Below are 71,938 nucleotides of genomic sequence, written 5' to 3' on the forward strand. Positions count from 1 at the left end.
GTTCTATAAGAGATACGAGAATTTCCTTTGAGTATGTTATGGTCCCACTTCTTAGCTTTATAAGGGTATGTTATAACTTTGGATAGAAATGAAGGTATATCTTGGTAAATCGCTAACGATCAATTTTCGGACATGCCTTGTTTTTTTATGTTACGAGCAGGTGTTAGATTAATACAGTATAAGCTCCTCGACCGTTCAATTACTATCGATCAGGATTTGGATTAAATTCTTTCACTCTGTCGCGGTAAATAGAAGTAATTAAGAGAAAATTACAAAGAAGAGATAAGGGGATGGTAAAACAATATATATCCCACCCCTTCATAGACTACTCCGTTAATTAAATCTAATTGCTTAAACAGAGTAGAACCAATTTATTCCGGAAAAATACCTTTCGTTCGCACCTCCCTTGCAACGTTTTAACGAATACAGAAATGATAGTTACTTTATAGACTAAAAAATCCAAAAACTTCAAATCGTGCAAGAGTAATAATGAATAAAGATCCGGCGTTGGTATTTAAAAGAAATGAAAAATGAATTGTTAGGTTCTTCAGTTTTTAAACTTTAGAGCCTATCTCTCTCCCAAGGTGAAGTTAAAAATTATTTCTTTTCAAATTTAACCGCTAATTAGCTTTGTTCGATAATGATTTTTTTGTTTAATTAATTTTCCTCGCGTGGGATTTGACCACGAGACCGTGAAATATTATATCGTTTCGAGTTTAGCAAAAGTTCTTTTATTTTTAAATTAATGATCAGTGTGTTATGATCTTGAACTTAAAGCGAAATAGGCAGAGTGACGTCATAAGATGGTTTTATTAGGCCTACTATATCACTTTTCGCTATTTTTCACAAACTTGAGAAAAGATACGCTTTCAAGCGATGATTTCTCGCGATTTCTATTGTTTTATTGCTTTTTGATGTTTGCATGTCCACTTTTTTGTCAGCTTTAGTTATGAGGCGTGTCGTTCTAAACTTACCTTACTTAACTACTTAGCTTGGTAAGGCGTGGCATCTCTCTATCCTGGAGGAATAGAACTAGTTTGGTTTGGGTTTAAAACCCTTCAAAAGCATCACAGGATACGTATGATTTTACTTGTAAAATTTCTCAATATGTTAGTATGATACCGCCCACTTAAGATGACTGTCTACACGGTGGTCTGGCATCTCTGGATCATAGAAAGTAGTGACAGATTATTTTTTACGTAATGTATAAAAATAAGAAAGGAAGAATTTCATCCGGACCTCGGTTCGTGGGAAATTTGAGATTTTAAATTTAGCGTCAGGTTTGTGGTGTAAATTAGACTATTTCGATTCCGGGCGTGTGCCATTTAGTTTCTTAGTTTGGGTGGTTTTAAAACAGCGCAACTGTTACAGGCGCGTTACAGCTTGCGCAAATTTGGCTGGTCTATATTAACCTGTCGTTTCTCGTTTGGGGCTGCTAATATCTGGAATTTGATACTTGCCGTTGAGGATTGGGTATAGGATTTGATACCTGCCGTTGGGGGCTGCTATTGGGGGCAATTCTCTAACTGATTTATCGAGTTATCACGTGCGATAACTCGAATTTATCAGGAAAGTGATAAAGTTTCAAAAATTGGTATTCTCTAACTTGAAAACTTAAAATTATCGAACGAACTTTTCGTGTACCACGTCAAGGGTGTTTTGTAATGTGATTGTGGAAAAATACGCGTGGTCATTGTGAACTTCGTTTCTAATCACGTCATTCAACAGTTCATTCTCCAAGTCAATTTTGTCTTCCTAAGAGGGCTTGGCATACTTGACGTTGGTTTTATTCCTGTTATTTTTCGTTGAAAAGAACGATCTCTTCTGGGTATCGACGTTTTTATTATGAGAAGTTGTAGATTTACTTTTCAACTGGCCTTCCAAAGAATATCTCTCCTGTGTGCCAAGGATTTCCAATTCCAGAATGGCGTCAGCACTATTTATATGATTTTTCGCTGTTTACAAGGCATCCGTATTGTTGCATTTGGATATTTTGTCGCACATAGTCATAATTTTGGTCACCAAAAGACTTTAAAAGCGAATTTGCGCAAGCTAGTCTTCCTCAACTTGAGCACTGACGCAGCTTTCCGTTACTTGAGAACATTCGTTTTTACTTTTCTCCTGTCTTTCCCCTTTATCGACTACATCTGTTAAAGGCGTTTGTTCAATCACTTTATTGCGAACTACAAGGTGAATGTGTTTACAAATGTTTGTACCCACAACGGCGTCTGGACAGTTGCAGGAATATGAATGGAGACAAATGTTGCTCTCACGGCACCTAATTTGACAATTTTCGAAGCATTCCGGGTGTTTTTTAACTTTATAAAAGAGGCGATCTAAACACGTAGTGTCGGCGTTGATCGAACGCTGGGTGGCAACCTTCCAAGTGCAACCCGATGTTTGTGACACCAATGACGTCGGAAGCTCGAGAGCAGTTCTATGTCTTTTCGCAATTTTGGAGGACTTCCACGTATGTTTTCCTTTCTCAAGTTTTATCAATCTGTTGATGGCCAGTTTTTTTACAAATTCTTGAAGGAACACGATACATTTATCAAGCCTCTTGCTTCGCTTTCCTCTGAGATAGCTTTCGCCGTACTACAATGTCTTGTGAAAGGATTCCACATACATGTTAGTGTTCACTCCCGATCGTACACGATAGCATTTAGCCCATTCAGTTTTAACGGGAACCCATTCTTTTCTGAAATATTGCCCAAAATCTCGAGTGTCTTCATTTTCCAGGCTTTTCTCCAAAAGAGTTTCAAATTTTGAAGTATCGGGTTCTTCAAGCAGAAGACACTATCCTTTATACAACACCGAAGCTGTATCCTTTCCCCTTATTTTGATTAATTATTTACGCCAATCGTGATGCACATGCCAGTGACATAATAACTTTTTTGGCTCGCAATCAAATACGTCGACAAAACTACTAAAATACTGCGGCGCTTTGTCGGTCATAATAATTCTTGCATTGATGTTACCAATTTGGTTTTTTATTGCTTTGAAGAAAAGAGTCAAGGCTAACCGAAGTTTCCCTATTACTAATTAGCCAAGCTACCGGCACCCCTTCTCTGACTAAAACCGTAATGAGATTAAAGTCATACTGGTTGTAGGGCTGTTCGATACTACTCGATGCCAACTTGGTATCGAGTACTTCAGTCTTTCGATACCGGTATCGAGTACCGTTTTTGGGATCCGATACTGGTATCGAGTAGTTTCGAAAAATCCGAAGCATCGAGTTCTTTATCCCCCTATCTTTTCCCCCTGGAATCGAAGGAACGTTTCTTTTTCAAACTTGCGGCCAATCATTTGCTTTATATTTTAACACGTGAATGTTTCCCTCGTCGACATAGATTAGTCTCTATATTCCATCCCTAGAGTAGACTGACGTCAGACGTAGCTTCTTCAACCATAGCCCATTCGATCGCGCCCAATACTACGCAACCTGCTCGCGCTATAGAATCCCGATCAAAGAATTGGATTTACATATATAAGCGGGACTTTTGAAGAAAATTCGGAGTAACCGAAAATTAATATTAAGTTTTATAGGAGGAGGTATGTTTTTTGGCCAGTTCCTTCGTCCTATTGATACAAATGACCTGAAATTTAACTTAGACGCGTTTCGACGTGTTTTATTATACTTAAAAGGATTCTAGCTTTCAGAAAGTTTATGTGAATAGCGCTAACCATAGATATATATACGGGTCTAGATACCCTACTGAATCGGGGAAAATACGGAGATGACAGCTAGCAGTCGACGCGATTTTCCCGGGGGAAGATACCTAGAGCGCCATCTATCGCTGAATTTTGAAAGCTAAAAAATTGGATAAATAACTTTTGCCAGCGGGCGTGCTGATGCTTTGCAGTAACAGCTGATATTTAAAGAGATTTAAGCGAATGTTTGTTCAAAGTAAAACTATTTCCTAATCTGAAGGGGAGGTCCTCTTATTCTGCTCGTAAGTAAATCATTTTGTAAATAAGAACAACTGTTAACCATCTTTAATGCCTTATTTCACTAACATTTCATTAAAAACACTACTTCTACTACATAAAAACTATTTATTTCACTTAAGAACATAATTACACGTATAAAGGAGATCAGAAATACGTAAAGCTATTTGAAAAGTTAAGCCTAATTTGAATTTCCCGCTCTTTTCATATTCGAATTTCCCGCGCTTTCCATATTCGAATTTTTCGTTTTTTTGTTTCTTGAAACTCTCAATAGATGGCGTTTGGATCTAATTCCCCCGCCGTAAAGCGTCGACTGCTAGTTCTCACCTCCGCATTTTTTAAAGGGCCTAACAGAGGGGAAGTGTATCTAGACCCGTATATATATCTATGGCGCTAACTAAACTTAAATCACATCTTAAACATTAGATTAAATAAATTTAAATTAAATGTTAAAATATTGCAGCAATGCTTTTCCAAGAAATAAAAACTAATAACATAGCTTATTATAATTAAATACGCAAAATCTATCATAGGTGGCGCTTTAAAAAAAGTACTCGATACTTTGGGTATCGAGTATTTTTTTCTCCGATACCGATACCCGGTATCGAGTACAATATTCAGTATTCGATACCGGTATCCATACCAAAAATCTTCGATACTCCCAGCCCTAACTGTTTGGTTCCGTGAGTGGCATCTAAGCAAATTATATCTTTGCCGAACTTTAGGAACATGTTTCTTTGGAAGTCGCGGTCATAATACCCAAGGCAAAGTCATTAGAGTTTTAAGTGCATGTTTCTTCAGCAGAATGTACCAGGGTTTTTTTCTTCTTGTCTTTTATAGAGAATTATGCTCTTATCTTTTTTTAAATCCTCTAAGAAATACGCGTCTACGCTCTGGTGGTCTTTGGCGTGTTTTTCTATTTTTTGAATTCCATATGCATTTGCTATATTTAAGATATCTCTCTTTGTGCACAAATGTTGCCTTTCAAGCTGGCTCTCTGTTCCAGAGAAAATGTTTTTCAAAACTCTATGGCTTTCAATTCCTTGGTTTAATTGGCTGGCTATAGACTTTCTATCGTTTTTTGGATTGGGTATATGAGCCAGTTTTTGGTCATGCCCGTAATGAGTATGCGTTATAGTGGCAGCAACCTTCTCGGAAGAATGTTTCCTTTCAACCTTAATGCTGGCGGTGCAGTTTGAACCAATTTTCGACAGGCCCTGTGATTTTTGCAAACGTTTTCCCGATGACTGTGACGCGTAACAGCCTGATCGATTACAATAGAAGTATTCCACAGTCCCAATTGAATTCTTTTTGACTTTATCCAAAATAAAAGATGAAGTTGTTCGCTTTTCGTAAAGATCCTTCCAATCTTCAAACTCTATGCGCAGAAAACGGATTAACCTTCAGCACGGTAATTAACTGATAATACAGGCACAATGTTTACAACTTTTAATAATCGACGACATGACGGGATATCATAAGTTTAAGTATGACCTCGACAGGTTGTATCAAATAATACGTCTTATTATGATAAGACGTACTCTCCGCAATAACCACTATCAAACGGACCATATTAATTTTATAAACTTATGGTAATACATATAGAAACAATCCCGATTTATTTACACCGTTAAAGATGAATTAGTAGAGCGCGAGACAACGTACTCTCCTTGCGCACTGATGCCGAGGTAAGAAGAGGTGGAGGTTACAAAAAGCCTGGACTTACACTTAATGAAGCAAACAATGAAGCCCTTTTGAAGTTAAGACAATGACAATTTAACACAGTTATAAATACATGTAAACACGAGAACAAAACGTGCGCGCGTGTTGACTTTACGTCTTTAACACAAAGTCAGCTTGGGAAGGGGAGTGAGTTTTATACGCCTTCAGAATTACGACTTTCAAATTTGATAACCACAAGTGGAAAACAATAAAACAAACTTGCCAATATGTTCAAATAATTTAAAAAATTACGTTGTATTGATTTAAAAGCGTGAAACTTAGAGTTAATAATTTCCAAATGTAATTTTTTCTGTATTTGGTTTAAATTAGCTTGGAAAAGATCGAAAACTGATGGCAAATTAAAAAAACTACTACCTTCTCGAAAGCTAACTATATAGTTTTACGAAAGATACCTGTATAGAACTCAAATTCTTTGGTTTCATTCTCAATCTTTAAATCGTGGGATGATTTTAAGTGAGTGATAAAATCTGCACTATACTTGAAAGTTGAGGAACAATCCTGTTCATTACATTTGAAATTTCCAGGCTGACATTCTTTTTTAACATGTTCGCATTTCCGTCTATGGGTAAAATATGCATTTTTCGACGCAAATATTTTGCCGCAATCACAAGGTTTTTCAAATTTCGTCCTTTCTGAATCCATTTTATTAATTTATTACAATATCGTACGTTTAAAGACCAGGAATTGACTGTTCACACACGCAATAACGAAAGTACCTTTCAACCAATTTTCCAAAAAGCGCGGGACAATACGACATAAGCAGACGACTAATATGAGGGAAACAGTAATTGGGCGAGAACGAAAGACCTGACTCGTGACACTTACGGGCCTTCTTATTGGCTAGACAACTTTGGTACTGGTCGGATAGTCTCTATCGATGGGTCAAAAAGTTGAGCTAGCAAAAATTCGTCACTGATCAATTTTATATTTGGTGATTCAACTTGTCCAAATTCTGTTCACAAGATCGAACTAGTTTACTCACTAAAAATTTACTCGTCTAAATGAGTCAAAAAGTTGTATCGTCTGAATAGGCCTTAAGATTACCGGGGGTAGAGGCAGGCCTGCCAGCTTTGCTCGAGCCCCGCTCCCGTGTTAAAAAACGACGCCTCTAGTTCCGACCATGGATAAAGAATGCGCGTGAGCTTGAAATTGCTTTCCACGACGCTATAGGATCGGCAACTCCCTATATCGGACGGCAGCCGACTTCTGTGTACATTCTCTGTTACAACATCGGTTGTCAGCACGCGCAAAGCTAGGTCTCTATGTAACCTATCTTTGCGCGTGCTGACAAGAGACAAAGAACTTGAGGATTATAAAAAAATGATAATTTCAGAAAAATAGTGGAATAAAATCTTTATTTCTTAAAATTCTAGAATAAAAATTTTTTTAAAACAAGTGTTGCTAAAATTGTCTACTTTATTTTTTTTCCTTCTTTATATTTTAGAGATAAATAATGCGTGTTGGCCTCCTCCTGATACTGTTGAGATGTTTCTCTTCTTTAGAACTCTCATACGAATCTCCTTGGGCTTTGAAACATCCGCTTATGAATTGTGTCCTAACATACTGCTTAAAATTTGATTTAAAAATTTAAAATTTGATTTAAAATTTTTATTTACAAATTTAAAATTTGATTTAAAATTTTTATTTACAAATTTAAAATTTGATTTAAAATTTTTATTTACAAATTTAAAATTTGATTTAAAATTTTTATTTACAAATTTAATTTAAAAATTTAAAAATTTAATTAGCAAATTTAAAAATTTAATTTAAAAATTTAAAAATTTAATTAGCAAATTTAAAAATTTAATTTACAAATTTAAAAATTTAAATTAAAAATTTAATAATTTAAAAATTTAAATTAAAAATTTAAATTAAAAATTTAAATTAAAAATTTAAATTAAAAATTTAAATTAAAAATTTAAATTAAAAATTTAAATTAAAAATTTAATAATTTAATAATTTAAAAATTTAATAATTTAAAAAATTTAATAATTTAAAAATCTATTTTAATAATTTAAAAAATTTAATAATTTAAAAATCTAATTTAATAATTTAAAAATCTAATTTAATAATTTAAAAATCTAATTTAATAATTTAAAAATCTAATTTAATAATTTGAAAATCTAATTTAATAATTTAAAAATCTAATTTAATAATTTAAAAATCTAATTTAATAATTTAAAAATCTAATTTAAAATAAGGTAGCGCATTTTCCACATTGTGCTTTATCGGCATAGAGACAATTCCAAGAATGCGCTCGAAATTCATCAAAGTCGTGGAAATTATCTTTACAATTTGGGCATTTGTAAACTTTGGGTTCTTCCTTCTTCTCGTTACGAACTACGCAATCGTTTTTATGCGTTTTATAAACATCGAAGTCGGTGAAAGTAACTTGGCAAAACTTGCAAAACGCGAAAAAACTCGATATCCGTTTTTTGGTTTTAGGACAATTTAATTGATGTTGTAAATTTAAATGCTCCGTTTTGAAAGTTAGTGGGCACGATGGACATTTTAGTTCCGATAGGGGGAACCGGAGTATTGGCTTGGCCTTGTCACACAATTTTTGGTGGTTGTTTCTCTCGTCCTCCTCTTCGAGAGGGACTAAACAAAATTCGCAAGGGTATGTCATCCTGGAGGTCAATGGCATTTCGGGGTCCAAGTCGATGTTAGCTTCGTTTTCAGACGCGTTTCCGTCATTTACTGTTTTTCCCGGGGTTTCAACGTCACTCGGAATGCTTTGGTGGCTTTCAGCATCGCTGAAAACGGCGTTACTCCTGGATTTTCTCCGGTCCTCTCGCTTCCGGCAGTTGGGTTTATGGTCCTTCATGTAGGATTTCAAGTCGAACTCTTCCTTGCAATATTTGCACCACCAGCGAATGAAAAATTCAGTGTTTGACGATGGACATTTTAGTTCCGATAGGGGGAACCGGAGTATTTGCTTGGCCTTGTCACACAATTTTTGGTGGTTGTTTAAAAATTTAAAAATTTAATATAAAATTTAAAAATTAATATAAAATTTAAAAATTAATATAAAATTTAAAATTTAAAAATTTTAAAATTTAAAAATTTTAAAATTTAAAAATTTAAAAATTTAAAAATTTGAAAATTTTAAAATTTAAAAATTTTAAAATCTAAAAATTTTAAAATTTAAAAATTTAATTTAAAAATTTAAAAATTTAAAAATCTAAAAATTTAAAAATTTAAAAATCTAAAAATTTAAAAATTTAAAAATCTAAAAATTTAAAAATCTAAAAATTTAATTTAAAATTTAAAAATTTAATTTAAAATTTAAAAATTTAATTTAAAATTTAAAAATTTAATTTAAAATTTAAAAATTTAATTTAAAATTTAAAAATTTAATTTAAAATTTAAAAATTTAATTTAAAATTTAAAAATTTAATTTAAAATTTTAAAATTTAAAAATTTAATTTAAAATTTAAAAATTTAATTTAAAATTTAAAAATTTAATTTAAAATTTAAAAATTTAATTTAAAATTTAAAAATTTAATTTAAAATTTAAAAATTTAATTTAAAATTTAAAAATTTAATTTAAAATTTAAAAATTTAATTTAAAATTTAAAAATTTAATTTAAAATTTAAAAATTTAATTTAAAATTTAAAAATCTAATTTAACATCACGAGTTAACCTTCTCAAGGCCCCATCGTCAATATTATTCCAGGCAGCGCAGCGGTGTATAATTCCAAGGCCTTGGCATGAAACGATATCTCAATATTTGCCGTCTAAAAAATGGCTTTCAAATCTTTTATTTTTTGCTCTTCAAAATCTTCAATTTCATTTTCAAATTGTCGACTAAAGCTGATTCTGTTGAGGCTTCCATAAAATCGTTATCAGCCTATGTAACATTAATAACCCAAGTTTAAAGGTTATTATAAAACAGTTTATTTAAATGCACAAATGATAAAAACCTTAGTCTGCAAAATAATAAAAAAAAAGAAAATTTGGGGTTAAAATATTAAAAAAATAGTTAAACAAATAATATAGTAAAATACTTAAAGAATGGGTATTATTATGATAGAATATATCCATAAAGTTTACTCACACAACTGATTGCCAATTGGTGGGATAACGTTGTTCCCTGACTTTATTCAAGTGATTTGTGCGTGCAAGTTCCCTTGTCCTAAGATCTTCTTTGGCTCGCGTACAAATGCTGTCGTATTTAGATGTTTTGAACAATTCCGCTATCAATTCGTTCAATCTAAATGATGAAATTAGGCTTAATCAAAGACTGAAAATGTTTCTTTTGAGATTTAGGCCTAGGCTAATTACCTCGGCCGTTCCATAGTCTTGTAAAGTGATGGCTAAATTATCAGCAAATGGAAGTAGCGCAGTTTGTGAAGTCAAATTTAGTTTCTCATGTTCAGCGAAATTTAAGATACATTTGGATAGTTCATCTCCTTTATCCCTAACGCTGCTGGATAATTTTCCTAAATAATCCGATAAGCCTCGGCAGATTTCCGAAAGATGTTTTTCTACTACTCCAATTCGATTACCAACGAGTCTAACTTGAATTTCACTATTTAGCGGAACATAATTGATTTTAATAGCGAACCACTACCACGCCACCCAGCTCTATAATCCATTATTTATACAATGAAATCGGTTTTCAAAATCACGCCCAAGTAACCACGCTTCTCAAAAGGTTTTTGAAATTGACGGCGAAACAACAAACTGCAAAGAATAGACCTAAATCGTAAGCAGACGAAAGGTCACGAGGAATGTGATGCTGTCAGCAATCTGCCACCATGGAGCAATATTGGTATAGACGTGAATACATTTAAGGCAATTTTAATAGAAATACCATTATCACTCCACTAAAACTACTCCATAGAAAACGGCAAAAAATGTAAGCCTATTAAGGGCCAGCGCCGATTGGATGGCCAACTATATGACGGTGATTGGCTTGATTACCGAGTTGTATTTAAAGCGCGAAAAATGGTTGTTGTTTCTGAGTCGTGACACGGTTTTGGTGTTTGCTAGATAGTGCTTTTACCTATTTAGTTTTAAATCTTTTAATTGTCTAAATTCGCGCACCAGTTATTAAGTTTAATATTATTTTCACGTCGCTAGATTCTCACCAATTTACTTCAATGCCACCCAAGAGTAAAAAATCATCCAAGAAAGTAAAGCAACAAAATGAAGGCAACTCATGGTTTGAAAACATTGAGGCGCTATGCCAAAATGAAATTGGTAAACTTAAAAGAGATTTCGACGCCAAAATAAAAACATGACTGATGAATTTCAACTAGCTGAAGAGCAAATACCAAGGGTAAGATTGTAACTAATCAAAACGGTAAAAATTTGTATAACACATGTAACGTGTTACATTGTCTCATTGTAGGAAGTTATAGGACAGATTAAAGTGGGCGACGCTTTAAAATTTGGTAGTAGATTATTAACTTCCATCGCATTGTAATCTTCTAGTTACTGGTAATTACTAATGTGTGATTCTAAAATGGTGGTAGAACCGAACTACTGCGGGTTCTATGAGCGATTTTAAGTCGAAAATGTTCTACGGCATTTTGTCATCCAGGCCACCGTTTAAAAGTTATGATAAGGATCATTTACGGATGACCCCTTAAAATTAATTAAATTAATCAAAAGCTCGGCGGGTTGAATACATTTTTTAAGGGGACTCACGTGTTTAGTAATCGCGCGCGCGATTTTCTTCCTCGTGAACTCCATAAAGAAGTCCTCCACCAATGTAAGCTTGAAAATGGGTTCAAATGGGAAGATTCATGCCGAATTGAGAAAAACCTAACCCAATGGGGAAATGCATGAAAATTTATTAAAAAAAGGACCAAATGGGAAGATTCTTGCCGGATTGAGAAAAACCTAACAAACAATCAACAAAGGTTTAATGACGAAGAAACCCTTCGCGCAAGGATCCTTTTTGCGTTTGACATCATCAGGCAAAGTGGCGAGACAAGGAGGGCATGCTTTTCCATAGTCCGCCGATCACGGCTATGCGTAGACCATGAAGGGGGAAATTTCCAGCAATTCCTATAAGAATCCGAGAGAGGTATGCTCGACCACTTCGCCCTCGCCTGGGAAATGCTTTGGTTCATTCCTAGCTTCCTGCATTACTTCTGATTGCCGCGGTTACATTACTGGAGACTGAGTTTTGAGAATCGAATGTGAGAAAATCTAGTCAGACTCTCATTCCTTCCAAATTCCAACTGACTTTACAGTTAGTTGCAATCCGGCCACGAAAGCAAACAAAAGCCAGCGATTCATCAAGTTTTGAGAATCGAATGTGAGAACATCTAGTCAGACTCTCATTCCATGAGGCAAAACACGCTACACCGCCAAAAACTGGCATTTAGTTGATTTCTTAATTTGCCTTCTGACTTTACAATTTTTACGTTACATTGCAGTAGAGCCCATGTGTTCCGTAACTTCTTACTCCATTGACTATCAAATTGTTAAAATTAAGTTTTGATCCACTTTAAACAAAAATACGTGTAATTTTGCTTGAAAAGCTTCACTTCTTTTTGCGATTCTCAGAAGAGAGTGGAAATATAAAATTAAACCTTTGTTGATTGTTTGTTAGGTTTTTCTCAATCAGGCAAGAATCTTCCCATTTGAACCCATTTTCAAGCTTACATTGGTGGAGGACTTCTTTATGGAGTTCACGAGGAAGAAAATCGCGCGCGCGATTACTAAACACGTGAGTCCCCTTAAAAAATTTATTCAACCCGCCGGGCTTTTGATTAATTTAATTAATTTTAAGGGGTCATCCGTAAATGATTCTTATCATAACTTTTAAACGGTGGCCTGGATGACAAAATGCCATAGAACATTTTCGACTTAAAATCGCTCATAGAACCCGCAGTAGTTCTGTTATACCACCATTTTAGAATCACCCTGTATAATTAATTTCATGTATTCTAGAATAATTAAATTTAATTTGATCATATCTTCTATAATATTAATGTTTTCATGGACATGAGTTTTAATTTCAATAGGGATATCTCAATTGTGACGTCAGTGCAAAGGTAAAATGTCAGGGGCTTACCTTTGACAGTGGGTGGCCGTGTCTGGTACCACTTTGGTTCTATGGGAAAATACTGCGTGGGTGACGTCACACTAAAGCTTCTGAAATGGCTCTAATTTGAATAATAAAGAATTTATACCGAGTAGACAACAAAGACTTCAGACTTCATTACCAATCTATATCTATATAAATCAAAGTCCTGACTGACTGACTGACTGACAGACTGACTGATAATAAACGCCCAGCCCAAACCGCTTGTAGTAGGCGCGTACTAAGAGAGATTTCCCCCCAATCCGTCGCTATCTTAAAAAATGGCGCCCAGAAATGTAAAAAATATTCTCTATGTAATTAAGTACGCGCGTTTCAACCGATTTCACAAATATTTAGTACACTGGTTTCCTTTAACCTATAGACGGGCTGGATGGGTTCTATTTGTTGCCATTATTTTAAATGGCGGCCAAAAACTCAAAACCCGTCTTTAAAGAATAATGTCCGCGTGAAAAATAATATAAAATGTCCCGACGGGCTGACGGGCAACGCCGAGTGCCCTCGCTCCTAGGGTGCTACAAAAATATCAGTCATCAGTAAAATCTACCCATTCTTTATATCATTTTGATGGAAGTTCTTATTACACGCGAGCGACGCCGCGGGTAACAGCTAGTTAACAATAAACAAATCAATCAATTAATATTTAAGCAAGTAGTAAACTAGAAGTAAAGTGCTCTAGCATGGGGTAATATAAAGGTATTATTGTCTATTTTTTCACCGAGGGTTTAAGGCCTATTTTCAAAACGAAATATGTTTTTCACTGAAATATTTTTTCCTATTTTCAAATAGGCCTAGTAATTAATTTTTAACTAAAATATCTTCCGTCTCCCTATTTAGTCCCGCAAGTACTAGGCATAAGCCTTTGACAGCGCCTCACCACTGTTTATTAAGACAAAAAGTAGGCCCGAAAGGTTTTTGAAAAATCATGTGACCTTAATAGACCAGGAAAAAAAAATACCCCTGGAAGTTTTGTTTTCCCTCAGTAGTACTGGATTTGAGGTCGAGAGGGGAGGTATAAGGGGTGTAGAACTTAATTCAGTTCAGTTCAGTTTAAAAAATGATGCTTACTCCTAGAAAGGTGAGCATTCATCTGCTCTAATGGAGCTTTTAGAAAGCCGAGGCTTACGTGTAGAAATCCAAGTTACAAACAACTTTCATTAAATTAACCGCTTTAAATTGATTTTATAAATAATGAATAAGTTAAATATGAAAGGAGGTTCAGTATGTTGCGTAAAGAACTGTACTAATAACAGCCGCGGTCATCGTTCTTTACTGGAAAAAAAAAGTTTTCATAAGCTACCTAAAGATCCCATTTTAAGAAACGAGTGGATTTCAAGAATTCAGAGTAGTTATGAAGATGATGATGTTGTAGCTAAACCTCAAAGAAGAATTATTTGGCAACCAAAAAGACAAGTGTCGTATGTGGTGTGCACTTCAATTCAAGTGGAATCAAGCAAAGAGATGACATTTTACCAGTCTACCTAGGGAACCGTTATTACCCTTCAAATGTGCAACTATCAGCTACGAAACTTGATGATGACCCAGAAGGTTTAATCCAGAATATTGGTTCTGAAGTGGAGATAGGACAAGCCGTTGTTGAAGAATGTGCAATTAAGCTTTCAAACAAAGACGAGCTTTTAAAGATTAGTAACTTTGGTATGTTAATATTCATTATTTTTTATCTTGAATGTTTGCTCATTAAAGCTTTTTCCCAGATCATGTATATTTTCTTCCTGAGGACCCCCGTCAAGTGAAAGAACAGCTCACATCAGCGCTGTCTCATATAAAAGAGTTGGAAAAAAAGTTTCACGTCTGCAAACGTTTTTGGAAAATTCCAAGAAAGAGAATATTTCTCTTCGTGTTACGATTAGGCGATTGCAACAAGACCCACAGAAAAATTCCACAGGCAATTTTTCTTTCACTACAATTTCGAAAGATTGTAAGCAATTGAAGTACTACACTGGCTTTGCATCTACTGAAGAATATAACACACTTTATGCCCAAATTGAACCTGAATTGGCAAACTTACGATTATTCAACAATGGGGTTGGATATGAGAGGAAAGTTAAACGACCATGCAGTAGTGAGTCAACCAAAGGCCGCCCAATGTCCCTTGATTTCAAAAACCAGCTATTTTTAACATTATGCAAGATTCGAGTAGGGCTACCAAATAAAGATTTGGCCTATCCGTTTGGGATATCAAAAACTACTGTTAACAACTATTTTACGACGTGGTTGGATATGTTATATAAAAAGCTGACGCGCATCCCTATTTGGCCATCAAGGAAAGTGGTAGACGATTACATGCCCATTGAATTTAAGGAAAAATTTCCAAGTACAAGAGTCATAATCGACTGCACGGAATTTTTTATTGAGACGCCGAGTAGTTATGCTGTACAGAGTGACACATATTCAAATTACAAGCGACATAATACAGCTAAAGGTTTGATTGGAATAACTCCAAATGGGTTCATATCATTTGTCTCAACTTTGGCTCCAGGTAGGATGTCTGACTCTGAGTTGACTATAGAAAGTGGTTTGCTAGCCTTATTAGAGCCAAATGACTCGGTCATGGCAGACCGTGGATTTCTAGTAGCAGACGTCTTGAAGACAAAAGGAGTAGGACTAAATATACCTCCTTTCCTTGGAGGAAAACCTCAGCTATCTCTTGCAGATGAACAAATTACCAGAGAAATTGCAGCAGTTAGAATTCACGTTGAACGTGTTATTAAAGAATTGAAAGACTTTCGTATATTGAAATTTACTTTCCCAAATTCAATGAGTGCCAGTCTTGACAAAATTTGGAAAGTATCCTGTTATTTAGTTAATTTAATTTCTGAGCCACTTCTCGACGTGACAAGGAAAAGAAAGGATAAATAAGAACGTTCTTTTTATTGGTTTACACTTTTTGGTATAACAAAATAAAAATTCAAATTTGGTATTCATTGACTTTGAACCCAAGTCTTACACTCACTGAAAACAATGACTTAACAATATCACAAGTTTAGGGACTTAACAATATCACAAGTTTAGGGACTTAACAATATCACAAGTTTAGGGACTTAACAATATCACAAGTTTAGGGACTTAACAATATCACAAGTCTAGGGACTTAACAATATCACAAGTCTAGGGACTTAACAATATCACAAGTCTAGGGACTTAACAATATCACAAGTCTAGGGACTTAACAATATCACAAGTCTAGGGACTTAATAAAATGACTGAAGAAAAAAGTGTAAAGTTTAGGTAACATTACTTCAAAAAATAGTTTAGAGTCAAATGAGATTCTTTCACGATAACCATCTTTCCCAGTATCTACATACAAATCACAGAAAGAAAGCCCTGAAACTCCTAATTGACCCTGTATTTGGTAATAATAATCATGTGTTCGGTTTAACATAATTTTGCCAGTCTTATCTTTCTTAAGACATGTTTTTAAATTATGGGTAAAGGTATCTTCTATTGTTAAGCCCAATTCTTTAGATTTTGACATGGTTTTAATCTCTAAAAGTCCATATTTATCTTCATTTTCATCAAAAATGAGACGGTCAGGAGATGCACCAACAATAGGAAATCCAGGATTTATAATAAAACCCACTTCATACACATGAACTTTAGCTTTTAAAGCGCAGTATTTTAATACTGCCTTTGGTTCGTTTCTTGAACCCTCCTTTACATATTTTAGGTGTGATAGAGAAGTTCCTCCTTTAACACTTTTTACAAATTGCGATGTTACTTCCTTCCTCCGTTTCACAATTTTCCCAAAATTGGATGCCGTTAAACGTTTCAGTCGTTCAGATTCCCATAGCTGGCACTGAGATTGACCACGGGTAGCTTTTTCAATACTTCTTGCTTCTTCTAAAGTCACTTGGCATGATTGAGGAGTCACACAAATACCCACGTTAAATGCTACTTCGTTAAGTGGCAAATCCAGTCTGGGAAATGCTTGTTCTGTTGTGTTTCAACACCATAATTAATACCCGGCCCTTCTACAGCTTTATAATTTTCTTCTTCCATTATTCTGACCCACATAGAGCGGATTCCCATGTCTTTTAATGTGTTTGAGAAGGTCTTTATGGTCACATCTTCTGTTGGCATGGACGAGGTGCTCTCATCAGAAGATGAATAAGCAGAAACACAAACCTTTCTTTGCCTCTGAGATATTGGTTTCCGGTGGTTTTCAATGTTATATTTTTTAAAGTTTAATGAACTGAAATGGGATGTATTTAGGTTTTTATTTATTGATTTGAAATGTCCCCATTTTTGGGGTCTTTCTGTGGGTGACAAATCTTCAGGAACGAAGACCCTATTTTCCATTGTGCAGTCTAATATGAACCACAGAACGGCAGCCACATGGCAACAAACCCCACCTTGCCCACAACGGCATTCACAAAATCCTTGCTCTACACCTCCAGTCTTGCTATTTAAAGCCACGTAACAATTGTACTTTTCATTTACTTTGTAGGATGCTCCTACTTTAGCTTTGATGTGAACAAGAGATTGACTAGCTTGATTAAAAAGGAACACATTGTTCACTCTATTTGACTTGAACATGGTATATCCCTTTTTGTTATGTTTATTGCTCTTGAAATGATGGTCAGTTATGGTACTACTTGAAAAACATTTTGGAATATCTTTCAGTTGTTTCGTCCAATTTCCCTTGGGGAGTTTTTGTGTTATTAAATTTCCAGTTTAAGAGGATTTAAAGGTTTTCTACAATAGATTATGTCAAAAATGGTTAATTTCTACATACTTGGGTTTGCCCACGGATGATTTACGCTTTAATTTTTAACCACATACCTTGTTTCGCTCCATTAATTTGATGGTTGGTTTATGTATAAACCTAACACGTCGGCTAAATTCAAAGTTGTTAATTTGTTAACCCTTTGTCACACCTATCGTTTTCAAGCAAACGAACCGTGAATATAATGACAGGAATAAAAATAAGCCTACTAAATAAATAATAATAATTGTTATTTCAAGACCCTGCGGAAGTAGTGTATTACAGAAAAACCACCTTTTTATTCCTAGTCTATAACGATTTTCTCCATATGAAAACCACTTAGTCCAAGAAATAAGTTAGAAAAACGACCCGGATATAAAAACTTAAGCTCTTTCGCGAGCCTGTAGATGCCTTCATCACTCCACAATGAGCCTTCACTTTGACCAAGTTGGATCATGGCATCTTGAAAACTGAAAATCGCTGTATTTATCGTACCGAAGTCAGTGGCCGGATGCGGTATAATAGGAGTAAAGCCAGAAACAGTTTTTCGACAACGTTTTGGTCCAATTATGCTATTGCATGCAATGCAAGAGGGCATATGGCTGTTACCTTCTTTTCGAGATTGATAACGACATAGGAACCAAAAAAATCATCATCACCATCTACCTCCATTCGTTGATAGAAGACGCCAACTTGATGTTCTGGTATTTGGACTCCTTTAGCCAACTTACTACATGGAACAGTATCCTGACCCTTTATACTTACTGAAAGGGATCTTCCTTGAGGATTGAAGCACGAAGCTTATTATTTGGACCGGCTAATCTACCTTGGAAGATCACTAAAATTGTATCATGAGGTCCACCAATTACCGATAGCGTCACCTCTTCGTGCTCAAAGTTATCCATTGCACCTCTAATAGAATGACCAGGGAGAATAGCATGTTTTATTGGAACCCGATGACCTTCAGCTCGTAGAATAGATCTATTAGCCAGCGCTCGGTCTTGCCTGAGCACATCGTCGTAACTAGTACACAGGCCAAGTTGATTGAAGGTCAAAATCAAATTCTTTAAACTGCAGGTTTCATTATCATCTGAGCGCTACTAATGTGCAATGGAGTCTTCTTCTTACCGTTATGTATTAGGTTATTGAAGCACATCATCATATCACATTTTCTCTGAATTGATATTGAGAATTACGTTTGAAAGAAACAGGTCCATTGCCTTGGACGGTTTGCCAAATATTCTTCAGTCGCTTCTAGAAGATCCTGGTTGTCACAAAATTTCCGTTCAAGCTTGAAGCCACAATACTCACATTCTTTTTTCAGCATTTTGCACACTCCAGAACTTGGTTAACTGATTAAATTTTGCTAACGGTTGACTCCAATTGTATGTTAGAAGAAAAAACTATCTGGGAAAGGTTTTTCCCTCGGATATACAAATGAAATACTCTCATGAAAGCGTTGAATTAACATATGCTTGAGTTGCTTGTTTGTTACGGCATGGTCTTTTAGGTATATCTTGTTGAAAGTTATTCTTAAATCGGAAAGACAAAAACTATTTTTTCCAAGTTAACTGTTGTCAAGAAGTCCTCCAGTTTTTCTTCATCGGTATGGTCAATTTTTTTCGTTTATTTGCTGCCTTTTCAACATTTCTTTCATATTTTTTAGAACCCATTAATATATCCCTTGTGACACATGATGTCGGCTGCACAGACGTTATGAGCATCTTCTAAAGTACTGATTTTATCAAAAACAGCGGCCTGAAAATGTCTCGCTGCTTTCAGTAGTGACTCTGCTCGTGAATCTTTAGATATTGCATACAGTATGGGATACTTCTTTGTGTTTTTTTTTCACAAATTAAAGGGTATACGAATTTACAATTTTATATCATGTTTTACTACGAAAGTGGTATTATTAATTTTCGAAAAATTCGCGAAGAAGTTATACGCAAATTAGTAACTTATTACCCCAATTATAATCGACTTCGATTTGTTTTTATTTCCCCTGGGATTGACGACCCCCGTTAATATAAAATGTATAAAAATTGATAAATTTACTAGCAAGCGAATTATGCGCACCATCTATAGAATAACGCAATCGAGTCGGGAGTTTGTCTTTAAATGGCCAGGATTTTCAATTTTATGTAAATTTTTAAACGTTGATGCCAATATAGGGAATTCTTATAAAACCATTAAAAATAGAACCCTGGGTTAATTTGTATTATTTTTTGAAAAATTAACCAGTTTATTTGTATGGAAAACAATGATAACCTCTGTTTTGCGTGGAGTTTTCGCTGGGTAAAGAGCTAGCCGATCGCAATTATTAACAACAACAAAAGCAAGGTCAGCCCTTTCATCAGGACAATTTCAACAACTCTAGAAAACATTAAAAAATTTCGAAATTATTTAGCTCCCATTATCTGATTGTGATAGTCGATGCAGCGAATAATTTTACCGTAAGTTTTAAAGGACGTTGCGCTCTTAAATTAATTTATCTCTTAAAAATTGGCGATCATATCCATCCCACAAAACTTCGCACGCAATGAGGGATGGTTGTATCTCTTGCGATTTGGGTTTAAAATCGTTTTACAAATACTAATTTATTTAAAAATCATAAATTTGCCGACGTTACAAAATCCTATATCTGTTCTCGATGCCAAGGAGAAGCTTTTTATTTAACCAACGAGGATATTTTGAAACGTTGCGACAAATGCCACCGTTATTTTGCCCCCGGTCCCTGTTTCGAAATTCATTTATTTAACGGGGCATATTTAGCCTCGGCGATTTTGCGAATGGTTCTTTCCCATTTGATTTTCATGACGAATAAAATGTCAATTATATAGGCATTATACCCGATGCTTCGTGCTTAAACATTGCTCAAATGAAAGCCAATGATTATCTTGATTTTCAAACTCTGTACGCGTCGAGGTAAGAATCTATTTATATTATTAAAGAGAGGTTTATTAAATTTTGCATTCAAGACGTCCGAGTCCTAAGACAAGGCGTCGAAGCTTTTAGAATACATTACGTGGATTTAATCAAATAAGACCCTTTTTGCCTAAAAAATATTACTTTGGGTGGTGCTTTAACCAATATTTATGTTACCAACTACTATAAACCCAATAGTCTGGGTATTGTTGCGTCTAATGGCTCTAACGCGAAAATTATCACAATCAGATTAACTGTAAATATAAAATTGCGAACCGTTTTAAGCTACGGGGGTGAATATGGCGTGGTTTTCTATTTAGCTGATGGTTTCAGTAAAATTCCTCCCAAAATTTCTACTTCCAAGGTTGTTATTCTCACTGTTGTCCATGTCAAAAACTTAATGTTTACAATAACCAACTGCAGCTGATTTCTGTAGGAACGCACTCTAGATAGTTGCTTATTAAAGACAAATGACCCGCTTCGAAGAGCTTCAGTAGGAATCCCAATCAACCGAACCCAATCTCATTCGACCGAAAAACCCGCACTTTGGTGGATTTAGATTCGATCCAATGGGATGATCCCATGGCACTGAAAAACCCGCACTTAGGGTTTTTTCCGATAGAAAATAAATATATAAAATTCGGGGAACGCAAAGATTTTACCTTTGCAAGAAAAATTAAATTTAGACCTACGTAAAATGAACACTAGATCCAAACATTCCCTAAATTATTATTTTAAAACTATGGGTTTTAAGAACAAAATAGTAAAAAATCAGCAAAATATCACATAATAAAACCAATTGCTAATATTTATTTATTTTTTTATGTTATATTCATCATGAAAATACTTTTAAGCCAGCCGTTTTATTGTACTTTAAGTGTATAACTGCTCCAAAGAGGAACAGGCGTCCTAAACAAATCTAACCTAACTGTAATTTTATGGACAAGGCATCTTATTAGAGAATTCAATGAAGATACACATCAATATTTTGGAAAAGGCGTAACATTGTTAAGTGATTTATAAAATATTACTAACCCAACTTAAGCAAAAAGTGGGGTTTTATATTATATTCATCATGAATATACTTTAAGCCAGCCGTTTTAATATACTTTAAGTGTATAACCGCTCCCAAGTGGAAGAGACGTCTCCTAACAAAACCTAACCTAACAAACGTTTTCTTGGAAAAGGCACATTATTTGAGAAGTCAATATGAAGATAGTAAAATACTACTAACATAACTTTACCAAATAGTGGCGTTTCCAAGGTAGTAAAAAAGTATTTAAAACGCTTTCATTGAAAAACGACATATATAGAATTTTTGGTGTCGCTTAATTCGACCAATAGTGTCGATTGAATTTTAAATACCAAACCCGCCGTTGGGCTAAATTCATTACAAACATTGGTGGGATTCGGTCTAATGGAATTCTGCGCAATGGGAAGATACAATTCGGATATACCTCAATCTTTGTGGGCCGATTTGTTAAGCTTTCAAAACAAAACGCCGAAGCTAAGGCCTTCTTCAAAAGTTTAACTTTTCGACCTCAAACATCAGCCCGTAGCGCCCTCTATGGGGGACGAACAGACAATTTTGATCTTGAGATGAGAAAGGATATTATTCCTTTATACCCGAAAGTTTGTCGCGATTGGCCGTATCCCAGCGGACACCCAATTATTTACAACAGAGATTTTGACAAGTCACCAGGTTGGTATTTTGGCATCATGAGCCGTCGTCTGCTTGCCCCCAAGATCTCCACATCCCCTTAATCACGTTTCGAAATGGAGGTAAATTATCCTACGCCCTCTGTCGCACGTGTTTAGAATTACGAGCGGAAATCTGCGATTACACCGTCAATGAACGGGTTTTCGAATCAGTCTGAGCAACGGTAGAAATCTATGCCGCTTTAGAGCATGGTTATAAATTCCTCGATATATTCGAGGTGTACCACTATCCCGAAAACGAAAATATCATTTCCCAGTTCATGACTGATTTTATCGCCTTAAAATTGAAAAATTACGGAGTTACCTCTCACTTGCAAACGCCTCTGGGTAAAGAAGCGTATATCGATGATATAAACATGAATGAAAATCTGTCTCTAACCGTGGCGGATACTCAATCTAACCCTTCCCTTCGAAATGTTGCTAAAATTAATTTAAAATCTCTTTGGGGTCGTACACTCTAAGAATATGGGGTGTACTTTAACACCTTTAAAAGTAGTCTATATGGGTCCAAATTTGACAGCGTTACAGGTGTTCATTTACACCCCTGAAAGGGTTTAAGAACACTTTTTTGAGCAATTGGTGTCAAAAATAAGAATAAAATGGTTCAACAGAGGTGAAGTTCAACACCTTTTTAACTCTTATATCGAACTAAAAGTTAATTTTTTTGTGTTGTGCAAATCGTTAAAAGGTGTAGCATAGCACCTTTCCGAGTTTAAATAACGCTTTTAACAGTGTAGCACAACACGTTTGAGAGTTGCATGACACCTTTCAGAGTGTCGTATAACACCTTTAAGAGTGTCGCATAACATCTTACAGAGTGTCGCATGACACCTTTCTTAGAATCACATGACACCTTTCCTAGAGTCACATAACACCTTCCTGAGTGTCGTATGACACCTTTAAGAGTGTCGCATGACACCATTAAGAGTGTTTGATTTATTAGCAAATAGCGCTACATTCACAGCAAGGTTCAACCTAGAGAGAGCTTAAGACGACAGTTCTATGCAGAGCTATACCCCTTTAAGCAAGGGTAGTTCTCGCATCAATGTGAAACTACATAAAAAGTTGGACACATGATCGACTTAAAATCTAGCGTGAAACTGCATGGTAAGATCGTCATTTTCACCGACTCGGTGAAAATGACGACACCGACTTAATAACTTCTGAAAAACGCAGAAAGTTTTAAATTAGTACAAATTCATCGAGTATTAAATTGGTTTTGGAGGAAATAATGTCATAGCAGTAGATAAAGACGTATTCGTTAAATTTTAATTTAAGAGTTTTTCGAGTGCCAGAAACGCGTTGGACCTAGTATACTCTACAATATTTAAAAAGAAATAAAAATCCGTACTGTGAGGCCAGTACCCAACCTAGTCTCGATTTTTAGTGTGACTTAATACTTTTAAGAGTATCGCATAACACTTTCAAGAGTGCAATAGCGTTGCTAGGGTTTAAAATTTGGGGGGGGGGAAGGGGCTTAATATTATTATTCGTATATTGAAGATATACAAACTTTTATCGATAAAGAGTACGGAACCGAGTTATTGACTATGAGACAATTGTGGATGTAAGAATTTCAATCTTTATTTGTAAAGTTTTCTTTTGCTTTTAGTCCCCACTACTATTTGATACTGAAATTCATCTCTTCAAAGATGAAACTTAACGAATTTTACATTATAATTTTTATACACTATATTGCTACAGAACTTTAGGAGGCTACTAGCAATTTTTATGTTTAGTTTACGGATTATTTTGAGGGGCTAAGTTTGAAATTTGGGCGTGCTATAGCCCTCATAAAAGGCGTAGCGAAGCCACTGCAAGAGTGTCGCCTAACGCTTTTAAGACTGTCATCTAACACGTTTCAGAGTGTCGCCTAACACGTTTAGCTGTGTTTTATGAATGTACAATACCGCCTGATTACCAATTTCCTTTTTAATAGTATTTAAAGGATAAAAATACATTCTTTCATGAAAAATGTTTAGAAATTAAGTTTTAAAAGATTTTTTACGGTTCGGATTGACTTTAATATTAAAACATAAATGCAAATGAAAGACCTTTTTTAAGAAACCCGCAGTACTATAATTTTCCATTTTTAATTTTAAAAGGGTGTTTTAAAAGTTCTATTTCACACCGAATTTACACTTTAAATTGGCCACAAAAATAAAACTCTCTTTTGGGTGTTTTACGATTTTTAAAAAGTGTTTTCTTAAATTACACCTTTATAACACGTTTTTAACACTTCCCTTCTTAGAGTGTATGTTTTTACACACTGGTAAAATTCGTAGCATCTTTATCAGCAATTATTACGAATGAATACGATACGCGAGTGATAATACCTTCGATTTAGTCGGTTTGCGGCCAATTTCGGAGTCAATTGCTCTCTTATCGTACAGTATGTGGTTGGCTTTGTCTCTTGTTACGGGCGACTCGAATTGAATAAAATGCTGCTTCAATTAGACCGCGCAGCCTGGTATTGCGATACGAACTCGATAATCTACCGCCATCTACCGGGAGAGTTCAGCATACCGATCGGGAACCATATTGGTTGCTGGGCGGACGAACTCGGCGGTGATTATATGACTTCTTTTTATAGTACCGGTGCCAAAAGTTTTCGTTTCATACTATCAAAGGAAAAAAGGCTTAACTCTTTAATTTTTATATTTATTTTTGATTAATTTTTATGTTTATTTTTGATTTATTCCTAATGTTTATGTATAGTTATACATAAACATTAAACAAAGAAAAAATGTCAGTCATTGAAATGCACTCGACAGAGACAGTCTCTCATTCTTTAAAATTTCAAACCCTTGCTTAATTTCTAATCGTAGGACCCCTGTTAGAAAAACATGTTATATACTGATCAAAGTGGCGTTCATTGGAGTGTCCCCGTACGAGCACAGCGTTTTGTTCGACACATAAAGTAGGTCGGATTGGTTTGGTTTCCATTTTAGTTTTTCTTTTACTTTACGTGGTTGTTAGAAGGAATGGTGCTTTTAAGAAATTTGAAACAGCTACTTATACCAAATAATAGTGAACTTAAGGGAATTACTTCCAGATATGAATTTTACTTTCAATTGGTGTAGAAACACTTCAATTATTTTTTATCCATAAGTGTAACTTACATGGTTTAAATAAACAACATTGGACGTGATCTCTGTGGTATTTACAATTTAAATTGGGGCTTTTTGTGCAATTCTTTAATTTGAGACAAAGCAAAGGGAATTACTTCCAGATATGAATTTATTTTCAATTGGTGTACAAACACTTCAATTATTTTTTATCCATAAGTGTAACTTATATGCTTTAAATAAACAACAATGGACGTGATCCCCGTGGTATTTACAATTTAAATTGGGGCTTTTTGTGCAATTATTTAATTTGGGACAAAGCAAAGACTCAGCGTTTTCCACGTCAACCCCGAGGTATTTCGAGAGTATAGTCGACTTTTCAAGTCCCTTCGTCCAATAAACGCTGGCTACACCCTTAATCTCCTTAAAAATATGGGGAATGTCGCTATACTCATAGTCTCCGTCATCCCACTCCAGGGCGCAAATATTCCTAGAAATCCAGGAATTTGTCCGTTTTTCTCGGGGAGTCAGTTGGTTGTATGGAAACGGTGGTTTAAAAACGAACACCCCATTTTCATTAGTTCCATCGACGTAGTACGCCAATTCCTTTATGATATATCCGTTCTTTGCCCGTAGGAAGCTGACCTCAAGAATGCATGTCTTTCCGTAGAGTTCATCATTTTAAGTTCTATTAGTGTAAAGTATCAATAACAGTTCTAATGATATTGCTGTTATAAGATGTTACTTACATAGGCAGGCCAACTTGATCCCTAATACCGTCCTACCGCATTTCTCTTCTCTTTTATACCCCCGTTTGTTTACTTTACACCCAAAGGGGTCAATAAGATTTTTCGCATAAGTCTGCAATATTACAGAGCCCCATCGCAATATCTGAAAACAATTCTTCCACCCTTTACTGTATTAGTGCCATTTCAATAGATAAACAATCGATTTATAAACTCGAGAAATAAACTTTTCACGCTACCGCCTATGGATACACCAAATTCCCGGGAAAATTTTCGCTCTCTTGGGTTCCTAGTTCGAATTGGGGGTGATTTTATGTTGTTGGCTGATAAAATGCTATCGGTATTTGCCAAGAATTATCACGGCGTTGAAATTTTTGATTTTCCATACATAAAAGCGCGGTTTGGGGTTTCGAAGGTATCGCCGTAAAAAGACCATTATTTCTAGGGGATTTGTACACCCCGTTCACCCCATCTATCGAAATTCGACGGGAGGCGAAATACCCTCACCCGCGCTTAGTCCCTCGCTTCGCGGCATAAAATGCTCCTGAAAAAGCCGTCGAGGTGATAACCCCATCTTATTCCTATGGGTGCTGTGCACCCCGCGAATCGAAACTGTCACTTTTACATTACTTACGAAAACTTGCAACGAACTTTTGTTGACTAAAGAATTTATTTAAAGTTTCAAAAGCATGCTACCGCTGGCAACCATCTAGGGATTTAGTGAGGAAAAAATTACCGCCACATTATAAAAAAATCGTTTAGTTTTTTGATTTTTTTCAACTTGATGTTCGTTCCGCCAATATTTAACTCGCAGAGATTTCGTCAAAATTATGTATTTCGTTTGCAAACTTGCAATCTCTCGCAGGGGCACTGACCAATCTAAGTCTAATCTACTTTTCACACATATTTCATTTCCTGATTTTGACCAGAAAGCAGAAAACGAAAAACTAAACTGTTTCTGCCTTAATTGAGCCTAACTGCTTTCAATTTTTAGCTTGTTGAAATTTTTCCCCTTTGAAAAGCGTAATATTCATGTGAGTGTGTCTATTTTTTATAGTTAGTGTAATTTCAAATTGCCTCATTTTGTAAATAACTGTAAATTCATTTCTTGATAATGTTGCACCATGCTTTTTTATTTATATAATTTTTTTCACCTTTAAAAGGGGCATTATTTCAATTGTTGAATGAAGCACCCAAGCCCAAATTAAACCCGTGGTCAAAGGAAATATTAATTGACGTCCAACTCTGAATCTCACCATTCTCCATTTCTCATGTCTATTAAAGCTGAAATCTAATATTATAATAATGGGTCAGTTGGGTCAGTCAAACATCATTTAATTTCACAACAGTCTACATTTGCCACTGTTGGCACTTGGCAGATGACTTTGATGAACCCCAGAGTTCTAGTTCCAAACTTTATAAGATGTCTCCCTCTATTTAGGATAATTAAATAACAATAAGATTTATAACGTTTAGATTTTACGTTTTGTCTTAGTCCTATATCTTCAAGGTTGTGTCGCTCATGGTTGTGACAATCCAGTTTATGGTTTGGCTTCTTAAAACTAAATTCTACAAAAATAGAACTACAAAACTGAATTCTACAAAAATAGACCTACACAAAGTTAATATTAAATTTCAAGCTTAGCCTGGCTGGCCACCGTACTAAACTTCAGTACCGGCGTGAATTTTTAAACTTTTTATGACTTTGCAATACTTCTGTTGCACTCTAAATGGGAAGATAATTATTTGGTAAACGCGTGAAAATTCAACTTACTAAGTACAGAAATAATTTAGGTTAGACGAAGAAATCAAAACTTGATGGCTTAGTAGTACTTATTCTCTTTCTTCTGTCGCCTTTTATGAAAATTATTTGGGAAAGCTTGGAAGTTCAACTAACTGAAAACAGAAATGCCTCGAAGTTAGACGAGGAAGTCAAAACTTGATGGCTTAGTAGTACTTGTTCTCATTCTTCTGTCGCCGGTTATGAGAATTATTGGGGTAAAGCTTGGAAGTTCAACTTAATGAAAACAGGAATGCCTCGAGGTTAGACGAGGAAATCAAAACTTGATGGCTTAGTACTTATTCTCATTCTTCAGTCGACTTAAGTTGTAAATTTTGTTGGTTTGTAATCATACTAATTAATTTCTTAAAATTGTTGTTCTCATTCTTCTGTCACCGGTTATGAGAATTATTAGGGAAAAGCTTGGAAGTTAACTTAATGAAAACAGGAATGCCTCGAGGTTAGACGAGGAAATCAAAACTTGATGGCTTAGTACTTATTCTCATTCTTCAGTCGACTTAAGTTGTAAATTTTGTTAGTTTGTAATCATACTAATTAATTTCTTAAAATTGTTAACTTGTTATACGTAACACTAACATAACCAACGGCTTTTTTGAAACTAGGCCTAGAAAAAAAGACGTTTGATAGGACGGGTCACGTGAACAGGACAGAGGCATCAGCAGTGCCCTCTCGGTAGTGCCAGCTGAAACTTTTGTAAAACTAATTAAATTAAATTATAATTCAACTTCATAATTCTACAGGGCCGGTAGGCCCTTGTAGATATGACTTGATACTCTTTTGTAACGTTAAAGAAAAATTCACATGCTTTTACCAATTTTCCCATGGAGATTAACAGGGGGTTTTTGGTGATATTTAACCACCTCTAACTGAAAAACTAGAGCGAAGTTACTTTTCGGAATTCTCTTAATTTAACAATTAAGTAATCAGGGTGTGCGATCGGCTAGTATAATCAAAGAAAATTAAGTCTAAGTATGTTAATTTTAGTTAATTACGGAAGTAACGTCAGGTTAACCTGTTAGCGCGCTGATACCCATTTCTTCAATTTTCAACCAGATTGAGAACAAGGGAAGGCCTAGCTTTGTGCCTGATAACAATTTAAGTTGACATTTTCAGTTTGCTTCATTCTGTGGAAGTTGAACCTATAGCTCGATCAGCCTGCGTCCGCGAGTCGCGTGATCCAGGAGGCTATGATCTTAAGAACTTGTTTTTGAGCAGTCGACGCTTGTTTAGTATTTTCCGAGCTTGAACAACATTATTTGGATTTTCTAACTAACTATAACACCCTTAGAAACAAATACTTTGCTATCAGGTCGAATTTTCGTCTAAAAATGTAATTCAGGTAAATAATTACAGTTAATGGAGGTTAATATCGTTTGAAATACGTTTTTCGACGTTCTTTACGGCCAAGGCTTAGGAAGTCTCTGTAAAGACTGTAATATAGTCTTTATAGTGTCATTCCTCTTTAAAGATTATAAAAAAAGCTAAGTTCCAGCTCCTTTTTGGAATTCTGTTGTCTGTAGTCTGCTTCGTTTCCTGCTAGAAACATATCCTAGATTTTACCGGATTTACGGGGCCCTTCCAATTTGAAGTAAAAATGTTACATCTATTGAATTTCTTAACGTGTTGATACTCGAAATAGAGTGTTTTCACCTTGTGAAAAGTTATAAAACTTCAAAATACTACTGGAATGATGACAAAAAGTGTAATATGTTTTCGCTAGGGAAGTTAAACTAGTGGTGTTTACGTTAGGTCAGTTAATTCAACATTCACATATGAGGTATACAGGGTTTCATCATTTGTTAATCTCACTAAAATTCTACTAATTTGAAGGTGTGTGATATAGTTCCTGAAACTCAACCAACGCATCATCATTCGTTAAAACAATTTTTAATCCTAATGATGTTACGTAATCATATTTTAAACTATTTGTTACCAACAGTGGATTGTTTAATCCATAAATAGAAGTAACAGTGGTGCTGGTTAATCCAGGAGGACAGTGTCGTTATGTAATTTTATAAGTGAAATAATTTTCATGTTTACATCAGCTTAGATTTTTCCAACGTAACCACGTGGGAGTCAAAGAGTTACGCTGTTCACCAATCGGTTACACGCTATTTCCACAGTCCACATTGCCGTTTGTTTATTTGTCTAAATTGCTATGAATTATTTACGCATTTGATGTAATTACTGACATAAAAGCCAAACTATATAATAGCATCATTCATTAACTTATTTCATAGATGTTCTTTCCGTTACCGCAAATTTAGCAAGGGTATGATAAAAATTGAAAGCAATGTGTTGGAATAATCAAAAACTCCTCTAAACATTACAATAAAGGTCAGTTATTTATTCAAACTCTTTTTATAACCTAAATGAACACTGTCGAAACACAATCCAGCTTTAATGTAAACTTAATTAAGTATAATTATAGTGAAATGAAACCAAAAATATACATTTTTCTGGATAAAAACTGAAATAACTTTAAAATAAACTAATTAAATAAGATTAAAACTACCCAAGCCGTTGGTAAAGCCAAATGTTTTCTATTTCACTCTTAAATTAATTTAAATTATCTTTACAGTACATTAAGGTGCAGAATTCTTAATTTTAGGGTAAAATAAGAATCAAAAACTCCACAAAAATGCAATTATGGTTAATTATTTATTGAAACTCATTTTATAACCTAAATGGACACTGCCGAAACAGAATCCTACGTTAATTTCAACTTAAAGGGATAGAATCAATCTTTTGACTACTAATGAAAAGCTTTCATTTTTTAAAATCAGATTACGTTTTCAAAAATATATAGATATTGATAGTTTTAATAACTTACCTATTTTTAATTAATTTTTAAATGTATTAGTTTTCGGCGCCGCTCCGATCACTGCCCCCTCTACAGTCGTTTGCGAATACATGAGCCAAAAAAGTAAATTACTCTCGCGAGGTGCAGTAGATTTACTCCTAAAAGTAGTTTTCATACTATTCTGCTTTTTCGCCAAATTAATATAACTCATTTCGATACGGGGATGCTTTGAAAGTTATAAAGGAAGGTAAATAGTATCACTGTAATTTTGGTGTTCAAAGTAATAGTTTTACTGTGTTTAATTACAATTAAAAATATGTTAAAACTTAGATTAGGGCCATTAGGCTAAAATAAAGCCATACCATTATTATACATGGAAGCTAAGCCTTTGCCAAAATAGCGCAAAAATGTGGTGTTTTGGACATTACCTGTAATAATTTTGACAAATCTCTATCATCCCTACTCTACAACGTAACCAAGAGTTAAGAGAACAAAGGATAATAAACATGGAAAATCAGAATTATGTTTACAAAGGTCTTCTCAATTATGCGCCGCTTCCCTAATCCCCAGTGAAGGTGAAAAGCTACTATACAGTGGTCTAGAGCTCCCTACATTCTCCTATTTCCAAACAACCAATAAATCAAGAAACATTAGCAACGTCACTGTGTGAAAAACAAGTTGGGCGGTATTTCGCGGCTAGTTTGAATTTCAAAATATTTAACGTACTCATCTTAATTTTAAACGTTTTAATTCGATTTTCTTTAGCACACATAATTTTAGGCACATTTTTTACCTAAAACTGCCCTCATCACACATAATTTTAGGCACATTTTTTACCTAAAACTGCCCTCATCTTGTACTAGTCGGAAAACATTGATTCTATCTTTTAATTAAGTATAATTAACGTGAAATTGAACCAAAAATATACATTTTTCTGGATAAAAACTGAAATAACTTTTAAATAAACTATTTAAATAAGATTACCCGTACAAAAATTTTAAGCTGTAATTCATCTGCATACGCGCTTTTTTATCGCTACCATGCTGTAATATGTATACATTAAGGCTACATTTTCTGCAGCTCGAAAAACGCGAAAATTTCACAGCTATTCCAGAACTGCAAATTGTCTGCCGTATCTACATTTTCTGTTTATTAACTGTTAATTGTCTGTACTGACAGAAATATGCAGCGCGATTCTGCAAACGCGATGCAAAAGTAGAAATAACAGCTGCTAGTTTAAAACTGTAATTTGACCACAGTTATAGACATGTTACAGGTCTGCAAAAGTGATGAAAAAGTAGAAATAGCAGCTGCTAGTTTAAAACTGCAACTAGACCACATTTATAGACATTTTACAGGCCTACAAATGTAATGGAAAAGTAGAAATCCATCTGCCAATTTAAAACTGTAATTTGACCATTTTTATAGACATATAACAGGTCTGCAAAACTTATGGAAAAGTAGAAATACCAGATGCTAGTTTAAAACTGTAATTTGACCATATTTATATATAGACAGGTAACAGGTCTGCAAAAGTGATGGAAAAGTAGAAATCCAGCTGCCAATTTAAAACTGTAATTTGACCATATTTATAGACATGTTACAGGTCTGCAAAACTTATGGAAAAGTAGAAATACCAGATGCTTGATTAAAACTGTAATTTGACTACATTTATAGACATGTTACAAGTCTGAAAAAGTGATGCAAAAGTAGAATTCCAGCTGCCAATTTAAAACTGTAATTTCACCATATTTAGAGACATGTTACAAGTCTGAAAAAGTGATGGTAATCACTAGACAATTATTATAACTCCAATTAAAGTGGACATTTCTCCAGAGCCATCGCCCAATTTCTCCCTGATTTAGTCGGGGTGGTGGAGGGCAGCCAGATAAATTATTGTAATAAAACACAGTCATAACAAAAAGTTCGAACCTTTTCTGCAAGCAGAATACCGAGCTTTGTATAAACCATGAACCCATTTAGTTCTTGGTTTTTTAAAACTGAAGAATACAATACAAGGACAAATGTCCAAAGAGTCAGGGCTATAATTAAAGCATTAGTCCAGGCAAATGACTATTAAAATAAATTCCCTGAAAGGCTGAGAGAGTGGTTCAACAAACTGACCAGCAAGAAAAAAGTATTCAGTTTCCCATTTCTTATATCATTTTATGATTGGGACAGGGTTGCCACGGAATTTTAAAAACTAAATTATCTTACCTTAATCTGAGATTTTCCCTAACCTCTTTAGGCCGAAAGTTTAAATGCTTACAGCACGTTTAAAGTGCTTATAGGGAGCTAATAACTGGCTAGGGGGAAGAGATAGTCTGTCGTCACGTAGCCCCTCTCTGGTTGGACTTTTTGCGCGTAGAATACTTTTTCCAACCGTTAGGGGGAAGAAACTCCAGTAAGAGATAGAAGGGTGTGACGTTTCAGGGTCAGAACTGTTAGCTCCCATTTGCTTTAATTAAATAAACTCTCTACATTAGTTTTATAATGTATTTTTTTCACCAAAATGATAAAGAACAGGGTTCGTACGTAATTTTTACATTGAAAATCCCTGACTTTTCCATGTTATCACTGACCAAATTTTTGCAATATCCCTGACCATTTTAAGGTATTTACCAGAGCCCACTTTTCACCCCTGGCTTATATTTAGCATTGCTCGAATCCAAAAACGAAATCCCTGACTTTTTTAGGGAATTTTTTTAAATCGCCGACTTATCCTCCTATTTTCCATGTCCCTGACTTTTCCAGGTTCTGTACGAACCCTGAAGAAACATTTTAACTATAAATAACAGGCTAAGATATTTTTTTAAAGGCAATTCTAGACATTTTTAAGGATTGCTCTAGAGTTTTCTGTGTTAAGAGAGGATGAGGAGAAACTTTCATTACTATTTTATGATTAAAGACTTATCCCCAGAAATTGTACCCACTAAAATCAAATTCCCTGACTCTGCTGAAGTTTTCAAAATAACCTCATTTTGGTAAAATTTTTAAAATTCCCCGACTTTTCCAGGCTTTCCCTGACCCGTGGCAACCCTGGGGGAAACCAGACAAAGATTTATTTAACCAAGCATTTCACTGGTAGTTTACCCCCTCATTCTTGCAGAGAGCCGTAAGGCTTAGTTAAGATTTAATTTCATCTGATAAGCTAGGTGATAAGTACAGTGCTTAACCTTACACTGGCTTTGTAAGGTCCAGTAGAGATTTGAATTAAACCTGTAAATATAGACTTATCTCTAGGAAAATTTATTTTGATTAAGTAACGTACCTTTGTAAGGTCCAGTGGATATTTGCATTAAACCTGTAAATAAAGACTTATCTCTAAGAAAGTAATTAGGAATTAGTTACTTACCTTCGCCAATCATGAATGATAGTGTTTCAACGTCCATTGAAATTTTAATTTTAACTTGAAAGTATCCACTATCTCCAGTCAATTAGTAACCTGTCTTCGTGAAAGCTGAATTAAATGATCCCAATGTCCAAACGTTATTTCTTGAAATGCTCTAACTTGCTCAAGCCCGCTGCCCAACCGACAAAGCGGGGTGAAAACCGTGAAGTGGTGAAAGTCCGTTGCGGTCGTCTCGCCGCTCTCGTGGATTTGAAATTTTAACCATACCGAATCCTACCACTCTATTGACTCTAAATTATACCTACAGTGCTGCTCCCGGTGGACGCTTCCTAAATCGTCGCCAGTAGGGAGGAGGAAAAAGACTGGGTTAGACATTTTATTTTCTCCATGTTTTTTTCCTCTCTGCCATCTTCCCCCATCCCCAACCAAAGTTCCAGCCGCCGTGATAAATGTCAACCCTTGTAGTTATTAAACATATGGGGGTTTATAATTCTTCTCTGCCTTTGCTAACACTGTCATAATAAATGCCAACTGAACTTTATGGGCAAAGAAATGTCTTCTATAGAGACGGAAGTATGGCAGTATAGAAAAATAGTAGTCTATAAAAACCCCCTTAAAACATTGTGTTTACAGTAAAATATAATTTGCAATAGCCCAGAAGCATCTTGAGAAGGCTATTCTAAAAAAGTGTCCGATTTTAGACTGATTAACCCCTATATTTGTTATTAATGAAAGCGAAAACATGGGAATAGGCGCGAAATCTAAAGCTCATCTAAAAGTATGAAGTAAAATACTGAACGTTCGCCAAGGAATAGGGGTGTGCGAATAGTGAAATTTGCAATCGAATACTCGATTAGAAATTTTCGAATGATATTCCATCTTTGGAATACTCGGACAGTCCTACAAACTACCACTAACGTTGCTTCAAAATTATCAATATCAATATCATTTCGTATACTAATTCAGCACTCTGGAACCATACTCCATCATTTATTATATTTTTATTTTAGCATAATTAATGTGATATTCATCCAAAATCTGTTTGCTTCGATGAAACGTTGATAAATTTTAATAAAAGAATTACGATTAAACCTATAGTACTATTTCGCCTAGCCTGAAACAAAAAATAACTTTTCAAAGATTATCGTGAATGAATGAATGGATATTTATTAACTTTTCACCTAGGTGAATCCCTTTTAAATCAGGGAGGAGCAAGTAATTGCTCACAAGACGCTTTGGTGTTTTGTGGGTAGGAGTTTTACAGGGGTCCGTAGGAAATAAATTATTATTTTACCCCTGGAGGTTCGGCACTTGAAAGTACATGGATCCTAGTATTTTACAAGCGCGAATAAAGAACAGGCCCTGGAACAGGGTAATTTGGGCGGGCGTTAAAAGTCCACGAGCCCCTCCTCCGGGACGGGGGCATGAAAGAAAAGGTGGGTTATAGCGCTAAAGGCGAAAAGGAATTACTTATTTTTCGCCGTCCTGTCAGCATAGTTGAATTACTTATTTTTCGCCGTCCCGTCAGCATAGTTTAAGTGAGCCAATAAGAAAATTTAAAGTAACGGTTCTCTATTCCTGCTTCTAAAATTACGTTGATCCCTGAAAGTATCTAAAACTATTTTTGAAAAAAATCACAATTACACAGTTTGAGCGAAAAACACTATTGTTTTTTAATTGTCTTAAATTAATATGGTAATAATTATTTTAATTTTTTATTTTATTTTCTGTATTTAATTAATATGTTATTAATAGTAGTAAATCTCTTCAGAAATGACAGTGATTACATTGATTGGATTGCATAAAAGGGTTCATTCCGTTATTGCTCCCTATTTTTAAAGAGGGAAGAGAACTTTTCAGACTGGACCAAATTGATCGAAATACCAAACAAAGTCAGTTGATTTGCCATTACTTTGGGTTACATGGAGGATTTTTCACGATTGATTTTTTCTTTATGTTCCCCATGTAACGAAAAGTAATGTTGATCCTTTCTTTCGAATGATCGGGACCTGCAACTCTTGGTACACAGTGTTGCCAAGTTTGCTGACAGGACCCTCTCATCAAAAGAAAGGATCCATGAATCAAATCAACTGACTTTGTAGGGTATTTCGATGAATTTGGCTTCATCTGAAATTCTCTCGTCCCTCCAAAAGATAAGGAGGCAATAACGGAATGAATTCCTTCTTCGTCATCCGCGTGCCATCCAACAGAATCCCTGCCATTTCTGTAGAGATTTACTACCGCGGCATTAAATTGAACGCCAGTTTTTTTTTCCACTAACTTTTTCAAAACTAAAACAGTCTTGGGCCAATACTTTAAACTTAAATGCCTGACCCTGCCATAAGAATATTGAGAATATTCGAAATTTGAACCGACGTAAAACGCTTTTCTGGGCAATTTTACGTCATCGTAAAGGTTTTCTAGTTCCTTTTTCAGTTCATCGAATTTTAAATCGGGAATGAAGTTTTCCACATACTCCACAACCGCTCCATGTTTTAATTTGTGCACCCACCTGTATTCTAAATTATTGTAATTGTTTTGCATTCATATTATTAGGTTTTTCCCCCCATGAATCATGTATGGATAGATAATGTAGTCTGTCTTTTTAGTGTAAGTCATGATGTATGTTTTTTCAGGGTTAGGCGGAAGCCTATTGTTTTTCCCCCATTCACTTATTCCATATAATCTTGCAGCGTTTGATGGTTTTATTTTCGTTGAATATCTGTTGTCGTCTGCATATCCTTGGGACATGTCCTCATTGCTCCACAATAGATCATTTATAAATATTGAAAAGAGAAGAGGACCTAGTGGCGAACCTTGTGGTATTCCAACTGTGGTTTTAAAACTGACGTGCGTAAGTTCTGTCTCGTGGTCCATCCGGCCAAAAGCCTTGCTTAAATACATGTATATGCAATCCGTTTGCTTGAAGTGTGAGACTCTTGGTTCCACGAAGTTCATAAAGGTAAGTTGGTATTTTTCATAAAACATATAGTGTCAGAAGTGGGATTCGAACCCACGCCCTCATACGAGGACCAGAATACACAGATTCACATCGTGAACGAAGGAAGCAAAGCCCTTTGAGTCTGGCGCCTTAGACCGCTCGGCCATCCTGACGTGGTTTTGTGCAAATTGGACGTTTAAAATTACATCTCTTCCAGTTATTTTCATAAAACTTATCGTGCCTGAAGTGGGATTCGAACCCACGCCCTCAAACGAGGACCAGAATACACAGATTCACATCGTGAAGCAATGAACCTAAGAAACCTTGTGCCTGTCGCCTTAGACCGCTCGGCCATCCTGACGTGGTTTTATGTAATTTGGACGTTTTAAAATTACATCTCATCCAGTTATTTTCATAAAACATATAGTGTCAGAAGTGGGACTCGAACCCACGCCGTCATACGAGGACCAGAATACACAGATTCACATCGTGAACGAAGGAAGCTAAGCCCTTTGAGTCTGGCGCTTTAGACCGCTCGGCCATTCTGACGTGGTTTTGTGCAGTTTGGACGTTTAAAATTACATCTCTTCCAGTTATTTTCATAAAACTTATCGTGCCTGAAGTGGGATTCGAACCCACGCCCTCAAACGAGGACCAGAATACACAGATTCACATCGTGAAGCAATGAACCTAAGAACCCTTGTGCCTGTCGCCTTAGACCACTCGGCCATCCTGACGTGGTTCCATGTAATTTGCACGTTTAAAATTACATCTCTTCCAGTTATTTTCATAAAACATATCGTGTCAGAAGTGGGATTCGAACCCACACCCTCATACGAGGACCAGAATAATCAGATTCACATCGTGAACGAAGGAAGCTAAGCCCCTTGAGTCTGGCGCCTTAGACTGCTCGGCCATCCTGACGTGGTTTTGTGCAGTTTGGACGTTTAAAATTACATCTCTTCCATTTATTTTCATAGAACATATCGTGTCAGAAGTGGGATTCGAACCCACGCCCTCATACGAGGACCAGAATTTACAGATTCACATCTTGAACGAAGGAAACTAAGCCCCTTGAGTCTGGCGCCTTAGACCGCTCGGCCATCCTGACGTGGTTTTATGTAATTTGGACGTTTTAAAATTACATCTCATCCAGTTATTTTCATAAAACATTAATGCTATGTTCACACTTGCACGGGAACCGGTTGAAAACGCGTCTGCCCAACCAGTTTTGAAACGCTCTTTAATGGTAGTTCGGAGCGATTTCAACTGCCTCGGTTCACACTCTAAGACGATTCTGTTAGTGCTGTCTGCTTATCATTTCGTTGGTGTTGTCTGCTAAGGCCGGAGAAAATACACTTAATACTAATCTCATCCCAGGTGAAATATCCCTGAAAACTACAAACTAGCTTCCAAAGCCGGTTTAAGTTGGTTCGCGAAGCAACTTCAAGAAACCGCGTTTGTAATTAGCTTCTCGATTATCAGTTTTGTTCACACCTAACTTTGGAAGCGATTTGAGTCGCTTCGAACCGGTTTCCCATGTAAGTGTGAACGTGGCTATAGTGTCAGAAGTGGGATTCTAACCCACGCCCTCATACGAGGACCAGAATGCACAGATTCACATCGTGAACGAAGGAAGCTAAGCCCTTTGAGTCTGGCGCCTTAGACCGCTCGGCCATCCTGACGTGGTTTTGTGCAGTTTGGACGTTTAAAATTACATCTCTTCCAGTTATTTTCATAAAACATATAGTGTCAGAAGTGGGATTCGAACCCACGCCCTCATACGAGGACCAGAATTTACAGATTCACATCGTGAACGAAGGAAACTAAGCCCCTTGAGTCTGGCGCCTTAGACCGCTCGGCCATCCTGACGTGGTTTTATGTAATTTGGACGTTTTAAAATTACATCTCATCCAGTTATTTTCATAAAACATATAGTGTCAGAAGTGGGATTCGAACCCACGCCCTCATACGAGGACCAGAAAACACAGATTCACATCGTGAACGAAGGAAGCTAAGCCCTTTGAGTCTGGCGCCTTAGACCGCTCGGCCATCCTGACGTGGTTTTGTGCAGTTTGGACGTTTAAAATTACATCTCTTCCAGTTATTTTCATAAAACTTATCGTGCCTGAAGTGGGATTCGAACCCACGCCCTCAAACGAGGACCGGAATACACAGATTCACATCGTGAAGCAATGAACCTAAGAACCCTTGTGCCTGTCGCCTTAGACCACTCGGCCATCATGACGTGGTTCCATGTAATTTGGACGTTTTAAAATTACATCTCATCCAGTTATTTTCATAAAACATATAGTGTCAGAAATGGGATTCGAACCCACGCCCTCATACGAGGACCAGAATACACAGATTCACATCGTGAACGAAGGAAGCTAAGCCCTTTGAGTCTGGCGCCTTAGACCGCTCGGCCATCCTGACGTGGTTTTGTGCAGTTTGGACGTTTAAAATTACATCTCTTCCATTTATTTTCATAGAACATATCGTGACAGAAGTGGGATTCGAACCCACGCCCTCATACGAGGACCAGAATTTACAGATTCACATCGTGAACGAAGGAAACTAAGCCCCTTGAGTCTGGCGCCTTAGACCGCTCGGCCATCCTGACGTGGTTTTATGTAAATTGGACGTTTTAAAATTACATCTCATCCAGTTATTTTCATAAAACATATAGTGTCAGAAGTGGGATTCGAACCCACGCCCTCATACGAGGACCAGAATACACAGATTCACATCGTGAACGAAGGAAGCTAAGCCCTTTGAGTCTGGCGCCTTAGACCGCTCGGCCATCCTGACGTGGTTTTGTGCAGTTTGGACGTTTAAAATTACATCTCTTCCAGTTATTTTCATAAAACTTATCGTGCCTGAAGTGGGATTCGAACCCGCGCCCTGAAACGAGGACCAGAATACACAGATTCTCATCGTGAAGCAATGAACCTAAGAACCCTTGTGCCTGTCGCCTTAGACCACTCGGCCATCCTGACGTGGTTCCATGTAATTTGCACGTTTTAAAATTACATCTCATCCAGTTATTTTCATAAAACATATAGTGTCAGAAGTGGGATTCGAACCCACGCCCTCATACGAGGACCAGAATACACAGATTCACATCGTGAACGAAGGAAGCTAAGCCCTTTGAGTCTGGCGCCTTAGACCGCTCGGCCATCCTGACGTGGTTTTGTGCAGTTTGGACGTTTATAATTACATCTCTTCCATTTATTTTCATAGAACATATCGTGACAGAAGTGGGATTCGAACCCACGCCCTCATACGAGGACCAGAATTTACAGATTCACATCGTGAACGAAGGAAACTAAGCCCCTTGAGTCTGGCGCCTTAGACCGCTCGGCCATCCTGACGTGGTTTTATGTAATTTGGACGTTTTAAAATTACATCTCATCCAGTTATTTTCATAAAACATATAGTGTCAGAAGTGGGATTCGAACCCACGCCCTCATACGAGGACCAGAATACACAGATTCACATCGTGAACGAAGGAAGCTAAGCCCTTTGAGTCTGGCGCCTTAGACCGCTCGGCCATCCTGACGTGGTTTTGTGCAGTTTGGACGTTTAAAATTACATCTCTTCCATTTATTTTCATAGAACATATCGTGACAGAAGTGGGATTCGAACCCACGCCCTCATACGAGGACCAGAATACACAGATTCACATCGTGAACGAAGGAAGCTAAGCCCCTTGAGTCTGGCGCCTTAGACCGCTCGGCCATCCTGACGTGGTTTTGTGCAGTTTGGACGTTTTAAAATTACATCTCTTCCAGATATTTTCATAAAACTTATCGTGCCTGAAGTGGGATTCGAACCCACGCCCTCAAACGAGGACCAGAATACACAGATTCACATCGTGAACGAAGGAAACTAAGCCCCTTGAGTCTGGCGCCTTAGACCGCTCGGCCATCTTTCCGTGTAAAGAGGCGCATACTTAGCCTTTCGTGAATAAACAGGAAAAATGAAATGGGGTAATGCACTGGCCTTTTAAGTGTTCTAATTGCGAGGCCAATACAGAATGAACATGCAAAACGAAATGTTATAATAATACATTGGCCTTTAACCTAATTGCGAGGCCAGTACAGATATGCCCTTACGTTCAAACGAGATTAGACCAGGTTAGGTTAGGTTAGGTTTAGGCGAGGCGGGTGAAATTCCATGTCGGGCCTCTCAAGTAGGCGTTGGTAGTGGCCTACTTGAGAGGCCATTAGAAAATAAACATGCAAAACGGAACCGTGTACAATTACACGCGCCTCTGAACTAAGCGTTTGTAGTGGCCTACTTGAGAGGCAAGTAGAGAATAAACACGCAAAATTAAACTAGGGACAATACATGGGTCTCTTATCTATGTAACGTTATCCACACTAATATTTGTTCAAAGTTCAAATAAAATGCTGCAATATGTTTTAGGAAATGGATAATCATTTGCTGTAAATAGATCTATAATTAATAATATTTGGTTAGAAAACAAATTCCAATAATTACAAATTAAAAGTAATTAGGCTTATGAAATACTTGTAATATGCACTTTTAAAACCTAAAATATGTGTAATTTCAAGCCCAAATTCCAAATTAAATTTTTCCGCCTTTTAATCTACTTCTGCCAAATATATATATATATATATGAAAAAAAAAACCGGTGCAGTGAACGTAAAAATGAAGGGTTGCCAAAGAAAAAAAAGTAAATTCGTACACTATGCCCGGTTAATGTAATTTAACAGACATTCCTCGTTGGAAACATAATAACACCTATTGGTGGTGGGGGTGTTATTTTTTCATATATCTCACAATAACCTAGTTTGACTCATCTGCAAATTCCCAACCTCTGACCTGGGAGTATGTATACTACAATTGCTCCCAGCTCCGGCCTCGAATACTCATATAATTTGACTAAATATACACACAAACAAACCATTTTCTCAAAAATATACAGGGTTTTCCAAAAAGGGCCGTCGAACTCAATTGACTTTGAGTCGAAAATGTAACCTCTATGACATTCAATGAATTTAAAAATTGTAAGCAACTTGATGGCCTTGGCCAGATTAGAGGCTTAGAAGTTAGAGCCCCATCGCTTGTAAGGCTCCAGCAGTCGAGAACGTTTTACTTACTCTCGACGCGTTACCTTTAATAGTGCTAAAATGATTACTCGAAGTAATCATTAAACCCTTAATAGAAGAGCAGATAGTTTTAGTGATTATCCCCTCTATGAGTTTACAACATAGACTTATGCCAATGCATACTTATAACAAGCACTTATGCCCAGAAGCGTTCGAAGGAGAAAGAATTTGGTGAAACATCCAACTTCAGTTCTTTCTCTTATGCGGCCTTTACATGCTTAATATTAATTAATAAGGGCTTAGTAGAGACTAAGCTGGAAGATGGGTATAATAATGATTTTAAAATATAAAGTTTTAATTTGGATTTAGGAGGAGGAACCCTTTCAACTTGTAATATACACCTTCTAAACCAAAAAGATGTGTCATTTCAAGCCCAAATTCCAAAATAAATTTTTCCGCCTTTTAATCTACTTCTGCCATATGATACATCTTGTCTTTCAACCCCCAACCTGAGTTTCAACTTACCTAGTTGGGACAAGCTGACAGTAAAAAAAACCCGCGTTGCCTAGCATATAATGCTACAATATTATAAGTAATTAGGCTTAGGAAATACTTGTAATATACACCTTTAAAACCTAAAATATGTATAATCTCAGTCCAAAATTCCAAAATAAATTTTTCCGCCTTTTAATCTACTTCTGCCATATAATATGTTGAGTTTGCGTGTTGGGTTTTAACGTAATAATTTCCAAGTCAAAACACAATATTAACTAAGCATAAAACTTCTTTATTGTTGAATAATTAACAAGTCGTTTAAAGTTAAAGGAACAGAATGCAGACTGATCGGTAGGTAAAACGGAGAATGCCGCACGGGCTTATGTGAGCTACTTTTATACATGAGTTGTTATCAGTTATTAATGTGCAAAAAACCTTATGGCCTATTATACAGTGATAACCTTTTTTAGTCTATTTATACATTCACAACACTACCCCCTTTTTTTAAGACCTAGTCTGTCCGGTACTTTGATCTTTCGACCTGATGTCCGTCTTGTGGGTTGCAAGTGCTCGGTTCTTAGTCCTGCTTGGTTGTGATGTGTTGTTGTTGGATCGCTGTTCTGTTGAATACTCTGACTGATGCGCGTCTGGGGATGGTGATTCACTTCGGGTGTGTCCCTGGATATCGGATAGCAACTGCTGAGATTTGTGCCGGCGGTCAGTTCTTGAACCATTGGGTTTTCGGCGGTTTGTGATTCAACATTGTGGCTGCGATTCCTCAGTTGGTCGATATGTTTGCGGTGACGTCCGGTTTCGGATTCGAACAAGTACATCATATTGCCCAGTTTTCCAAGTATTGTTGCTCGAATCCATTTTTGTTTACTGGCTCTACTATGGTTGGTAGCGAATACGGGATCTCCTTCCTCGAACTGACGTACTTTGCTTTTTCGTGTTGCGTCATGGAGTCCTTTTTCTTCCGGATTTTGACTTATTACGTTCCTTGGGTGGAAGGTGTTCAATCGATTATTGATGGTTCTTCCGAACAGCAACTCAGCGGGGGATTTTCCAGAACTCGTAGGTGTACATCTACAGTTGAGTAGAATTTTCGCGAGACGATTTTCGAGTGATCCGCTTTTATGATTCTCTAGACCGCAGCTTAACATGTCGACCTCCTCGGAAGTTCCTCCTAAAATCTTTTTGAGAGTTGATTTGATAATACGGACGCTTCTTTCTGCTTGCCCGTTGGAACATGGGTGATGTGGTGCGATCGTCATATGCTTCATTCCGTTTGAGTTTACGAAGTGTTTGAATTCCTCGCTTGAAAAACACGTAGCGTTGTCGGAAACTATAGTCCTCATGATTCCAAATCTTGCGACGGTTTCTCTTAGAGCCGATATCGTTGCTTCTGACGAGGGTGTTCTCCTGACGAAAACTTCTATCCATTTTGTGTACGCATCCACGATTACAAGTAAATATCTACCTTCAACAGGACCAGCATAATCCAAATGTACACGTTCCCAAGGGCTTTTGGCGATAGGCCATGCATTGTGAACTGTTGGTGGAGCAGGTGCAGTTTCCTGACATATGTTACATGTCTTTGATGTGATCTCGATTTGCTCGTCAATCATCGGCCACCAAATCGAGGAACGTGCTTTAGACTTCATTCTGACTATGTCGTCGTGGGCGCCGTGCAACTCTTTCAGTAGGACTTGCTGGAGAGCGTGCGGAACCACGACTCTTGAATTCAAAAGAATTATGTCGTGAGATATGGACATATCTTGCTGTCTGTTGAAGTACGGGACGATTTCTGGTGCGATCATGTGTTTCGCGGGCCATCCGTTCTTTAGATGGTCCATGACAGTTTGTAGAGTGGGGTCCTTTTTGGTAGCTTCGGTCATCATCTTCAGAGAAACGGTTCCTTCATCAAACGAACTTATTGTTAATACGTATTCTTGGGGTTCTGGTGGTTTCAAATCGTCGGCTGGCAAGGGTAGTCGGCTTAAGGCATCTGCGTTGGAGTTAGAGTTACCTTTCTTGTAAACGATTCGGTAATTATGCGCAGACAACAGAAGCGCCCATCTCTGCAATCTTGATGCGGCCATTGGCGGTATCGGTTTCTTTTCCGACAGTATGGATACCAACGGTTGGTGGTCGGTAACGAGTGTGAAGGTCCGTCCTAGTAGATAGTCTCGGAACTTTGATACTCCATACACTAATGCCAATGCTTCTTTCTCTATCTGTGGGTACTTCTTCTCTGCAGGTGCTAGGCTTCGTGAGGCAAAAGCTATTGGTTGCTCCTTGCCGTCCGCGATGTGGGAGATGACTGCACCGATGCCCACAGGGGAAGCGTCGCATGCCAAAAGAACCTCCTTCGTGGTGTCGAAGTGCGCCAAGACATTTGAATTTCTGAGTGCCAGTTTTGCCGATTGCAAAGCCTCCTGTTGAGTTTCGCTCCAAGTACAAGGTGAGGATTTCTTCAATAAGGCGTATAACGGTGCCAGTAAGGTTGAGTTGTTGGGAACGAATTTCGAGTAGTAGTTGAACAACCCCAGAAATGATCGTAGTTCGTCAACGTTTGTAGGAACAGGTGCTTCTATTATAGCTTTGATTTTTGAGTCTTGTGGATGAAGGCCGTATTCGTCCAAGCGGTACCCGAGAAAGTCCAAAGATGGCACGAGGAATAAACATTTGTCCCTTCGCAGGCGTAGACCGGCTTCCTCCATGGTGGTTAATACTGCGTCGAGCTTGCTTCGGTTCTGCCACCCAATAGAGTGTCATCTTGAAAAGGGTATACGTAGTCGTGCTTGCTTAGCAGTATCTCCATATGTTTCTGAAAGACGGCCGAAGCTGATGCAATACCGAAAGGCAGTCTATTGTAGGCGTATAGGCCTTTAGGTGTGTTGATCACGACGAGCTTCTTCGATTCTTGATCCAGCTTGAGTTGATTGTAAGCATCGCGCATGTCTAATCTGGCGAAGACCTTGCATCCGGCCATACTCGCGAAAATGTCCTCAGCTTTCGGCAAAGGATAAATTTCGGTGTCGATCATGAGATTTGCGGTTATCTTGTAGTCGCCGCAGATTCGAACTTTTCCTGATGACTTCAGTACTGGGACCATCGGTGTGGCCCAGTTTGAGTGTGGTATCGATTCGATGATCTTCAGTTTCTCGAGTCTATCTAGTTCTTCGTTCACTTTGTCTTTAAGTGCATATGGTACGCTCCTGGCTTTGTAGAATTTAGCCACGATTCCGGGCTTAGTGTGCAGGTGAACTTCGACATCTTTTAGGCATCCCATGGTGTCCGAAAAGAGTTCGTGGTGTTTGGCCAAGATCGCTGTTAAGTCTTCGTTCTCGACGCGATTGATTCCCAAAGTTTGGAATACGGGATCTTCGATACGCAGCTGTGAGTATATCCAAGCTCGTCCGCATATGGTTGGTCGGTGATCGTTGGATAGTAGCAGTGGCAAACTTGCAGTTCTTCCGGCAAAGTCGACTTTTACCGTGAGTTGTCCCAAGATCGGTACAGGTTCGCCGTTGTACGCGATTAATCCACTCTGCGTGTAGGGCGTGATTTGGCCAATCTCGGGTAGGGTTTGTAACATGTCCATCGCCATAATAGAGAAGGCAGAGCCGGTGTCATATTCCATGGCCGTGGACTTTCCGTTGATGTTACAGTGAATTATGGTCGGCTTGGGCGGCGCGGAATGTTGAAATTCTTAGCCAAGCGTTAAGTGAAAGATCTCGTACCCATGGTGTTCTTCTGTGGTAGCTGACCCGTTTTGCTCTGAATTTGACATCATAATCTGATGTGTTGTGTGACGGTTGTTTCTGCTTTGCGTCCTTTCAGCTAGGCATGCTCTTGCAAGATGTCCCTTCTTTTCGCATTTCAGGCAGGTGGTGTTGATGTATGGGCACGTCGCTGGTACGTGATCGTAATCGTTGCATCGTATGCACCGTCGTCTACCTCGGGGTTCGGAATGGGTTGAGAGTCGCTGGTGCGATGGCTTGGCTTGCTGTGTTGGTTGCGGCGTGCGCATGTGTCGTTTGCGTGACTCGTGACCTCGACTGTGGATAACGTTAATTCCATTCGTTCCGTTCGTGGCGTTGAGAGTGCGCTTCATTTCTTTCGAGTTCCTGGCAGCGTTCTCCATTGTTAACGCGATGGTGGTGGCCCTTTCTAAGGTGAGTCCACTTTCGGATATGAGTCGGTCCAGGATCTGTTGGTCGTTTATGCCGCATACCAATCGGTCACGCAGCATGTTTTCCAGGTCGGTAAATTCGCAAAATTCGCTTAGTTTTCGTAGTTCAGCCAAATAAGTAGATACTGACTCGCCAGTGTTGCGCGAGCGGTTGTAGAACTTGTGTCGTTCAGCGATCTCGAGAGGAATGGGATTGTAGAACTTCGTTAAAGTACTGACAATTGTTTCATACGTGGACGCTGATGGTTTAACTGGTGCCAAGATACCACGTAGAGTCGTATATACTTCTGGTCCAATGCACGCCTTCTTCATAGGAGCGGCAGTGATCGCCATGGTTTCGAAGAATATTTCGAGTCTTTCAGAGTAAATAGCCCAAGGCTCTTGTCTAGGATTGAAGGTGTCGAAAAGTCGAGGTGAAGCAAGAGTGTGTCTGGGTTCTTCTTCATCCATTGTAGCTAGTCTTGGGTTGATTCTCCGCTAACGGTACCTCCTTGAAAAAGAACTGCGGTGTGGTCCGGGTAAGCACTTTGAACCGTGAAGTACTTATGAGAGTTCGTAACCCCAGTAGCACTGCCGACGTAGGGCCTACATGGTCGGCTTTGTGTGTTACCGACGAGTTGGTAAAAAGTCACTAATAAGTCGGGAGAGTAATGGTTTGAAAGTCGAAATGTCCGCCTGGAGGGACGATGGCCCGCCGGTTTTCCTACTGTTTTGAGGCTACTATAAAACGACTGTTGGCCGACTATATTTCGGCGTCATTATGCCTACCGAAAGCCGCGCTAAATCCGACGAATTCCCGGCTTTTTAGTATAGGAACGGTAAATCGTCGGTAAAGGGCTGGTAGAGTAAGGGTTTGAGAGTCGAAATGTCCGCCCGGCGGGACGACGGCCCGCCGATTTTCAGACTGTTATGAGGCGACTATAAAACGACTGTTTGCCGACTATAGGTCGGCGTCATTATGCCTACCTAAAGCCGCGCTCAATCCGACGATTTCGCGGCTTTTTAGTATAGGAACGGTAAATCGTCGGTAAAGGGCTGGTAGAGTAAGGGTTTGAGAATCGAAATGTCCGCCCGGTGGGACGACGGCCCACTGGTTTACCGACTGTTACGACACGAATGAAATAGGACCCTCATCCAACACGTTTGAGAGTCGACTTAACCGCCTGTCAGCAAGAGGTCCGACGCTTTTGCGACGATCAAACCTTAACTCGAGGCCCGACGGTTTTGCGACGATCAAGCCTTAACTCGAGGCTTCATTCGCTTATAGTAAAGGATACTGATACCAAGTATTGAAATTTCTTTAATACATTTTCAATGAAAATCACTTTAGAATTTGTACTTTGAGTATTTCAAGTAACATACATCAATTATAAAAATTTCAAATATAAACAATGTATTCGATATTACACGACTAGTCGAATGGAAATATTAGCTGCCTAGCTAATTGGTTTCAACCAAAAGTAAAATTTTTCAGGGCGAGTATAATATTTACATCAATTAAAGCATTTATTAATATTCATTGTTAATATCTTCGATGTGGCCAGTTACTTTCTCTTAAATTACAAAAATCTTAATGAAAAATATACAGGGTCTTCCTGACCTTTTCCTAGACCTTTTAAGGCGGTAGGGTAAATTTTTACAGCACGTTTTAAGTGCTTATAATTAAATAAACTCTCTACATTAAGTTTTCCAATGTATTTGTTGCACCAAAATGAATAAGAATAATTTTTACTATAAATAACAGTCTTAAGAGCTTTTTTGAAGGCATTTACTTTATAAAAACAATTCTAGACATTTTTAAGGATTGCTCATGGAGTTTTCTGTGTTAAGAGAGGATAAGGAGAAACTTTCATTACTCTTTCAATAAATACTTTTACCCACTAAAATCAAGTTCCCAGAATTTGCCAAAATTTTTAAAATTTCCCGACTTTTCCCTGACCTTTTGGCCCATTTTTAAATTCCCTGACTTTTCCAGGATATCCAGGTACTGTGGCAACCCTGATATACACTTACAGATTTCTTTAAGGAAAAAGAAAAACATACAATTCTAAAGGGTATTATTTCACACATTTTTCTCTTAAAAGATTGAAACCGCAAAAAAATTCTGTAACTAAAACAAATTGAGATCTATTTTGGAATTCAGTATTATTTTCACAACCAAAAATCTTTAATATATAAGGTTTTTGATTTCCAAGCGCCCCAAAGCACTTGCTTCTTTTATATTCAAACAAAGAAACTGAAGGTATACATAAACGTTTAAGTTTTGGTTTCACTTTACAGGGCTGTGGTTCCCAGCAGATGAGAAGCTAGGTAAAAAAGCAAAGGCTTATGCATAAAACTGGCTCTAAAAAGTAGATAAATTGATAATTCAATAACAAAATTCAAACCTTACGTGACAAACGAAGACGTTTCTAGTTTATATAGTGTGACAAAGAACCTTAGCGATGAAATTAACAGTTAGCAAGCCTAGAACTAATCATTTTCGACCACAAAAATCTCGTTTAAACATTCTAACGACCCAGCCGCGTCAGAGATACTGAAAAGGCTAACTTGTTTTCTCACTAGCAGCGCCCTCTTCGATGAGGGCGTGCATGGCGTTATCTTAGTTACGCCAATAGAACAGAGGCGTGTCACCTGACCCGAGAAATTACAGGAGGGAAAATTCAAACAAGAAAATCAGATGTGTTATCTTGCTTTGCAGTTTTTTTGTAACGTTATGTTTCTAGTGTTGCCAAAAATATAGTATTATCAACTTCTGCTTGTGGGTCGAAATATAGTATAAGTTAAATATATAACAAATAAAATTTGGTGGCATATGCGGAATAGTAAAAGTCAAAAGAACCGTCCCACGGAAAAAGGCCTATACAACAACTTCGTTTTTCATTTTACTCTTTTATAACGTGACCATACCGACTAGCGGGATGGAGTTGGTAATCAATTGGCAAAAGTGGGTTGCATGTTTAGGACGGTAGGCAAGCCTACATCAAACCACCACAGTTCCAACAGTCGGATAAATGTCGGTTACTAAACGGCCTAAGCATAACTTTGCTTTTAATTTTACTCTTCTTAAACGTCACAATACCGACTAGCGCGAGAGAGTCGGTAATCAACTGGCAAAAAATAAGTTGAAATTTTCTAGACGGTAGGCAAGCCTACTTTAAACCATCTCTGTTACAACTGTCAGATAGATGTCGGCATTGCCAACTGAAAGAAGTAGTCGCCTTCATGAGTCGGAAAAGTATCGAAATAAGCATGTTACAGCTGACTGGACCGTAAACCGACTATTCGACCTTTAACCGACTGTTATGCGGAAGGCTTGTGCTACTGGGGTAAAGAGAGGTTATTGTGAGATATGTCTTTCCGTTCAGACTGTATTGTTCTATAAGGACCTGAATCGAGGTTATCATCCCATAGGGGATCGTCATTGGGATCGTAGGCATACGCCATATTGATTAAAGTTAAGCGAGGGGGGCGTAAAAGGCTACTGACCACGAGATTAGGCTTAGCGACATGAAGCGCGGATTCTGAAGATTCCGATGATTTTGAGGAAGCCGAGGAGCATTCTGATTTCTTTCTTTCACGATATAATTTATCAGTAAAATTTGGGCACGTTTCGGATTCACTCATTCAAGTATTCAATATAAGGCGTAATTTATTTTAGCCGACAGTAAATGTACCCTTATAATTAATTTCCAAAACAATCATTACTAAAACTGTGTAACTAACGTAATTTATCCAGATTAATCTATGCCACCACAAAAACAATGATAATCGAAAAAATACGGATAAATTTGGATAAAAAGCAATTATCGGGAATACGCCGTCGAAAGTTCTAGAACGGGATGCCCACGATGGCGGTATTCGCGCTCAAACCAAAACTGAAAAGCTAACAAGGCCGAAACGGGCCCGATCACCCAGACGGAAAAAGAAACCGAGGCTCAGAACGACGGGCACGGCACCATTTGTAATGGTTCCCCCTCGAAAAAGAACATCGGGCCGGTCGTTGGGGTTCGCGTTACAAGTCCCTTATGTACAATAGCGAGGGGAGTTTTGTAGGCCTAACTCAAAACCGTCACTATCGTCCCGTAAGGGAATTTAATCCAAAGGAAAATAAACATACCTTGTGTTGCTCTTTGAATAACTTTTATTAATTCGATGTATTTTAAACTTTCAAAAATTTTAACAAGATCCAAATCTGGAGTCGCGACAATTCGCGTAGTACAAAAATTGTTCTTTTCTTTCCGAAATAAAAAACACGTTCCCTTGACCGAATACTGACCGTGCCTGGTCAAGTGGAAAACAAAAAGCAAACTAACTTTTAGAAAGCAAACCGGCGTTCCTTATCGCCTCGGTTTGTTTTTAGAACGGGGGTTAAGGATAAGAAAAGGAGGAGGAGCTTAGATGGCGGCGGGCTGAACATAGTCCCAAAGTTGGACAAGGGTGCTCAGCCCTCCGTCATCGTCTGCAACGGCTTCAGGGATGAGGCCGCTGCAGCGAGCTTATGCTTAAAAATTTAAAAGCCAAGATTTGCGGAAAGTGCAGGCGCACCAAAATAACTCCACAAAAGAGGTGCAAGAAAGAAAAATTCGAAAACATAACCCCAAGGAGAACCAACACTCGTTATTTGGATAAAAACGCATCAATACTAAAATCTGCATCTCTAAATATAAAACGTCGGCTCTGAAACGAAGACACACGTATCTCCTAATGAAAGTTAAAAAGTTGATAAATAAAAAGGGTATAATCTTGACTGATGAGGATAGCCTGGGATTCGAAGAGATTTTAAAGAAAAATCCCTTTGAAAGTGCAACAACATTCCAGAAGTTCCTACTACACGAACAACTTGAACTACTTAAATCAAACAATTCAAGACCAAGAAAGTGCCATCCATATATTTTCAGTGGTGTCTTTACATTAGATCTAAATCACCAGCCACTTACAACGCCATAAGTAAAGTTCTTTCTTTACCATGCCGAAGAACTCTTTTCAGTTTTTCAAGAGACCAAATTGAGAAACCTGGATTTACTGATGGTTTTTTAACAGAAACTTGCAAAAAAATAAAAATTGACGAACTAAGAGAAGATCAGACATATGTTTCTTTAATACTTGATGAAATGCAAATCAAACAAGACTTGATTTTTCATAGAAACACTGGTGAAATCGTTGGATTTCAAAACTTAAATATATTTAGAAATAACGTTAATCAAATTGAAAGAGAAGTAAATGGTACAGCACCTAAAATAAGTGAAACGCCATTGGCATCACACGTTTTGCATTTGATGGTTTGTGGAATTACTTCAAAAATAAAGTTCGCATACGCATTTTTCCCTTGCACCAATCTTCAGTCAGATGACATCTATTCAATTATTGGCAAGCCATACGAAATCTACACCTTGTGGGTCTCCGAGTGCTCACAGTGGTTTGTGACAAAGCCTCAATTAATCAAAGATTTATTAAAATGTGTACTGAGGCAATGTAACAGCAGAAAGCTGACAAAGTTGGATATCGAACAGTGAATTTTTTCACGGGAGAAGAAATTTTCTTCATTTCAGACGCTTGTCATTTAATATAAACAATCAGGAACTGCCTTTCAAATAGTGGTAAATTAAAGGTCCACAAAGACAAAGTTTCTCGGTATATTCGGTTGCTTGTAAAAAACAACAAAAACATTGTATGGGATCATATTCGTAGAATGTATGAAATCGATTCCTTATCCATACTACGTCAAGCCCCTAAACAGACATACAACCATATTCATGTTAGTCCATTTGGTGCTATGCGTGTGAAACTCGCCGTTCAAGTTATAAGTAGTACTACTGCCAACGCTGTTGAAGACTTAATTGGTGATGAAGCTTCAGAGACGGTCAAGTTCCTACGTTTATGTGACAAATTTTTCGACGTATGCAACGTGTCAAATCTTCAAGAAGGAAAAAATGCCAGGAAGCCAGCTCTAGACCCATTCAGGAGCGTAAATGATTGGAGGTTCAAGGTATACAAAATATAACCTGGCAGAATTTTGTCATACTAATAATAAATTATACACTCATAAATGTAGTGGCTCAATGAAGAATTTCTTCCTTATTTTGAAGAATGGGAACAAGAAATTGAGAGTTTAGAAGAAGAAAAGGACTTAGAAAATTCGAAGAAAATAATTAGCAGGGAAACTTTAGAAGGCATTAGAATAACTGGTAAGTTTTGTAATACCAACTTCAATAAGAAAAATTATTTAACCCTTAATTTACAGCTTACTCTGTAATGGGAGCAACTTCTTGCTTCAGAAAGGAGCCCCTTATGTATTAACGGCCGCATTTAATCAAGACCTTTTGGAGAATCATTTTGGCAAACTAAGATCTTCAATCGGATGCGGAGACAATCCGACTATTGATCAAGTTTGCCAGGGAAACAAAAGGCTGAAGTTAGCCAAGTCTTTAATTGCGACGCCACAAAATGGAAATTGTAGTAGAACACAAAAAATTAGAGTTGAGAGAAAGAAGCTAGCTCGAAAATCATTGAACTTTTAGTAAAATTCATCCTTTCATGTAAACATATTTTATTAATGTTTGTAAAACAATATTGCAAAGAACTGAATTTATCACAGTAAAATTAATCACAAAATCAGACTAGACTGTTCTTTTTTATTTAGTTATCGGACTATAGATGAGGAACCTTTTTCATTTTATCACTTGACTAGGGGTTTTGCATCACATTTGTAACTTTTGTTTCCTAAAGATTTCAACTGCTTCCTTAGATTGTTGGTGTTTAAACTTTCTCCCTTAGTAAACTGAACTGCATTTTTCAAATTTAGTGTGACACCTTTTAGATAACAATTAATGAGAATTTGACGAGATTTAGTTTGAGCTTTCTTTGCAGACTCTCCAGAATCACCCCATAGTTGAAACCATATTTCGTTAAGTTCTTTGGAAGCTTCAGGTTTAGAGATTATCATTCCATTCTTGTTTTCTGCTGATGTGTTGTGGCAAATATTTTCTTCTATCACTCTCAGGGGTTGGACAAAAGGAGCAATAATTTTAGAAGCTTCCTCAAAATATGAAAATGATTTTTGTGATAGAAACAGCAATCCTCTTCTGTCCTGTTTTAGCGTCCAGCCATGATAATCCTCTCCCAATTCATTTCTTTTTAGGAGGCAGTTTCTCGCAAATGTTTCGCAATCGTAAAATCCAACTATTTCGTTTATGACATAACCGCCAATTTGATGAATGACTTCCTGGCCTTTTTTCTTAGAAGATCTGGGCTTAAGAAAGTCTTAGTACCCGAAAGAGATTGTTTGGGCTTTTTGGATTGTTTTTAGACAATTGGAGAAAAAGACCATCTAAAAACTCCATTACAAAAATTGAAATTACTGTCCTCTTTTCAACCTTGTTCAATTTTTCAAATATTTCTAGATGAGCAAAAGACGGTAGCATGTCTTGAAAGAAGTTTTCATCAATCAGTAGTTCCGTGCGCTTAAAATTATATCGAGCTTTGTCAAATATGTTTAAGCCTTCAATATTAAAAATAGACAAATAGCCTAATGCTTCATCTGTCATCAGTCTCACCTCCTTTTCCCTAATTTCTTCCAAACAAAGCTATTTAAGAGGAGTTATATTTTAGCCATGTACTTTTTACAAATCATATATATTACCCACTTTTGCAAAAGGCAATTCTGGTGACACTATTTCTTCTTTAGGTAACGAAACAAACTTAGAGCTTTCAAAATTTCTGATAAATTTGCTTTAACAACTTGCTCATCAAAAACTATTTCTGTAAACAAAATAAATGTCTAAATTTAATTTCATTATAGGATTTTAAAGACTAGTTCCACCTTATTTCTTATACACAACATTGCAGCAAATGGGGATAGGAAATTGGTTTGAGGGCGCATAATATGAAATACTACTTAAAGAATTAAATCACAGATAAATTAATTTACTCACTGTTTTGCATTCCAGAAGTTTTTGATTTGATATTATATTTCTGACGCGCATAATTGTGATCCATGTTTTCAACAATGCACGTGTTAAATTTGTACGCAGCCAGCACGCACTAAGACTTTTAAAATTTCTGACGACAAAATCAAGTTTGGAGGGGAAAATGAACAATTTGGCTGAACTGAACTAGTCTGAATCCAAAAGCGAGAGCTATTCAGACAACCGTCTCCCCCTATCTTCCCCTTCTCTCTTCTAGGTAATCGCATAGTACCACGCTCGCGGCGATCTTTTCCACCCCATTGTATCACGCGTGGCATAACAGAAAAAACTTGAGGGCAGCTGTCAAAGCTTTTTATGTTGAAAAATTGAATTCACACACAGAACTATGACAGTTGCTAACTTTTATTTATCACAGGTTGGTTGATGATAATAGTTATCATTTTACACTGTATACAGTGTTCAATGCAAGAATTGGGAAATCACACTACGATGTATTCCCTTTATAATTCACCATAAGTTTTTAATAATTTACGCCTAGTAAATAGTCGAACATAGCATTTTTCACTTGGTACAATATAGTCAAAAGTTTTCAAGTTCATACTTTCAAAGCCCAATTGTAACAACAAAGAAACGTCCTCAGGAGACCCCAGATGTTGTAAACCTTGAGAATGACATCGATTCACAGTTATCAAAACTATCAGACTGTTTCTGGTCACAGAAGAATGTGAAAATTACGAAGTGCGATGAAAATGCCGAAACCATAGGAGAAAAATATAAAAGTACAACTGAGCAGCTGGATCTTTGTGAAAATACTAAAGCCAAAATGAAAGAAGTAAACGATCAAACCAACAAGCTGGGCCAGCAACCTGGACATTTTTGCACACCCAATCAATTTATAGGACATTGGCCCAGTGAGGCAGTGACCCCTATAAGTGTCTCAAAGTTATCTTATTTCCGTCTCTGCTTAAAATAAAACCGACGAAAAAAATCACAGCTAGAAAAGGTTGAATTGAGGCGGAAATAAGTCAAATACTTTGAGCCTCCTGGAAATTCGCGAGAGCGGAAATAAGCAGAACACTTGAAATGTATCCAGGGACACTATTCTCTAAAAATTTCAATCCAAATGTAAACATTAGGGTTGGTTCCATAAGGAGAGAGAGCTTAAAACCTTATTCTCTAACCCAAATCCAAATCGACATTTGAATCTCCCGCCAATCATTTCACCATCTCAAATTATTCTCTTATTTCTATAACCCAAATCGATATTTGAATCTCCCGCGAAACACTTACCCAAATGTACGTTACTTCCTCTTTCATTGCATAATTTTATTTCAGCATAAATTACACTAAAGCTGTATTTCCACTCGGCAGAAAATTACGACGGAAACACGGCGTAACTGGTTTCGACGGAAATATTTTACGTCGGGCTCGACAGAATTGCCGCTCGGTTCGTTTCGGTCGGACTTAAAACGTGTTCTATTTTTACCGTCATAGTCGACTTAAAAAACATCGTTCAGCCAATGAGAAATCGAGAATTCTAATACGTCACAGAGTCGCGCGCAACAGCAAATTCCCCAGTTTGGTGGATTTTCTGGGTGCCATTTTATTTTTGGGCCTCGGCCACGATAAACCTCGCTAATAGCTATTCGCTTTCGCACTTTCTGAAAAACTATGCCCCCTCGTAAAGGCAGCAAAGCTGCTACGGAATCAAAAAAAGATTAAAAGTAGATAAAGAAATGTTTATAGAAGAAGTTAGAAAATACTCTTATGTTTATAGAAGAAGTTAGAAAATACTCTTATTTATATGATTTAAGTCATAAAGACTACAAAGATACGTTATTGAAGGAGGATAGATGGGCCTCAATTGGAGCCCTTTTCCATATTAATGGTACGTTCTCTTTACATATTTTAAATTTCTTTGGTCTAAATGTATTGCTATATATTACAGGTGTTGAGGCATCAACACTTGGAAAGCCATAAGAGACCGCTACACTAAAGAGAAGAAAACCATTTGCGACAGCAAACGAAGCGGAGCTGGAGCGGATGAAGTTGTCTGTCCCAAATGGACTTTATTTAAAACGCTGGATGCCTTTTTAAAGACAACTATCAAACCCAGGGAGTAAGCCCTAGGCCTATAAGTTTATAACACATTATTTTAACCGATCTGCTTGCGAATAATTTGAAATCCTATGAAAAACATTAACATGTACAAAAATGGGCCAAGCCTCGCTTCGTGCCCTCTCCGCCGTAAAACGTTCTGAGATCCCATGTAGAGCCAAGTCTGCCTTTTGTTCTCATTCAATCGCCAATTGAACAATTATGTTATAAATTAAGTCCTTTTCCTTATTAATAACCAATATTCTTTGACTGTATCATTATTATACATCTTTGTTCGTATCAAAAATATCGTGACTTGGCAATCGCAGATAAGTAATACTAAATGGAAGTCGAGGGGATATTCACTAAATTGTTGCCGATTTTAAAATAATCGAAGGGATATTCCCTAAATCGTTTATGGTCGAGGGGATATGTACAAGTTTATAAGATGAGTCTTGCACAACCCTATGTACAAATTATATGGTGAGTCATCCATAACCTTATGTACAACTGCGCTTGCCAAGTCACGATATTTTTGATACGAACAAATATGTATAATAATGATAGAGTCAAAGAATATTGGCTATTAACTACGAAAAGGACTTCCCCAGTAGCACAAGCCTTCCGCATAACAGTCGGTTAAAGGTCGAATAGTCGGTTTACGGTCCAGTCAGCTGTAACATGCTTATTTCGATACTTTACCGACTCATGAAGGCGACTACTTCTTTTAGTTGGCAATGCCGACATCTATCTGACAGTTGGAACAGAGATGGTTTAAAGTAGGCTTGCCTACCGTCTAGAAAATTTCAACTTATTTTTTGCCAATTGATTACCGACTCTCTCGCGCTAGTCGGTATTGTGACGTTTAAGAAGAGTAAAATTAAAAGCAAAGTTATGCTTAGGCCGTTTAGTAACCGACATTTATCCGACTGTTGGAACTCTGGTGGTTTGATGTAGGCTTGCCTACCGTCCTAAACATGTAACCCACTTTTGCCAATTGATTACCAACTCCTTCCCGCTAGTCGGTATGGTCACGTTATAAAAGAGTAAAATGAAAAACGAAGTTGTTGTATAGGCCTTTTTCCGTGGACGGTTCTTTTGACTTTTACACTTCCGCATATGCCACCAAATTTTATTTGTTATATATTTAACTTATACTATATTTCGACCCACAAGCAGAAGTTGATAATACTATATTTTTGGCAACACTAGAAACATAACGTTACAAAAAAACTGCAAAGCAAGATAACACATCTGATTTTCTTGTTTGAATTTTCCCTCCTGTAATTTCTCGGGTCAGGTGACACGCCTCTGTTCTATTGGCGTAACTAATAGCGATTTCCACTGACTGCTCCAAAGAGTGCTCTCAGTGTCAGGATGACGTACCTGCCCTCAGCGAGTTTTGGAGAGAATAGTTTCGTCAGTGGAACACGATGGAGAGGTCAGAGCGCGCTCTGAATAATCAAAATTGGCGCCGGAGACGAAATTGCAATAAAGTGTGTATATCTTGACGCAAATGGGCCGAAACCAATTAATAGAATTAACATTTCAATTAATTTTCAAAAAATCTATTTTGAATAATGATCGACAACGTCTCTGATATAATTATTGGTTTTAGGAAGAGGCGTAATATCTTTAAAGTAATGATAAAACCTCGTATTCTTCATCTTCAGAACTTTAAGAAGATGATTCCAGAAATAAATAAGCATAAGCGAGAGCCTGTCTTCTATGAGATACTCCATGGTCCGCCATTTTAATTTTATTACGTCATACTCGAGCACCGTCGCTCCGTCGAATTTTTCAGAGCACGAAAGAGCAATTCTCGGGCAGTTTTTGGGGTCAGTGGAAAACGCAATTCTGGGCGAGTGTTGCACTCGTGTTCCCAGTGGCGGACGAAAACGCGCCGAGAGTGCACTTAGAGTGCTCTAGTGCAGTCAGTGGAAATCGCTATAAGATAACGCCATTCACGCCATCATCGAAGAGGGCGCTGCTAGTGAGAAAACAAGTTAGCCTTTCCAGTATCTCTGACGCGGCTGGCTCGTTAGAATGTTTAAACGAGATTTTTGTGGTCGAAAATGATTAGTTCTAGGCTTGCTAACTGTTAATTTCATCGCTAAGGTTCTTTGTCACACTATATAAACTAGAAACGTCTTCGTTTGTCACGTAAGGTTTGAATTTTGTTATTGAATTATAAATTTATCTACTTTTTAGAGCCAGTTTTATGCATAAGCCTTTGCTTTTTTACCTAGCTTCTCATCTGCTGGGAACCACACCCCTATAAAGTGAAACCAAAACTTAAACGTTTATGTATACCTTCAGTTTATTTGTTTGAATATAAAAGAAGCAAGTGCTTTGGGGCGCTTGGAAATCAAAACCCTTATATATTCAAGATTTTTGGTTGTGAAAATAATACTGAATTCCAAAATAGATCTCAATTTGTTTTAGTTACAGAATTTTTTGCGGTTTCAAACATTTTAAGAGAAAAATGTGTGAAATAATACCCTTTAGAATTGTATGTTTTTCTTTTTCCTTAAGAAAACCTGTAAGTGTATATCAAGGTTGCCACAGTACCTGGATATCCTGGAAAAGTCAGGGAATTTAAAAATGGGCCAAAAGGTCAGGGAAAAGTCGGGAAATTTTAAATATTTTAGCAAATTCTGGGAACTTGATTTTAGTGGGTAAAAGTTTTTATTGAAAGAGTAATGAAAGTTTCTCCTTATCCTCTCTTAACACAGAAAACTCCATGAGCAATCCTTAAAAATGTCTAGAATTGTTTTTATAAAGTAAATGCCTTCAAAAAAGCTCTTAAGACTGTTATTTATAGTTAAAATGATTCTTATTCATTTTGGTGCAACAAATACATTGGAAAACTTAATGTAGAGAGTTTATTTAATTATAAGCACTTAAAACGTGCTGTAAAAATTTACCCTACCACCCTAAAAGGTCTGGGAAAATCTGAGAAAAAGGTCAGGGAAAACCTGGAAAAGTCCGGGAATTTTGTTCTGAAAATTCCGTGGCAACCCTGTATACTTTTCATTAAGATTTTTGTAATTTAAGAGACAGTAACTGGCCACATCGAAGATATTAACAATAAATATTAATAAATGCTTTACTTGATGTAAATATTATACTCGCCCTGAAAAATTTTACTTTTGGTTAAAACCAATTAGCTAGGCAGCTAATATTTCCATTCGACTAGTCGTGTAATATCGAATACATTGTTTAATATTTGAAATTGTTATAATTGATACTCAACCTGTATGTTACTTGAAATATTCAAAGTACAAATTCTAAAGTGATTTTCATTGAAAATGTATTAAAGAAATTTCAATACTAGGTATCAGTATCCTTTACTATAAGCGAATGAAGCCTCGAGTTAAGGCTTGATCGTGGCAAAACCGTCGGGCCTCGAGTTAAGGTTTGATCGTCGCAAAAGCGTCGGACCTCTTGCTGACAGGCGGTTAAGTCGACTCTCAAACGTGTTGGATGAGGGTCCTATTTCATTCGTGTCGTAACAGTCGGTAAACCAGTGGGCCGTCGTCCCGCCGGGCGGACGTTTCGACTCTCAAACCCTTTCTCTACCAGCCCTTTACCGACGATTTACCGTTCCTATACTAAAAAGCCGCGAAATCGTCGGATTGGGCGCGGCTTTAGGTAGGCATAATGACGCCGACATATAGTCGGCCAACAGTCGTTTTATAGTAGCCTCAAAACAGTAGGAAAACCGGCGGGCCATCGTCCCTCCAGGCGGACATTTCGACTTTCAAACCATTACTCTCCCGACTTATTAGTGACTTTTTACCAACTCGTCGGTAACACACAAAGCCGACCATGTAGGCCCTACGTCGGCAGTGCTACTGGGGTTAATTTATAACATAATTGTTCAATTGGCGATTGAATGAGAACAAAAGGCAGACTTGGCTCTACATGGGATCTCAGAACGTTTTACGGCGGAGAGGGCACGAGCGAGGCTTGGCCCATTTTTGTACATGTTAATGTTTTTCATAGGATCTCACTTCTTTTGTAGACCCTCTCGTTATACTTTGGTAGTTATATTAAAACAAGACCCTCTCGTGGTACTTCGTTTGCCAATATAATCGCTAACGTTTGTCCATATTTACGCTGAATTACCCCTTTCGACCCGCAGAGAATATGCAATATCGATTGTATGCGATATGCTAATATAAGAATGTAGCATCAGTTACGACACATTTCTTTTAAACTACTACTCCTATTAGCTTTAATATATTTTAACTTTCGGTTAACTTTGGACCATTACGTCCTTTCATCAAGAACACACACTATTTCTGTTGAAAAGACGGCAGCGCCATCTAGTTTTAAAATAAAGAACTAAAGAACAATTTTATACAAATTTCGGTAGGTTTTAATTTTTCTGTGCTTTATAAAATAAATGAAAACTAAATCATGAATTTTAAGTTTCTATCGCCCCTAGAAGTACCTTAGAATTTTGATGATCGGTGAGGGAGTGAGTGACAAAATAAGGTAAATTTCACCTGCTATATTTCGAAAAGTATATAGGGTAGGAACTTGAAATTTGGAAACTATAGCTAGGATTGACAGTCCTCGCGGCAAGCAAAATTTCAGACTTTTACCTGTACTCATCACGAAGTTACAGTGGGCTTAAAAGGGCCACGAGTTGCTTCAAGAAAAGGATGTCAGTGCTCGAATTGGTTGTTAGAAAACTATTATTTTTTCATTGATAGAACAAGACATTACCATGCAAAGACGGAAGTGCTGGTACTTTCCTCTTAAGGCATCATTGATCGGTCCACTTATAAATTTCCTAACGTTGTGATTATTTGGGAAATATACATTCATTTCTTTGTTTCTGAAACTCGAAAATGGGCATTTACAACCCATACTTATTTAAGAAATAGTAAATTTAAATTTTAAAGACAAAGTACTCCATAATTATACATTTAATATTGCAAATCTCAGAAACTTAAACATATTTACTTTTATTGTCTAGTAATAAACAATGTGTATGTTATGTTTAAAACAAGGTGAGAAATATATTTTAAAACCTATATTTTAACACAAATATTCACCTTTTTATTAAGATTTGAACTAACATTATCTAAATCAACACCAATGTTGTAAAACGAAGCATTTTAAATTTCGCGCCAAAGTGTAGAATTTCCTGCCATCTACGTGTTGCTGTTAGAAGTAAAACATCCAGTGGTTACCGCGCATGTCAATGGGCGGGGCTTTACCTTTCCCCACTCGGTCTATATCCCACTCTAATATAACCTACACCTGTGGGTGGCCAAAAAGGGATTTGGGAAGCTTTAGAGAGTTATTCCACTTCCGAATTCTGGACTGAAAGGTTGGTGACAGGGCTAGTAAGAAATCGTGTGTTTTCTCCGATGCACGTTACGGTATATGTAATTTCGTTTTTAGAAAAATGTCCCTAAAAATGTGTGCTAATTAGAAAATATATGAAACAGTCCTGCTAAATTCGTGTATACTTTACTCGGAAATGTTAGGATCAGTATTTGATTTTGGATAATAAGTAATATTCCGGTATATTTCATTCATCTGATGACATCCCCTCACAACAACTGGGTATGCCCCCGTGCCACGTACTGGTCTTCTACACGGCCCTCATTGTGATGGGGCTTTAAAAGACGTGCCTGACTACGACCAATTAAATTATTTGTGCACATCGCGTGACTGCGCGCAATTCAGACGGCGTGTTTTAGTCCAATCTAAAAACATTACCCTAGTAGCACTGCCGACGTAGGGCCTACATGGTCGGCTTTGTGTGTTACCGACGAGTTGGTAAAAAGTCACTAATAAGTCGGGAGAGTAATGGTTTGAAAGTCGAAATGTCCGCCTGGAGGGACGACGGCCCGTCGGTTTTCCGACTGTTATGAGGCGACTTTAAAACGACTGTTGGCCGACTATATGTCGGCGTCATTATGCCTACCTAAAGCCGCGCTCAATCCGACGATTTCGCGGCTTTTTAGTATAGGAACGGTAAATCGTCGGTAAAGGGCTGGTAGAGTAAGGGTTTGAGAGTCGAAATGTCCGCCTGGAGGGACGACGGCCCGTCGGTTTTCCGACTGTTATGAGGCGACTTTAAAACGACTTTTGGCCGACTATATGTCGGCGTCATTATGCCTACCTAAAGCCGAGCTCAATCCGACGATTTCGCGGCTTTTTAGTATAGGAACGGTAAATCGTCGGTAAAGGGTAGGTAGAGTAAGGGTTTGAGAATCGAAATGTCCGCCCGGTGGGACGATGGCCCACTGGTTTACCAATTGTTACGACACGAATGAAATACGACCCTCATCCAACACGTTTGAGAGTCGACTTAACCGCCTGTCAGCAAGAGGTCCGACGCCTTTGCGACGATCAAACCTTAACTCGAGGCCCGACGGTTTTGCCACGATCAAGCCTTAACTCGAGGCTTCATTCGCTTATAGTAAAGGATACTGATACCTAGTATTGAAATTTCTTTAATACATTTTCAATGAAAATCACTTTAGAATTTGTAATTTGAATATTTCAAGTAACATGCAGGTTGAGCATCAATTATAACAATTTCAAATATTAAACAATGTATTCGATATTACACGACTAGTCGAATGGAAATATTAGCTGCCTAGCTAATTGGTTTCAACAAAAAGTAAAATTTTTCAGGGCGAGTATAATATTTACATCAATTATAGCATTTATTAATATTCATTGTTAATATCTTCGATGTGGCCAGTTGCTATCTATTAAATTACAAAAATCTTAATGAAAAATATAGAGTTACAGATTTTTTTAAGAAAAAAGAAAACATACAATTCTAAAGGGTATTATTTCAGACATTTTTCTCTTAAAATGTTTGAAACCGCATAAAAATTCTGTAACTAAAACAAATTGAGATCTATTTTGGAATTCAGTTTAATTTTCACAACAAAAAATCTTTAAAATACTTATTATATAAGGTTTTTGAACTCCAAGCGCCCCAAAACACTTGCTTCTTTTATATTAAAACAAAGAAACTGAAGGTATACGAAAACGTTTAACTTTTGGTTTCACTTTATAGGGATGTGGTTCCCGGCAGATGAGAAGCTAGGTAAAAAGCAAAGGCTTATGCATAAAACTGAATCTAAGAGGTAGATAAATTGATAATTCAATAACAAAATTCGAACCTTACGTGACAAACGAAGACGTTTCTAGTTTATATAGTGTGACAAAGAACCTTAGCGATGAAATTAAAAGTGAGCAAGCCTAGAACTAATCATTTCAACCACAAAAATCTCGCTTAAACATTCTAACGACCCAGCCGCGTCAGAGATACTGGAAAGGCTGACTTGCTTTCGCACTAGCAGCACCCTCTTCGATGATGACGTGCATGGCGTTACCTTAGTCACGCCAATAGAACAGAGGCGTGTCACCTGACCCGAGAAATTACAGGAGGGAAAATTCAAACTAGAAAATCAGATGTGCTTTCTTGCTTTGCAGTTTTTTGTAACGTTATGTTTATAGTGTTGCGAAAAATATAGTATTATCAACTTCTGCTTGTGGGTCGAAATATAGTATAAGTTAAATATATAACAAAAACAATTTTGGAGGCATATGCGGAATAGTAAAAGTCAAAAAACCGTCCCACGGGAAAAGAAGGCCCACCAACAATCAATTGGCAAAAAATGTGTTGGAAATTTCTAGATGGTAGGCAAGCCTACTTCAAACCACCACAGTTGCAACTGTCGGATAAATGTCGGTTACTAAACGGCCTAAGAATAACTTTGCTTTTAAATTTACTCTTCTTAAACGTCACAATACCGACTAGCGCGAGAAAGTCGGTAATCAATTGGTAAAAAATAAGTTGGAATTTTCTAGACGGTAGGCAAGCCTACTTTAAACCATCTCAATTCCAACTGTCAGATAGATGTCGGCATTGCCAACTAAAAGAAGTAGTCGGCTTCATGAGTCGGAAAAGTGTCGGAATAGGCATGGTACAGCCGACTGGACCGTAAACCGACTATTCGACCTTTAACCGACTGTTATGCGGAAGGCTTGTGCTACTGGGGCTACCATGCACGCAACTGCTAAAGATAAAAATTAATATAAAACCCAGAAAACCCCGGTGGGCTGGGTCTTTTTTAAAAAAACCGGGTATTTTAAACCCTGATTATGTTGCCAAATTACAACCTACAACCTCATCCATTGCTTAGATAAAAACCTAAGAAGGAATAACCCACTGACCACCTCCTTACAGATTTTACATTCTTCGTGTTTTTGATAAATCTTCCATTAATAAAAGGGTGTGTTTGAGCAAAAAGTCAAAGAATATGGGGTGTACAACATTTAAATACAAAGATATAATCTCCAAAATTATTACCCCTTAAACAAGAGGATAGTCACACAGCAAGGCGCAAGTCATGCCTACCATCTCTCCGAAGCTCATATCCTGCCCTCTTTCAGGAAAGTGACCCATTACCTGGTCGAGTGATACAACAAAGGACTTTATGCCCGAGTTTTTGAGGGTGGCCCACATTCGCTGGTCGTTTGGTGTTCCAAATGTATCCAGCTTGAGAAAGGCTTTTTCTTGTGTATTAATAGTCCACTTAGAGAGATGCCCACATCCAAATCATGTATTGACCATATATTTGTAAAACAGAACACGAACAATGAAGTAATTTCGGTCATACATGAAGTTAAAATTATTGATCACTACGCGGTTTTAATTAATATATCTGGTGCACGCGAAACAAAGAATCATAATAAACAGAAAGTAATAAACGAAATTGATTATAACAAACTTATCGATGATATAGAAAAAGAGACATTGGTCAATATCCTCTCAGAAAAAGACCCAAATGAAGCGTCGAAATTATTTGTAAAAACATTGAGGCAACACATAAATTAGTTATTCCCATAAACAACAAAAACTAAAACCTTGGATAACCAATTTTTTAATTATTTCAATTAGGAAAAGAGACTCAGTGGCAAAAAGAACCAAAATAGAACCGTTTAACACTGATTTAAAAAATTATTACCTAAAATACCGAAATAAATTAACGAAAATAATAAGATTAGTAAAAAACGAGTATTTTAAAAAAAATGACAAATGTAAACAAGATCCTAAAGAAATGTGGAAAATTATAAATGAGTCAACAAATAAGTATAAACAACCCAATCAAATTGATAAAATTAAATCTAAAAACCACATTTATAGAAGTGATAATCAACCTCAAGAAGTAGCCGACTCCTTTAATGAATATTTCTCCTCGCTTGGAGAAAATTTAGCCAAAGACATAATGTCGAAAACTATAGACACGCCAATAACTCTAGATTCCAGTAACACTAACTCTAAATCCTTATTTTTCTTGCCGATTACTCCAGTTGATATTACAAAAGTTATTAATACCCTTAAAAACTCTAATTCAAAAGGTCACGATGATATAGATATAAAAACTTTAAAAAAACTTAAGCAATTCATAGCAATTCCGCTATCGCATATTATAAACACATCCTTAACAAATGGAGTTTTTCCTAATATTTTAAAGAGAGCAATAGTTGTACCGATCTTCAAATCAGGTGATAAGACCGACTTAGGAAATTACCGACCGATATCTCTCCTTAGCAATATCTCAAAAATATACGAAAAAATTATCAAGAACCAACTAACAGAACTCTTAGAGAAATGCAATTATTTTTCTACAAACCAATATGGTTTTAGAAAAGGTTTAAACACTAGTGACGCGATTCTAAAAGTAACCATAGACCATAGACCAAAACCAAAAATCTATCGGTATATTCCTCGATTTAAGGAAAGCTCTCGATACGGTCTCCCATCCTATACTCATCCAAAAACTTGAGAAAGCTAACGTACGTGGGGTACCACTAGAATGGTTTAAAAGCTACTTGAGCGCAAGAGAAACAGTTGTGAAAATAAATAATACGATAAGTAATACTCACGTTGTGAGCTTCGGAATACCACAGGGAACAATCATTGGCCCGGTGCTATTCCTAATTTATATAAACGACTTATGTAACCCCTCTATCCATTGTAAAGGCGTTAGATAAGTGGCAATAAGTCGCAAGATGACTTGGTCCAATTAGCTAGCTAGCTGAATTTAGCTGAACACAAAAATTCATGGCAAATTGGTATCTTTCGCCGATGATACCACTTTATTATTTGAAGGTAATACTTGGCTGGAAGTAATAGAGAAAGCACAAAAGGACTTGAACTTAATCCGCACGAAATTGAACCAAAACTTGCTAACTCTAAATACTAACAAAACTAAATACATCTGTTTCTCTTCAAGAACGATAGAAAACTTACCAGATGAAATTAAAATCCACGCCAGTAACGATTGCAACAATTGCACCGCAAAATGTCTCATTATAGAAAAAGTTAGCCAAATTAAATATCTAGGAATAATAACTGACAGTAACCTAAGATGGAGAGATCATGTAGGTCAAGTAACAAAGAAAATACGATCGTGACTGTATAAATTCTATAATGTCCGTAATTTTCTGGAACTTCCATGGCTAAAGAGGATATATTACGCTCTAATACAGTCCGTTATATCATATGGTATAATAGGCTGGGGAGGGACATACGAGAGTATATTAGAACCTTTGGAAGTTCTACAACGAAATATTATACGTATATGCTTGAGGAAAGATTATCGTTACCCGAGTCGACTACTTCATAAGGAGTTTAAAGTATTCTCTGTCAAACATTTATATGGAAAAGAAATACTGTTGTATACATACAAGAGCAAAAATTATATGGAATATACAAATAATTATACCTTTAGATTTATGACAAAGGGTAATTTATTAATTCCCAAAACTAGTAAAACCATAATGCCTCTTATTTAGGTCCGAAATTATTTAACATATTAGATAATGATATAAAAAAGTGCTGCAGTCTAGAAATATACCGTAAAAAATTATAGCATGGCTCATAGAAGTCAAATACTCCACGCTAACCCCTATTCTCAAAAATGTCTAACGAAAGTACTATTTTATTAGCAATTAATTACTTTCTGATTAATCAAAAGATGTACGAAGTTCCCTAAATTATCAAAGTATAACAATTATAATAATTACATTAATTTAAAAATAACTACATACATAACACTGCCACGCACGAGCTTATACTCATGTGGCAAAGGGTAGATGTACCATTTTTGTATGAAATTTATGAGTAACATGGACATCAATAAATTAATAAAAATTCAATTCAATTCAAGTTTATTGACTCTGTACAATAATAATAATAATCTTAATGTTACATCGGAAAGGTTGTCATTCCATAAACGTTCAATTAGAAAGTAATGGTCAAACGTTTTATATAAGATTAGATATATATTACTATTGATTTCTACAAACAAATTTCTGATTATGATTTAGTAATATTGCAAGTGAATGCAAAATTCCGTGGATCTTTACATGACAATTTCATATATAGAACCTCGAATATCTCTAGTTATTTAGAAAGAAAATTTGAAGAAGGTATTTTGAAATGATCTTTGCTACTTTGTAGGGTACTAATTTCACTATATATGTGAGGAAATGTTATTCATAAATGATAATTTAGGAGATGGTGGCTACCCGCTTTCACCATGGCTAATCACTCCTATTTCTAAACCACTGGTTGGGTCTCCACAAGAATGATTTTCTCTAAGTCAGCAATCTGCGAGATGCGTTATCGAAAGTTGTAATGGTGTTTTAAAACAGCTATTTCTCTGCTTACTTAAGGACCGCGTTCTTCATTATTCCCCCAAAAAGCAGGAAAAACTATCAGCGCATGTGCCGTTTTGTATAACATTTATATACTGCGGGTTGTACCAAGTGATTTTAACACATTAGAACCATTGGGAGATTTTGAATATGGGCCAGATGATAGACTATGGGTGGATGATCAACCATGGGAAGATGTTGCGCCACCAGTAGTAAACCAAGCGGGTAAATGGAAGTTGGTTGGCCAACAAACCCCTGATCAGATAATTAGAAAATTTACATAACAAAGTTTACACGTATATATTTTTATCAACTGTTGTTTAACGTTTTTAAACTGAATAAATTATTTTGATTATTTATACAGAATAAATTATAGTTCTTTCAATTATTTATGCAGATTATATTATTTTAGTTCTTTAAATTATTTATGCAGATTATATTATTTTAGTTCTTTAAATTATTTATACAGATTATATTATTTTAGTTCTTTAAATTATTTATACAGATTATATTATTTTAGTTCTTTAAATTATTTATACGGATTATATTATTTTAGTTCTTTAAATTATTTATACAGATTATATTATTTTAGTCCTTTAAATTATTTATACAGATTACATTATTTTAGTTCTTTAAATTATTTATACCGATTATATTATTTTAGTTCTTTAAATTATTTATACCGATTATATTATTTTAGTTCTTTAAATTATTTATACCGATTATATTATTTTAGTTCTTTAAATTATTTATACAGATTATATTATTTAGTTATAATTTATAGGAACATTTAAGTAAGTATTTATACAGAAAAATTAAAATTTTAGTTTAAAAATGTAGAATAAATAATATTTTGGTTAAGCTTGTATCTTTCTTAGCTAGTGCCAGTGGCGCCGCCAGAATTATTTGAACGATAGGCTAAGGAAGATTTGGGGGGCCCTTATAAAGTTTCAAAAGTAAAATTTTGTTGCTTAGCGTCGATAATATTAAATTAACAACTATTTTTATCACATTATTCATATAGAGAAGTTTAATATATTAAAGTTCAGAATTATCAGACTATAGACATATTATCAGACTATAGACATATTATTATATAAACTATAGTTTGCAAAAACAATAAAAACATGGAGTCGGGGAGAGAGGGCGATTTTCAGTTAAGCCCCCTATCAGGTTGTTGTGGTGAGGAAAAGGGAAATATGTTTACCAAAAGGAGTCTGACCTCGAAGTTTCATGGGACCAGAAGGAACGGGAGAGAAGTATGGGTAAAGAGCGTGAAACAAACAAAATGACCCAAGGGCTGGGCTCATAATTTTAGTCACATCGTAACGAATAGAAAGTTTTAGTAAATTTCCCCTCGATGCGCTACCTTTAAAATGATTACTAATAATCCTATAGCTTCAATTCATTTTCATCCCTTATAATTATGAGGGTGCGACACAAATAGGAATCTAGCGCTATATTTAACTGTGCTAAAATGATTGCCCGTAATCTCTACATTAATAATTTACCTTCTTTTATAATTGTAATGGTGCGACACAAACAGAAAACTTGAGTGAGTAGCCCCACAATAACGTATACCTAAACCATAATTGAAGTTGAATTACCTGAGTCGTAATCCTTACGTTCATAAACTTACTTATGTTAAAATTATAATACACTATATTAAATATATAAAGATACCGTATACTTCCATTTGCTTTTAAAATTATTTTCGCTTTCTGGAGAAATAGACGAAAATTCTGGGGTCGTGATAAACACCGCCCTAAGACCATTAAAAAAATGCACCATAAATATAAACTTTCTTTTCATTTAACGTTAACCTCGATTTCGTTGAATGTTTAAATAGAGGAGCGGGATTGAATGCGTGAAATCCTGCTTGTCGAGGGGTGACAGACATTTTAAAGGGAGAGTTTAAAACCTTCCATTTTATTAAGGCATTCCAATATTCGATTCTTTCGCTTTAGATATATAACACAATTCACATTCACTCACCCCACTTGTACAATTAAGTGAAATGCTTAAATTTACTATTAACTATTACAATCCCCATCCTTGTAAAACAAGAACGAAAAATATCACCTCACCACAATCCTCTTTCATTTACTGTCCCTTCTATGACGAACCAAAAATTTTACACTACTACTACTATGAGAATGACAACAGGGAAGGTCAAACTAAGAGCCTTATCGTAGATGTACATCATACGATGTGTCTAAAAATCAAAAAGCGAGATAACTTTTAACACGAAAGTGTTTGTTAATCCATTTCCCGTTTTGTAGAACATTGTAAAAATCAGACGCCAAAAGGTTCATCATCCTTGTTAAACTTTGTCTAAAGTAAATTTCCTTGTAGGCCTAGATCAAAATATTGTAATAATGGTATTTTAATATTATGGGAACCTAATTTCGGGACCCCTCTGAAATTTACGGGTAGGCTGTAGAATACCCAGCCTACCCCTGGTGGCGCCACTGGATAGTGCATCAACGAACATCTGGATCACATCAATTGTACGCTTATGAGTTGCTAGTTTCAACTTCTCAATGAGATTTTCTTGTTTTATTTCCACTAATTGCTTTTATTGCAAAACCAGGTCTTAAGTGGCTTTAGCGTGGCGTGAGAGTGAAGTTGCTATATCTTTCAAATATCATTCTGAGAGTCTTGGAACTTTTCCAACAGAGACGATGTATTTTCAAATTCACTTTGTTTTGCTTTTTTCCCTTCCATCATAAATTTTTGTCTTTTTCCTATGCTGACTACATTAATGTTAAGATCCAATGGGCTTCCTCTCTTGTTAGTCACTTTAACTTACTTTTAGCTAATTTTCGATATGTCTCTTGTTTTCATTAACAACAATAGGCTCTTCACTAGCGCTATCAAAATCATCGACAATGTATTTTCTAAACCAACAAGTTCTGACCAAGGAACTTGCAGATGGAAGCGGTTTCTTTGAAAAGCTGCTTGCAGGTGTTTTAGGAAGGAGTGTTTTCAGTCGGCAAGGTGCTTCTACTCTGATAACCCACACTAATAATATTACAACCATTATAACTAAGCTAGTGTGTTATAGATCTCTTGTAAAATTACAACTCCCTAATTTTACCCAACGTAAACTTACATCATCAAGTAGACCATATTCTTGAGCTGAAGCTATTCCCTCCACCATTTCTTTACCATAAACAACAAATAACTGCTCTTCTAGAGGTGTAAGAACCTCTGTTGACTGGTTTTAAACCTTTCATTCTCTTCTAAATAGTTTATAATTGTTTTCTGTTCAAATGAAGTCACGCGCTTTTTGGAACTAGACATTTTTCTGACCACTACACTCCAATAACACTAGAACTAAATCAACCAAAATAACTTTCAAAGTGTCAATTCAATCAAAGATACTGTATTTTGTTTCGTCTGCTATTAGTAGTTGCAACTTCTCCCACCCCTCTATGATTGGTTTCAGTTGACCACGAGACTAACGAAAACTCTCCCTATAAACCGGAGGTACGTCTCTCTTTCGACATCTACCTCGTATTCGAAGATCGACAACTCCGGTATCGAACTCTAACGATACGCGTTGCAGAATACAATTCTTCGTTCGAG

General features: G+C 36.7%; 3 protein-coding genes, 9 non-coding genes and 1 pseudogene across 12 annotated transcripts; 2 read left to right on the forward strand and 11 right to left on the reverse strand.

Moving 5' to 3' along the window:
* Positions 1–2,052: 2,052 nt before the first annotated feature.
* LOC149622085 (uncharacterized) lies at positions 2,053–6,333 on the reverse strand. Its single transcript, XM_089853668.1, has 6 exons — positions 6,084–6,333; positions 4,760–5,326; positions 3,040–3,261; positions 2,856–2,996; positions 2,653–2,780; positions 2,053–2,595 (listed from the first exon to the last, which is right to left on the reverse strand). The coding sequence occupies exons 1-6, from the start codon at positions 6,331–6,333 to the stop codon at positions 2,053–2,055; spliced, it is 1,851 nt and encodes a 616-aa protein (XP_089709794.1).
* A 7,524-nt stretch (positions 6,334–13,857) lies between these two features.
* On the forward strand, positions 13,858–14,553 carry LOC149622086 (uncharacterized; annotated as a pseudogene).
* Positions 14,554–14,576: 23 nt separating this feature from the next.
* On the forward strand, positions 14,577–15,696 carry LOC149622087 (uncharacterized; the record flags this gene model as incomplete). The annotated part of the gene is made up of 1 exon (XM_089853669.1): positions 14,577–15,696. A coding segment is annotated over one exon (1,059 nt), but the record flags the coding sequence as incomplete, so codon positions are not given.
* Positions 15,697–36,887: 21,191 nt separating this feature from the next.
* On the reverse strand, positions 36,888–37,009 carry TRNAL-CAA (transfer RNA leucine (anticodon CAA)). Its single transcript has 2 exons — positions 36,972–37,009; positions 36,888–36,933 (listed from the first exon to the last, which is right to left on the reverse strand). It is a non-coding gene; the product is annotated as a tRNA-Leu (tRNA).
* Positions 37,010–37,825: 816 nt separating this feature from the next.
* On the reverse strand, positions 37,826–37,947 carry TRNAL-CAA (transfer RNA leucine (anticodon CAA)). The gene is made up of 2 exons: positions 37,910–37,947; positions 37,826–37,871 (listed from the first exon to the last, which is right to left on the reverse strand). It is a non-coding gene; the product is annotated as a tRNA-Leu (tRNA).
* Positions 37,948–38,399: 452 nt separating this feature from the next.
* TRNAL-CAA (transfer RNA leucine (anticodon CAA)) lies at positions 38,400–38,521 on the reverse strand. Its single transcript has 2 exons — positions 38,484–38,521; positions 38,400–38,445 (listed from the first exon to the last, which is right to left on the reverse strand). It is a non-coding gene; the product is annotated as a tRNA-Leu (tRNA).
* A 65-nt stretch (positions 38,522–38,586) lies between these two features.
* TRNAL-CAA (transfer RNA leucine (anticodon CAA)) lies at positions 38,587–38,708 on the reverse strand. Its single transcript has 2 exons — positions 38,671–38,708; positions 38,587–38,632 (listed from the first exon to the last, which is right to left on the reverse strand). It is a non-coding gene; the product is annotated as a tRNA-Leu (tRNA).
* A 66-nt stretch (positions 38,709–38,774) lies between these two features.
* On the reverse strand, positions 38,775–38,896 carry TRNAL-CAA (transfer RNA leucine (anticodon CAA)). Its single transcript has 2 exons — positions 38,859–38,896; positions 38,775–38,820 (listed from the first exon to the last, which is right to left on the reverse strand). It is a non-coding gene; the product is annotated as a tRNA-Leu (tRNA).
* A 254-nt stretch (positions 38,897–39,150) lies between these two features.
* TRNAL-CAA (transfer RNA leucine (anticodon CAA)) lies at positions 39,151–39,272 on the reverse strand. Its single transcript has 2 exons — positions 39,235–39,272; positions 39,151–39,196 (listed from the first exon to the last, which is right to left on the reverse strand). It is a non-coding gene; the product is annotated as a tRNA-Leu (tRNA).
* A 253-nt stretch (positions 39,273–39,525) lies between these two features.
* Positions 39,526–39,647, reverse strand: TRNAL-CAA (transfer RNA leucine (anticodon CAA)). Its single transcript has 2 exons — positions 39,610–39,647; positions 39,526–39,571 (listed from the first exon to the last, which is right to left on the reverse strand). It is a non-coding gene; the product is annotated as a tRNA-Leu (tRNA).
* A 254-nt stretch (positions 39,648–39,901) lies between these two features.
* On the reverse strand, positions 39,902–40,023 carry TRNAL-CAA (transfer RNA leucine (anticodon CAA)). The gene is made up of 2 exons: positions 39,986–40,023; positions 39,902–39,947 (listed from the first exon to the last, which is right to left on the reverse strand). It is a non-coding gene; the product is annotated as a tRNA-Leu (tRNA).
* Positions 40,024–40,276: 253 nt separating this feature from the next.
* TRNAL-CAA (transfer RNA leucine (anticodon CAA)) lies at positions 40,277–40,398 on the reverse strand. The gene is made up of 2 exons: positions 40,361–40,398; positions 40,277–40,322 (listed from the first exon to the last, which is right to left on the reverse strand). It is a non-coding gene; the product is annotated as a tRNA-Leu (tRNA).
* A 5,726-nt stretch (positions 40,399–46,124) lies between these two features.
* On the reverse strand, positions 46,125–47,057 carry LOC149622097 (uncharacterized). Its single transcript, XM_089853670.1, has one exon. The coding sequence runs from the start codon at positions 47,055–47,057 to the stop codon at positions 46,125–46,127; it is 933 nt and encodes a 310-aa protein (XP_089709796.1).
* Positions 47,058–71,938: the final 24,881 nt, after the last annotated feature.

The sequence above is a fragment of the Phalangium opilio genome, unplaced genomic scaffold (genome assembly GCF_054372755.1).
Source record: "Phalangium opilio isolate 3A_F unplaced genomic scaffold, DU_Popi_V2 ptg000200l_1, whole genome shotgun sequence".
NCBI lineage: Eukaryota > Metazoa > Arthropoda > Arachnida > Opiliones > Phalangiidae > Phalangium > Phalangium opilio.

Bases quoted from the DNA above. Each gene is read 5' to 3' on its own strand.
- LOC149622085 (XM_089853668.1), bottom strand. From the start codon at position 6,333: ATGGATTCAGAAAGGACGAAATTTGAAAAACCTTGTGATTGCGGCAAA. The intron at 5,327-6,083 runs GTATCTTTCGTA...TTCTGCGCATAG, and splicing joins AGAATTTGAGTTCTATACAG to AGTTTGAAGATTGGAAGGAT. The intron at 3,262-4,759 runs GTACATTCTGCT...CTTCGATTCCAG, and splicing joins ACAAGAAGAAAAAAACCCTG to GGGGAAAAGATAGGGGGATA.
- LOC149622097 (XM_089853670.1), bottom strand. From the start codon at position 47,057: ATGGATGAAGAAGAACCCAGACACACTCTTGCTTCACCTCGACTTTTC.